General features: G+C 32.2%; 3 protein-coding genes and 1 long non-coding RNA gene across 4 annotated transcripts; 2 read left to right on the top strand and 2 right to left on the bottom strand.

Annotated features, from left to right (window-relative positions):
• Positions 1 to 17,172: 17,172 nt before the first annotated feature.
• Positions 17,173 to 18,100, bottom strand: LOC130951449 (uncharacterized). The gene has a single exon (XM_057880098.1). The coding sequence runs from the start codon at positions 17,952 to 17,954 to the stop codon at positions 17,397 to 17,399; it is 558 nt and encodes a 185-aa protein (XP_057736081.1). The 5' UTR covers positions 17,955 to 18,100; the 3' UTR covers positions 17,173 to 17,396.
• A 14,367-nt stretch (positions 18,101 to 32,467) lies between these two features.
• LOC130950257 (uncharacterized) lies at positions 32,468 to 33,718 on the top strand. Its single transcript, XM_057878776.1, has 2 exons — positions 32,468 to 33,295; positions 33,467 to 33,718. Exons 1-2 carry the CDS (start codon positions 32,468 to 32,470, stop codon positions 33,716 to 33,718), a joined length of 1,080 nt encoding a protein of 359 aa, XP_057734759.1.
• Positions 33,719 to 40,762: 7,044 nt separating this feature from the next.
• On the bottom strand, positions 40,763 to 42,737 carry LOC130951712 (uncharacterized). Its single transcript, XR_009074075.1, has 4 exons — positions 42,642 to 42,737; positions 42,458 to 42,562; positions 42,263 to 42,380; positions 40,763 to 40,952 (listed from the first exon to the last, which is right to left on the bottom strand). It is a non-coding gene; the product is annotated as an uncharacterized LOC130951712 (long non-coding RNA).
• A 665-nt stretch (positions 42,738 to 43,402) lies between these two features.
• On the top strand, positions 43,403 to 44,770 carry LOC130950256 (uncharacterized). Its single transcript, XM_057878775.1, has 2 exons — positions 43,403 to 43,432; positions 43,937 to 44,770. Exons 1-2 carry the CDS (start codon positions 43,403 to 43,405, stop codon positions 44,768 to 44,770), a joined length of 864 nt encoding a protein of 287 aa, XP_057734758.1.
• Positions 44,771 to 59,325: the final 14,555 nt, after the last annotated feature.

Here is a 59,325-nt window from a genome sequence, read left to right as displayed (position 1 = left end):
TACCTAAAAACTCTAAATTATCATTTTCTTAACCCTAATCTTAATACCCCTTTCAACAAATTTCAACCCTCTCTTTATTCAACAATTTAACCTTTCTTCTTCTTCTATGGCTTCAATGAACTTGCTGGGTTTCTCTCTCCCCTCAAGAACAACACACTACTACTACTCTCAACCTCTCTCCTTTTCCCATCTATCAAGAACCCTTCAACAATCATCATCACCTTTCTACTCAACAAGGTTTATTAATTTCTTTTCTCTTTTAATTTCTCTATTATTATTATTATAAATTACTCTTTTTTTTTTAATTTTCCTTTATCATCATAGATTGGAAGGAGAATAACTATATCAACCAAAACCTGCAATTGGAAACTTCATGCAACAACAATAATAATGTTAACAACAACCACCACCACCTTCACCAACAACCCAAACTCGAGAACTTCCTCGGTGGACACTCCTTCGCCGATCATCATCATAATTACGGTGCCAACTCATCGGGAGACTATCTCTTCCAAAACTGCTCTCAGCCGGAAGTTACAGCAGGAGGAGGAGAAGGCTCTGCCGGCGGTAGTGGTGGAAGCACAAACTCAATACACCATCAACACATGTTGGTGAATGAGGTGGTAAAATTGAAAAGAATAAAGAGAGGGTTGAAATTTGTTGAAAGGGGTATTGAGATTAAGGTTAGGAAAATGATAATTTGGGGTTTTTAGGTATTGAGATTAGGATTTTTAGGCAATGGAGGTATTTGAGATTTGGGAAAGAAGAGAAGAGGGGTTGAAGATAATGGTGGGGGTAATTCTGAAATTTTATTAAAAAGTCAACATAAATTTAGGATTTGGCTACTTTTGTCGTACGGAATCCATCTTTGATGGATACAACGTTAATTTCTTTCTTTAATGGGTACTTTTGTCAGCGTTCGTAAAGTTCATGGGTACAAATGGTTGTTTTTCCTATTTTTTTTAGTTATTTTTTTTAAAGATTTTATAAAAAAATAAAAATAATTTTATATTTGGATATTTTATATAAAAAAATTTTTTGTTTGGGTATAATAATATAAAAGTATTTATTTATTTATTTATTATATGAAAAAATATATTTTTTAAAGAAAAAATAATTTTTTAAAAAAGATATTTTTTATTTTTTTAGTGTTTTTACTTTTATTATTAGAAATTTGTCAAATACGCAAAAAAATAAAAAAAATCTTTTTTTAATAAATTTTTTTTTTTATCAAAATAACGATGACCAAATAAGCACTTAAAACTAATAAGAATTAACTAATAACTAGTATTAACACATGTCAAAATTACAGGGTTTAAGACTCAAAATTAAACTATCAATAGAGCCAAAGCATTTTCAAACCAAGCTTTTAACTAAGGCCAATTTGGATAAATAATTTAAATAAGCTTTTTGAAAAAAAAATTAAAGTATAAGGATTTTTATTAATAACAGTTTATGAATAAATTATTTTGTATTTAAATTTTTAGTTATAAAAATACTTATTTTAAAGTTATAGTGTTTGGATAAATAACTCAAACAATATAATTTTTTTTACACAATAAAATAAAAATTAAAATAACTATGATAATAAATATTTTTCAATATTAAAGGTTAATTTTACATAACCTAATTACTAAAATTACAATCGTTTAGACAATCAATTCTTTATTTGCTCTCTTATTAGTTCTATTTTTTAGACTATTGATTCTTGCCATGTAATATATTATTAGAAATTAGTTCTTTTACTTCACTTTTACCCATAACGGTGTTCTTATATGTGGTGAATAGTAATAAAATTTTAATTCACAATAATCTTGATGGCAATGCCAAAGAAATTATTGTATAACTAGTATTTGCTATTTTATTGTGTATGATATGATAGGTAAAAATAAAGAAAAATATAAAATGTATGTCAATGTAGATTTTGGTGTTATTTTTTATTTTTTTTTTACTCCTATTAGCCTCCTCTTAATTGAGATCAAGAACTTGTTATAACTAACTATAAAAATAATAGCAAACTATATCAAAATAAAATCATATGTGAAAAAAACAAAATTAAAATTGAGATTTCATATCACACACCATCTTAAAATCAAATTTAATAATAAAAATAAAGTGGTAAAATGATAATAAAAAAACAACTGAGGAATACATGCAGTAACATTGTTTTAAAATTGTGGTGGACGGTCAATACTTTCAGCAGATGAATCATTACGTGAAAATGGTAGTTGAGGGTTAATACTTCCAGCAGATGGAACATTAGGTGAAAATGACGGTGGAAGGCCAGTGCTTAGATGAAACTTTGCGTGAAAATAGTAGTGGAGGGGCAGTAATATTTTCACAAACCCAAAAATAAAAGTGATTTTTTTGTTTTGAAGTAAATTTTTTTAAGAAAGTGATAGAGTGACTTATTAAGAAGGAGAAGTCATATATTTTTACTTTTTCGAAAGGATGTGTATTAACTTTTTGAGAAATTAAAAGCTTTTGTTTTAAATGGTTCCAAATACGTGTATTGCGATTTTTCATAATTTAAAAGTAAAATATAAATAAATAAAATATCTCTTGCTGTTTCTGAAACGGATTCTAAGTTACTTTGTACTTCTTCATTTCATATATAACTGTTTCATTTTTCTCTTCCTCGTTTTTTTATTGTCGTTGTCATTATCATTATTTTCTTTTTTTTATGCGTTTGTTTCTCTAATATCGTCGTAGTCCTAGCACTAACATCTTCTTTTTCTCTATCTTCTTTTTTCACTTCATTCTCTTTCGTTATCATCATCATTGTCATCGTCTTCTTTTTCTTCTCCTTCTCCTCCTATATAAGAATGTTCAAGATTTGGCCCAGTCCAAAACTTGACTCGGACCCAAGAAATTTTTTATCAATTTCGAATTTGTTATTTTTACTTTAACTTATCTTCGAATCAATTATAATTATGGTTTGAGTTATCCGATCCGGCCTGAAATTTGTTTTCTACATAAAAATATATATTCTTTCTTATAACCCAGATGTGTAAATGGGTTCGAAAGTAGGTTGGTATTGATCTGAGTTTGCATCCAAAATCAACAACTCATGCAATAATTAATTACCTATGATTGTATAAGCATCTTTTTGGTTGGAAAGTGTTCTGGCCCGGCCCGACTTACATGGCCTGATTCGGTTATGTGCACGGGACTACCCGGCACGAGAGGACGCTCCGCATCCGGATCACGACCCAAGCGTTTGCATCCCTGCTGCCAGCCACGTGACAGCTGGGAGAGGAAGCTTTCTGGAAGGAGACCTCTCCTGTGGGCCCGCCCTACTGACAGAGTATATATGGGGAGGGTCCTACCCCTCTTCCAAGGTACGTCACCACAAATTCTCTACACCTTTCTCGCCTGCACACCTCACTGACTTGAGCATCGGAGTGTCCTTACAGGTGACACCCCCGCTCCACTCGAAGTACTCGGGAAGTTGGCCGCTCCATCCCTCTCACCCGCGTCCAGGAATCAGGCGGGAATCCACCAAATTCAAGAAACTTTTTCGAACCGTCCGGTACCCGACCTACCGAACAGAAAGAGTGGGAGAATTGGCTTTGACTTTAGCGCAAACTTATTCCGAAAAAGTACAATTTTTTTGCTTGGTTGTGTCTTAGAGAGATTTTGCCTACTACAAATTTTCGCTTCAGAATAGGAATGTCACAATCGGATAGGTACCCAAAATGTCTTTCTAGCTAGGAATCAGTTTTACATTGTATTCAAGATTCGTCTGAAAGTTCATCTTGTTTGGCACAGGTTAGACATTTCTTGTTATCCTCTGTATTTGAAAAAATGGTTCTTATATCATAGTTAAGAGCATATATTCGGATTCTTTTAAGAATTTTGGTAGATATGACAAGTAACGAATAATGTCATCTTTAAATCTCATGAGATTTGGCCTAAAAAAATTATTCGTGTGACTTTAGCTTTAGAAAAAGTACTTAGAGGTGTTTTTGAATTACGACATGTGTCCCTGCTTTCTAAATATAAGCGGTTTTCGGTGTCTTCCATCTATAAGTACTTTTAAAATTAATTGTGATGCTACTTATCCTGATTCCAATGATAGTGTTGGTTTTGTTTGCGTTCTGAGAGATTGTAAGGTGTTGGCAAAAAGATTATTTGGGAATGATTGAGAGTAATAGTATTGTTTAATGAGAATTGTTTGTTATTTGGAGAGTTTATCTCTTAACATGGGACGTGAATTAATGAGATATTATTTGTGAGACAGATTATGTGAAAATGTTTGATCTTATTACTAATTATCAAGATTGTTTTAGGTATATTGATCCGTTGGTACTCAAAATAAGGGATATCATACACTGGAATTGGCATATTGACTTTCATTTGATTATAAGAGATATAAAAACATGGTGGTGGATACCAAGGCAAAGATGGCGATGATGTCATCACAACTTCATCAAGTAGAGTTTCCTTCTTTTGGGGAGGAGTTTGAGAGTGGTCTTAAGCAGAACTTCTCCTCTATTTAAACCGTTCTTAACCTTTATTTTCTTTTTTTTTTTGTTTAACTTATTTAAGTCACAAAAAAATATTATACTTTTATATTTTAAATAATATTTTTTATATTACACAATATAATTTTTATTGATAATTTATTTTAGTATAAATATGATATATTTGTTAAATTTAATTGTAAAAGTAAATTTTATCAGTTTAGTGTATATAATTTTTAAATTTGTAGATACTAATTTTACATCAGATCAATCGAATTTGTTTAGAATTTCTTTTAAATTAGATCAAAATAGATTAGATTATTTTTTAGGGTTGGATTTAGCTCTAATTAAACCCGACCAATAAACACTCTTACTCCTATATATATTTTAGAAAAATGAGTACAAAAATTTTGATACATAGCATAAAAAAATTGGTATATAATATAAAAAAATTGTTCTATATCTACAAATTTATATGTTATGTAAATAAAATTGTACTGTATATAAAAATTTATGTGTTCTGTAATAAATTTTGTATGCTCTGTAATAAATTTTGTACTAAAATATTGCAAAGATAAAGAACTACATAATGAATATGTGTATTTTTTTTTCTCGCTTGATTTATATCAATTTAATTAAGCTTATTAGCAAAAAAATTTGTACATATAATATTATCCTAAGCTAATAAGCACTGATAAATTAATTTCAATTAATTTATTATTTAATTTATTTATCCATTTTAATATATGTTAAATATTTAAATTTTATATTGTGTATATAATAAATTATTGATTAACCATAAATTCTTAAATGTCGTCCAAATTCTTGACAGATTAGTATTAGATTGTAAAAAAAAAAAAAAAAAAAAAAGAGAAGCACGGATGATAACTTCATTATTTGTCTAATTGATGTTTATCTTTCTTGTAGCCATCCGTATGCTATCTTCGTTGTTTTATCTACTCATGCAAGTTGTTAGGTTGCCTCGGATCATTAGTTTATAAGAACGATGATATAATATTATATATTACAATTCGTCTGGTGCAATAACAATAATTTCATCCAACATACGGCACATGCATTATTATCGCACAGAAAAGCAAAATAAAATAAAATTGTTGTGTATAGCACATATAGCTACTTGTATTCATGATTTATAATATAAAGTCCTTGCGTTCTTATGTTAAGTAGTGCTTTCCCTTTCTTTTTATTTTTTTCTCTTTTTTTTTTTGTTCAACGGAGTGATTTAATTAAAATTTTATCACGTTCCACTTAATCCTTCGTTAGCTACACCCATTCCTACCAACCAACTATAAACTAACAATCATGTGGGATGTATCCACCTTGTACTACACAATGAATAGAAAAAATAGAGCTAGGAGAAGCAGTAGATTTTAAAGCAGTCACCGTACCACATTTTTTTCCTAGATAAAGTAGGAGAAGTTGTGAACCTTAAAAAAAGTAGGAGAATTCTTTTTCCTGTCTGTCGTAAATTAAATTAAAAATAGAATTATTAAGAACAAAGTCAGTGTACATTAAATATAAATATTTTTCTTGCACAAAAACAAATAAATAAATAATTTTTTGGGTAAAAAATTAGTGTTTCTTTGGCATGGATCTGTTTTACGTTTTTGGACTGAACAAAACTCGAGATATGGGTAGACAAATTTTGGGGTTCGGCCTGTTCTAGGAAGCCCAATAATTGGGCTAGACATTGCATATTACTTTGTTGGGTTACCTACGTAGCTGAAAAAATTAAGAAAAAAACATAAGAAAAAGGTTCTAGTTACCTTTCATGGTGTGTGTGAACTTTGAACAGAGTATTTTGAGAGAGGTAACGCTGCCCCGTATTTCTAGTGTGCCTGATTTCTTTTGTTTTTCTTTTGGTTTTATTTTTTTTCTTTCTTTGGGCTTATGGCCCCTCATATCATCAAAAAAAAAAAGGGTTAATGGATTTAAAATACTATTAAATATAATGAATTTAGGGTTGGTCTCACTCGTTCGTTCGGTTAAGCAGGGTTCGAATCCCGCCTTGTCTATGCAACAACTCATTGGCCAGCGGCAGATCCTTAAATGGAGCTCAGATCCGCAACAGATACTGCGAGAAACCAATATATATATATATATATATATATATATATATATATATATATATATATATATATATATGTGTTACGTTGGGTAACCGGAGATTAATGGGTTGGACAAGTTTGACTGGCCCAATCGTCTGAACGATGAAACGTCCAAGTGAGTTCATGATCCAAAGCCCCCGTCCGACTTGTATAAGGAAGAATGGGAGGTGGTACCTGCAAGGACACTCCGATGCCTAAGTCAGTAAGGGTGTAAACAGGCCTAGAGAGTATTGGGACTTAGAGATACCTGAGGGGTGTCAGGGTATTTATAGTGGTGAACCAATAACCACCGCTGAAGTAGTTCCGCCTTTTAAGGTGGATAACCGTTCCTTTATCTTAGGGAGGTTGAGATATGGCTCCTGGAAGTAGGTAGAGAGATTTTAGGGACAGTTAGTCATTTGAATGAGTGATTATCTGCCAGCTAATCTTTGTCCCCGACTTCTTTAGGGTTAGTCGTGATAGGAACCGACTTCGTAGGGAGGAGGTCGGTACAAGGCGAAGCTCAACCTTTTTGGGTTGGGCCTTTTGTTGGGACCTGGGCCTTATCGTTGGGCCAGGGTATGAACAGTGCCCCTACTCGAGCCCAATTTCTTTTAAGATTTGGGTTCGAGTATCCTACTCAGGGTCGTAACCGACTTGTGAGGGAACCGACGTGATTTGTTTGCAACCGACGTAAATTTTCGTGACTTTTGATTTTCACAGTTACATCTAATCAAACGTCGCGTCCGTTAGGGGTGTGCGTAGGTATTAATTATCTTGGTAACGGTGCATTCATTAATGACCGCTTCCATTTTTACCATTATGCCCCTAACGTGCTTATAAATGCTTCCCTCTTCCTTCGTTGTTTCGTTTCTTCGATTTTTCAAAATTTTCCCTTTCATCTATTCGTGGAACACTTTCGTATCTGTTCGTGGGATACTTTCGTTGAAGGCTTTCATCTTCCTCTACTCCTTTTCAGGCAAAGGTTGGTTCTTTCTTCCCTTTTATTAAGTGCTTCTGCATGCCTTTTATTTTCTTTGGAGAGGGAGAAGGTGACGTCGTAGGTTGTTAGATTTCATGCCCCTTTAGGAACTCTCATTTTTTATTCTTTTTTCTTTTCCCTTTGAAGGTTTTCATCGTACCCTAGGGAAAAATGTCTTCTGTAGAAGTTCTTGCTCAGTGGATTGATGTTACGGTTTTGGGGGAGGAACCCTTGGTCGATGCCGAGTTCATCACCAACCTTCGCACTCATCACCATATTTGTACTTCTGAGGAGGATGAGCCGAAGTATGAATTGGTGGTCCCGGGTTTGGAAGACCGGGTTTGTTTTGGGAGGAATACTGAGGAGGTCCCTCATTTTTTCTACATGTATGAAAGCATGATTTACCCGCTTGGGTGTTTTTCTTCCATTTTCTGATTTTGAAATAGCTGTTCTGCATCACACCCGAGTTGCTCCTACCCAACTTCACCCCAATTCTTGGAGTTTTCTGAAAATTTACCAGTTTATCAGCCACGCCTTAGATTTTCCGACCTCTTTGAGGATTTTCTTCTATCTTTTCCACATGACCAAGCCCTTCAGTGGGCTAAATAACAAGCAGCAATGGGTGTCTTTCCGAGCCATACAAGGTCGGAGAGTTTTCACCCTTTTTGATGAATCCTTCCATGACTTTAAAAATTATTTTTTCAAAGTTCAAGGTGTAGAGGGTCACCACCCCTTTTTCCTGGATGAAAATTCTGTTCCTCGCTTTCCTCTGTATTGGTTGGAGGCCTCCCCCTACGAGAAATATGGTTTGGATGACTTGGATGAGGTGGAGGCAGCCATTGTGGGGTTTCTCCGAGAAGTGTGGGGGAGGGCCGCATATCTGGATACCAAATAATTTCTCCAGGGGTCACCGGCCTTTGTCCAGGCACAATTAGGTAGCCTTTGTCTTTTATACTTTGTTTCCGACTTGTATCTTGTTTTTCCGACTTGTCTGAATTTTTTGGCTAATAATTGCTTTTTACAGAGATGGTGAAGAAGAATTCCAGCGAATCTTACCAGAGGGTCCAGGAGGCCAGGGCAAGATCTCGCGCCAGGGTAACTAGCTCCTCTCTTCCTCCTCCTCCTCCTCAAAATTTGGGGACCCCTTCTCGGCCTATTGTTATTTCCTCCTCGGCTTCTTCTCAGCCGCCCCTCCCCCCCGACCTTCTCCTGAGCCAGAGAAGAAGAAGCGTAAGACTTTAGAGTCTTCCTCTTCTTTTGAAGGTGAGGCTAAGGTGGATGCTCCTGCATTTGTCCGGAAACACATCTATCCCCATACCCGTATAGGTATGGATGATGTTTCTGTCTGGAACCACCTCACTATTCTGGCTCAAGAGAGTGTCAGGGCGGCGGCAGTGTGCACCAAGTTTCTTGATATTTTTTAGAAGACTCCTTTTAGCTCTCTGGGTTCAACTTCGAGGGTTGAAGAGTTGGAGGAAAGGCTTCTCGTATATCAGAAACATGAGAAGGAGTTGAAGGAGGAGGTGGCTAAATTGAGGGAGGAGAGGGATGATCTTCGGGAGAAGCGGAGCAAGTTACAAGCCCAATGCAATATGGAGGAGGGCTTGAGGAAGAAGGCGCAGGAGAGTTATTCAAGCTTGTTCAAGGATCTCGTGGAGGTGAGGAAGGACTTGTTGAATTCTCGGACTGCTTACGCCGAGTTGGAGGACTCTATTGCTGAGGGAGCCGATGAGGCTTGGAGGATTTTTAAGGAGCAGGTCGGAGTCCTTGCTCCCGATTTGGATCTCTCTCCTTTGGACCCTGACAAAATTGTCGTTAATGGGGCCATTGTGTCTCCTCACCGACCTGTATCTGAGTCTGAGTTGAAGACTCGGGGTCAGAGAATCATAGAGTCTCCTCCCCGTCCAGACAATGCTCCGAGTTCTTCCGAGACTCCCGAGACTTCTCTTCCAACTCCTGTAGGTGCCTCTCTCCCTGGTCTTGATGGCGCTCCGACTCCTCTTCCTGATTCTGGTGGTGATTCGACTACTCCCGGTGGTGATGCTTAAAAAATTTGTTGGCTATATGGGGGCCCGGCCTGTGGGTCCCCCCTTTTTTGAACTCTTTTTATATCTGTGGTAGTAATGGTACACTGACATTTCTCTTGGCCTTTTAAGGCCGTAAACAAAAAATATTTAAAAAACCCTTTTTTGGATAAGGGTAACAAGAAAATATTTATAAATACCCTTTTTTGGATAAGGGTTTAAGTTACCTTTTGTGTGCATGCTTTTCTATTTTTGTTTGATACTTTAGAAAATTTCTCCGACCTTTTTCTTGAGAAACCTTTTCTTTGGCTTGTCTGTCTTTATGAGCTTGACAGTCTTTTGGCCTTAGGTTTTTTTGATCTCTCTTTTCCACTATTCCTTTATACTCAACTTTATGGTTTATTGAGCTTTTATGTCTTAGGTTATTTTTGCGATGCGTTTTTCTTCTACTCGATTTTTCATTTTGATTTACGGGTCGAAGTATTTCCGAGCTTCTCTACTCGGGTTTTCATTTCGACTTATGAGTCAGAGTGTTTCCGAGTTTCTTACGATCAACTTATATAACCTCTTTACACCGACTTGTACCTCGTCGTTTTATCCTGACGACCATCTAGGTCGGTTCATGGGATTTTCACGTTTTGTCGAGCTTAAGTCGGCGCGTTTCGTAGAAAAGAAAATAAACGAGAAGGAATTTTTATAAGAGATATTTGAAAAAGATCTTTATTTATTTGGAAAGGTACTTTTTACTGCTACTAAGGGCTTTTAACAACTTATTCCCCTTAGGCTCTACTATGATGCCTCGTTAAAAACCCTTTCTTCAGAAAAAACCCTTTGTTTTTTGGGAAAAATCATGAAGTAGGGAAAAGAGTGCATCAGGGAGTAGAGTTCGCTTTTAACTATAGTACCTTTTCATGTTGCAAGCATGCCACGACCTTGGTAACTCGGTGCCATTTAGGTCGGTCACCTTATAATAACCTCTTCCTAGGACTTCTCTAATCTTGTATGGTCCCTTCCAATTAGCAGCGAGTTTTTCTTCCCCTGATTTATTAACTCCAATGTCGTTTCTGATCAAGACCAAGTCGTTTGGGGTGAAGCTTCTTCGAATGACTTTTTTGTTGTACTTGGTGGTCATCATTTGTTTCAACGCTGCTTCTCTTATCTGGGCTTGCTCTTGGACTTCAGGGAGTAGTTCGAGCTCCTCTTTGTGCCCCTGTATGTTTCCGACCTCATCATGGAGAATCACCCTTGGACTTTGTTCGCTGATTTCTACTGGTATCATGGCTTCTACGCCATAGACAAGTCGGAAAGGTGTTTCTCCAGTGGCAGATTGTGGCATCGTTCGATAAGCCCATAATACTTGTGGGAGCTCTTCTGCCCAAGCTCCCTTTGCTTCTTGTAGTCTTTTCTTCAGCCCTGCCAGTATGACTTTGTTGGCTGCCTCGGCTTGTCCATTGGCTTGTGGATGTTCCACCGAGGTGAACTGGTGTTTGATTTTCATGCTGGCCACTAGGCTTTTGAAGGTAGAGTCAGTGAACTGGGTTCCGTTGTCTGTAGTAATGGAATGGAGTATTCCAAACCTTGTGATGATATTTTTGTAGAGGAACATCCGGCTTCTTTGGGCTGATATGGTGGCCAATGGCTCTGCTTCTATCCACTTTGTGAAGTAGTCTATTCCCACGATCAAGTATTTGACTTGTCCTGGGTCCTGGGGAAAAGGACCTAACAGATCCATCCCCCATTTTGCAAAGGGCCATGGAGAAGTTATGCTGATTAGCTCCTCGGGGGGAGCCACGTGGAAATTTGCGTGCATTTGGCATGGCCGGCACTTTTTCACAAATTCTATGGCATCTTTCTGCAAGGTCGGCCAGTAGAATCCAGCTCGGATTACTTTCCTGGCTAGTATCCTGGCTCCGAGATGGTTTCCGCAAATCCCATTGTGAACCTCCTCTAATACCTCAGTTGTCTTTGAGGTCGGTACGCATTTCAACAATGGTGTTGATATTGCTCTTTTATAAAGGATATTCTTCACCAGAGTGTAATGTTGTGCTTCCCTCCGGATTTTCTTAATCTCTTTTTCCTCTTTGGGGAGGATGTCGAATTTTAAGTATTCGACCAAGGGATTCATCCATCCGAGGTTTAGCCCAGTTACCTCAAGGACATCTCGTTTGTCTTCTGCTTTTACTACAGATGGTTCTTGGAGAGTTTCCTGGATCAGGCTTCTGTTATTCCCTCCTGGTTTGGTGCTTGCCAACTTGGAGAGGGCATCTGCTCTGCTATTGAGATCCCGAATTATATGCTTAACTTCGGTTTCCGCGAAGTGCCCTAAGTGTTCCAGAGTTTTTTCCAAGTATCTCTTCATGTTTGGGTCTTTGGCCTGATACTCTTTATTTATTTGGGAGGTCACCACTTGAGAGTCGCTGTATATCATCACTTTCGTTGCACCGACCTCTTCTGCCAGTTTCAACCCTGCAATCAGGGCTTCATACTCTGCTTGATTATTTAAAGCTGGGAATTCAAATTTGAGGGACACCTCTATTTGGGTTCCCCTTTCGTCGACTAGTATTATGCCTGCCCCGCTTCCTGTCTTGTTTGAGGATCCGTCTACATAAAGTTTCCATGTAGTTGGTTTTTCCTCTTGATCTCCCGCGTATTCTGCTATGAAGTCGGTGAGGCATTGGGCTTTGATCACTGTCCGAGTTTCATACTTTAAGTCAAACTCGGAGAGCTCTATTACCCATTGAACCATTCTTCCTGCAACATCCATTTTCTGGAGGATTTGCTTCATGGGCTGGTTCGTTCGGACTCTTATGGTATGGGCTTGGAAATAAGGCCGTAGCCTTCGTGAGGCTATTACTAAGGAGTAGGCAAACTTCTCTAGTTTGTGGTACCTTAGTTTAGAGCCCTGTAGAACTTTGCTGATGAAGTAAACTGGATGCTGTCCGACCTCGTCCTCCCTTATCAGGGCTGATGCGACAGCTTTATCTGCTACTGACAGATATAGGACAAGATCTTCCCCGCTTAGAGGTTGGGTCAAGATTGGTGGTTGACTCAAGAACCTTTTGAACTCCTGGAACGCTCCTTCGCATTCTGTAGTCCATTCGAATTGGCATCCCTTTTTTAATAAAGAAAACAGTGGAAGGGATTTGAGTGCTGATCCTGCCAAGAACCTGGAGAGGGCTGTTAGTCGGTCATTCAATTGTTGGACCTCTCTTAAGCAAGTCGGGCTCTTCATTTCAAGGATGGCTTTACACTTGTCGGAGTTTGCTTCGATCCCTCTCTGTGTTAGCATGAACCCTAGAAATTTTTCAGCCTCTACCGCGAAGGTACACTTTACGGGATTTAGCCTCATCCCATGTAACCTTATGGTGTCGAAGACTTGCGAGAGGTCTGTTAAGAGATCAGCTTCTTCCTTAGTTTTTACTAGCTTGTCGTCTACGTAAACTTCCATTAAGCTCCCGAGGTGGGGGGCGAACACCTTGTTCATCAGCCTTTGGTATGTGGTCCCTGCATTTTTTAGTCCAAATGGCATAACCACGTAGCAGAAATTTGCTCGGGGTGTGATGAACGATGTTTTCTCTCTGTCTGGCTCATGCATAGGGATTTGGTTATATCCCGAGTAAGCATTCATGAACGACAAGTATTGATACCCCGAGCTGGAGTCTACTAGAGTATCAATACTTGGAAGTGGATAAGGGTCCTTAGGACATGCCTTATTTAAGTCGGTGTAATCGACACACATTCTCCATTTGCCATTTTGCTTCTTGACTAGCACTACATTTGCTAGCCATGTTGGATATTTGACTTCTCTGATGAAGCCGGCTTCTAGAAGTGCCTGTACTTGCTCTTCCACCGCTAGAGCTCATTCAGGGCCAAGCTTGCGCCTTTTCTGCTGTACAGGTCGGGACCCTGGGTATACCGAGAGCTTGTGGGACATTAGCTCGGGGTCTATCCCGGGCATGTCGGAGGCTTTCCAGGCGAAGAGGTCGGAATTGTCTCTTAGGAGTTTAGTCAACCCTTGCTTTAGGGTTGCCCCTAGGTTGGCTCCTATTTTGGTATTTTTTCCTTCCTCTTTGCCGACCTGTATTTCCTCGGTTTTTCCCCCTGGCTGTGGTCGCAACTCTTCTTTGGCCCTTGCTCCACCGAGTTCTATGGTGTTGACTTTCTTGCCTTTTCCCCTTAGGTTCAGGCTTTCATTGTAGCACTTTCTTGCCAATTTCTGGTCCCCACGCACCGTTGCTATCCCCGCTGATGTCAGAACTTCATGCAGAGATGCGGGGTAGATACCACTGCTCCTAATCGGTTTAGGGTATCTCTTCCGATTAGGGCATTATATGCTGACCCCATGTCGATGACTATGAAGTCTATGTTCAGAGTTTTGGATTTTTCTCATTTTCCAAAAGTAGTGTGGAGGGGCAGGAAACCCAGTGGTTTTATCGGCGTATCGCCTAGCCCATCCAAAGTGTCGGGGTAGGCTCTCAGCTCCCTTTCGTCAAGCCCTAGTTTATCAAACGCAAGCTTGAAAAGGATGTCTGCTGAACTCCCTTGGTCCACCAGAGTCCTGTGGAGATGGGCGTTGGCTAGGATCATGGTTATTACCACCGGATCATCGTGTCCGGGGATTATTCCTTGCCCATCTTCCTTTGTGAATGAGATGGTAGGAAGGTCGGGCGATTCACTTCCGACCTGGTAGATTCGCTTGAGGTGTCTTTTGCGAGAGGAATTGGTGAGCCCCCCTCCCGCGAATCCACCTGAGATCATATGTATATGTCTCTCCGGAGTCTATGGTGGTGGGTCTCTTCTGTCCACATCATCTTGCTTTCTCTTTCCATGATTGTCCGACCTCTCCATGAGATATCTATCAAGTCGGCCTTCTCTGGCCAGCTTTTCTATCACATTCTTGAGGTCGTAACAGTCGTTTGTTGAGTGACCATATATCTTATGGTACTCGCAGTAGTCACCGCGGCTCCCCCCTTTTTTATTCTTGATAGGTATGGGAGGCGGCAGTCTTTCAGTATTACAAATTTCTTTGTATACGTCCACTATGGAAACCTTTAGAGGAGTATAAGAGTGATATTTCCTGGGTCTGTTGAGACCGAGGTCTTCTTTCTTCTTTGGCTCCTTCTCCCTGTCTTTTATCGAGGGGAGGTGTCCAGGTCGCCAGCTTGACTCTCTCAGTCTGGCGTTTTCCTCCATGTTGATGTACTTCTCAGCTCTTTCTTGTACATCACTCAAGGAGGTGGGGTGCCTTTTTGATATGGACTGTGAGAAGGGTCAATCTCTGAGCCCATTTACCAGCCCCATAATGACTGCCTCGGTGGGCAGGTCTTGAATCTCTAAGCATGCTTTGTTGAATCTTTCCATATAATCTCGTAGAGGTTCTCCGACCTCCTGTTTTATCCCCAGGAGGCTCGGTGCATGCTTTACTTTGTCTTTCTGAATGGAGAACCGCGTTAGGAATTTTCTCGAGAGGTCTTCAAAGCTGGTGACCGACCTTGGAGGGAGGCTATCGAACCACTTCATTGCTACTTTCGATAAGGTGGTCGGGAAAGCTTTGCAGCGTGTTGCATCAGAAGCATCAGCCAGATACATCCGACTTTTAAAGTTGCTTAAATGATGCTTTGGATCTGTAGTTCCATCATAGAGGTCCATGTCGGGACTTTTAAAGTTTCTTGGAACTTTTGCCCTCATTATGTCCTCACTAAAGGGGTCCTCCCCTCCTGGGGGTGACTCTTCTCGGTCGCCGTGGGAGTTCCGACTTTTGAGGGAGGATTCTAACTTTAAGAGTTTTTCTTCTAACTTTTTTCGTCGTTCCATCTCCTCTCTTAAGTGCTTTTCTATTTCCCTTTGTCGCTCCCGCTCCTGTTCCAGTTGTTCCAAGCGATCTTGGTGGCCATGGAATAGCCCCATTAGTTCGGTTGCATGGGGTGGCTCATCCTTTTCCGATCCACGCCCCTTGGAGGAGTTCATCTTCGGATTTTTAAATCCGGAGGTGCCTTCCCTATGTTGGTCGTTGGTTCTCTGGTGAAGGGTTAGGTCTGCGTCATTGTTTCCGGTATCTAGATTCTCTTGTTCAGAATCTGATGCCACATGACCATCTTCCTGTGACATGTCCGCCATTACTGGTTGATCTCTCGGGTCTCCAGCAACGGCGCCAATATTACGTTGGGTAACCGGAGATTAATGGGTTGGACAAGTTTGGCTGGCCCAATCGTCTGAACGATGAAACGTCAAAGTGAGTTCATGATCCAAAGCCTCCGTCCGACTTGTATAAGGAAGAATGGGGGTGGTACCTGTAAGGACACTCCGATGCCTAAGTCAGCAAGGGTGCAAACAGGCCTAGAGAGTATTGGGACTTAGAGATACCTGAGGGGTGTCAGGATATTTATAGTGGTGAACCAATAACCACTGCTGAAGTAGTTCCGCCTTTTAAGGTGGATAACCGTTCCTTTATCTTAGGGAGGTTGAGATATGGCTCCTGGAAGTGGGTAGAGAGATTTTAGGGGCAGTTACTCATTTGAATGAGTGATTATCTGCCAGCTAATCTTCGTCCCCGACTTCTTTAGGGTTAGTCGTGATAGGAACCGACTTCGTAGGGAGGAAGTCGGTACAAGGCGAAGCTCAACCTTTTTGGGTTGGACCTTTTGTTGGGACCTGGACCTTATCGTTGGAACAGGTATTTACAATATATATATATATATATATATATATATATATATATATAATGAATTTAAATTTTCTCCTCTCTATCTCACTTCAAAATGCATCTATATTTATTAATTAACACCTAAAACTAATAAATAATAAAAATCACTACATATTTTATGAATAAAAATAGTATAATTATCTTTTTCAAATAAAGAATAAAAAAAACAACTAACATAATTATCTAAAAAATAAAAAATTACAACATTTAAATTCTCGTACGCTAAAATTTAAAATATCCACTTATCAGAGCGCTAAAATTTAAAATATCCACTTATCAGAGGACCAATATGTCTAAAATTTTGAGAGTATTGTCTCGGTAATCAACTAATCATATTTATTTTTCTAAAATCAATTTATAGATGTATTTCTTTTCCACAAAGTATCTATAATTGACTTATTAAATTAAGATTTCTTTACGCTACCTTATTCTCCATTAGCTAAGCAACAAGTTGCATCGGCAATTTAAAACGCCAAAAAGTAAACAAGAGGGAGCTTTTGCATGATCTTCATCAAGAAAAAGTATAAACCCCTTTATTTATTCCATTTAATTGGTTTTAGTTTTAGCCTATAAACTGTGTACAAATTCCTTTCTTGCAAAAACTTTTCATATATTTTTTTTAAGAAATATATTTTTCTAATAACAGGCACTTGTTAATAATTAAGAAATAGAAAAATCCTTTTTTATTCTTAATAATAAGTTTTCCTTCTAACAAAAGAGTTTATTATGTATAAATGATTAAGCAAACCAATGCATAATTAAGTACCTAATAAAATACTTCTATCAGCAGAATACTTGTTCATCTATTTTTATTTGTATTCATCTTTACATATTTTATATATAACAAATGAAAGAAAATACATAAATTAAACATGCGTAAACCGAAAAAAAAAAAAAACCATATTTTTCTTGGCGCCAATGGCATCTTCAGTTAATTCAGTTCATAAAGTTTCATGTCATCCTATAGTGCTAATTATATATCTGTAATTCCCCTTCAAATAAAAAGGGGGGAAAAGGTGAGAAAAATTTACATGTCTACAAAAGTTTTTTGGTAAACGAAACAGATCCAGAAGTTTCTTTTCTGATTTTTCTTTTTTCGGAGATTAGCTTTCTCTATTGTGCCGGCAAGGACTCGTGCCGCCACGACTCAGTGAAATCGACCGAGTCATAATATACATCAGAGTGATCGAAAAGGCCATCAAAAGCTACGTAATCAGTGTTGCTCTCATAAGCAAACCCGTTTTCAAAACCAAGCGAGTCGTAACTCGGGATCCGATCCTCAAATTCCCATAACTCGCCTATTCCGGACGAGTCAGACGAAACACGTACCAACTCAGCCGCAGCGTCCTCTCCGTTCTCCTCCAGCACCACCAAGGAGTTCCCCGGCGGCGGAAGGCCAAGCTCGTCGTCAGAAGCCTCCTGAAGGTAACCGATCTGAGGCTGAGACTCGCCGGAATCTGACGTCACAGGGAACGGAGCTGGCGAGGAAGACGCGGAAATCTCCTCTTGCAAGCTCCTCATGACGGAGTCAAGATCCTGAGTGGAAGGCGCTTCGTCGGCGTCGTTGAAGAACTCGAGTAAATCGTCCCTGAGTCGCTTCGCCTCGGGCGATTCCAGCACTGAGTCGTCCGAGTCACAACGGACCCTCTTTTTGCCACTCGTATCTTCCATAATAGTAATAAAATAAGAAGCCCAAAACGGTAGCGTTTTAGAACCAATAAGAAATATGAACTAAATAAACTTTAGCTGCCTATCTGGTGGTGTTTGAAAGAGGGTTGACACGGTGCATTGCGTTGTGGTGGCGATGAGATCTGAGAGGGGCTTATATATAATGGGGACAATAGAGAGAGAAAAAGCAAGAGAGAGATAGGAAGACCTGTAAAGAAAAGTTGAGTGAAGAGTTGTAATGATGCTGACGCGACGCAGGCGCGTGGGGACCAAATTCTTGGCCCACCAGGCCATCACACACATTGATTTGCCTTTTTGTACCCATGTTTCTCATTTCTGGTTTCCTCCGGTGACAAATTAATAAATAAAATTTAAAGAAAATGGTGGCTACTTTTTTCCATTTTTAAAGCATTAAGTTGGGTTGAATTCGAAGTTGGAGTCCGGACCATTGGCGTTGAGTAATTATTATTAGACTATTTGTTAAAACCTAAACTATAATTGTATATTTTATTATTGTATTCTCATTTGCATGATACTTCTTTTCTTTTTAAATTGAAAATTTAAAGTAAAAATAATTTTTTACCAATTTTGTTAAGAAATTAATTTTTTAACTATCAATCAATTTTTATTAAGAAAATAAAGAAAAGAATAAATGTTAAATAATTGTTAGATAAAAAAAATTCTTACTTGATATGAGATGTAGAAAATTATTTTGAAATATTATTTTTTTATATATTTACTAGTGTATGAACCCGTGCTCAGCACGGAAAAATTTATAAAAGTAAAAAAAAATTATATGTTTAGATATTTTAAAAAAAAACATAAAATAATTATTATGTTAAGAAATTTATAAAATTATTCTCAAAATTAAAGTTTAATTCAAAAATAGTGAGTAATAATTATTTTACACTTTTTTTAAGTAAAATAATTATACATTGGTACAGAATTTAAAATAAAATTAAAATATTTATATTAAAATCTTATTTTTTCAAAGACTTCTCCATAAACAACATTGATAGTTAAATTTATAGACATTCCTACGTGATTCATAAGTAAAACTTTTAAATATCTCTTACTCTTAACTCTTGAAAGTGCCACATATAGTTGGCCATGTGTAAAAACTGGTTTGGGCAAGTACAATCTAACATGAGATAAAGTTTGTCCCTGAGACTTATTAATTATCATGGTAAACGATACTATTATGAAAAACTGTCTTCGTTGGAATCTAACTGGGACGGTTTCATTTGTTGGTACCATATTCATTTTTGGAGTCAAAGCAATATGACCAACATTGTTATCCGTTAAGACTTCACATTCTATGACATGATTTCCAAGCTTCCTAACTTGTAGCCATGTACCATTACAAATACCACTGGATTGGTCAATATTCCTCAGTAACATCACCGGATCACCAACCTTGAGTATTAATTTATATGGAGGCAAACCAGAGCAATTTATGCTATTCAGTAATTCAAGATCTAAATTTTGTGCAGACATCCGATTTTATCCCTAGTGTATGTTCCCGTGTCCTACACGGGATAATACATAAAATTATATAAAATTTTTGTTAAAATTTAAATAAAAAATATATAGTAATTATTATTATAATATTTTACAACTTAAAATTATTAAAAATAATTAATATTTATTTTAATCAATTTAAATTTATTGAATGGTCATTTCATTTGCCCGCTTAAGCAAGTATTTGGAGTTCGAATCTCGCCTTGTGTATCACAATCCATTAGTTAGCGACAGACCCTTAATAAATAGAACATCAATATGTGGTGGATTAATTCTCGACTTGCCAAGTTAAAAAATCTGTAGAAAAAATTGTATTTGTCTTTAAAATAGATTAATTTTCATTAATAGAAATACTTATGAATTTTTGTCTTTGTTGAAATTTTCTTGGGACAATTTTATTTATTACTATCGTATTCATTCTTGAAATCAAAACAATATGATCAACATTGTTACTTGTTAAAACTTCACATTTTATGAAATAATTTTTAAATTTTCAAATTCATAAACTTATGTCATTACAAAGTTATTAAATCGATTAATATTTTTTGGAAATATGGTGTATCGAAACACCATCGTTGAGTATTAGTTAGTGTGAAAAGAAACCGATAACAACTTTTGTTATTCAATATAAATTTATTCTATTGAAAAATAAATTAATATTTTCTAAACTTGTAAATACATTTTCTTCTAATTTCTTACACCATTTTATTGCCAATATTTACTATTAAAAATAACAAATGACCATACTATCTTACAATATATATGTACAAAGTAATTTCTTATCTTAAAATTAATTTTGGTTAGTGAGATAAAATGTAAAATATTTTTTTATTTTCTTACTCAAATTTAAATTTAAATTTAGAATTGATTAACACTCATCATTTTTTAATTTCAATAAAATAAATTGGTTAGATGCAAAATATTCATCATTAATAATTTCAATCATTTAAATTTTAATTACCAAAAATTAGATTAAAAATTAATTATAAACTTAATAATCGATTATATATATATATATATATATATATATATATATATATATATATATATATATATTAGTACGTAAATAATAATATCTAATGTATTGATTATTTATTTTTTTGACAGAATTAATATATAATCTATTGAGGATTGATTTATTATCCAATTTTTTTATAAATTTTGTAATATGTGAAAATAGTAATCTTATTTTTATTATTATTTAATAAATTCTTCTTAATTTTTTAATTATGTAATTAACTTAATTAATAATCCTTATTATTGCTTTTATACTAAAAAAATATCAATTTATACTATTTATATATTTTTTACTACTAATAAATAAATAAATATTTGCACTATTATACTTATTGTGCTAGATGATAACTTAAGTTATTTATTTTGTATGTTAAATTTATTAAATATTAAGATAAAAAATTAAAATTGTTCAATAAATTATATAAATAGTCATTACAGAAAAGAAAAAAATTATATATCATATATAATAATTCTTGATATATAGTGTCATGTATATATTAAAATTCTCTATTTTAATTATGTGAGTGATTATTGTTATTTTCACTTTTTGTTACATTAGAAAATAATATTTAAAACTAAAAAAGAGATAATTAATTTTTTTAATTTGAATTAAAAATGTCTTGTAAATATATCTAACTTTATATATACTAAGTGTTATAATATTAAATAGTATGGTATTTGCTATAACAATAACTCAAAATATTAATTTAAGATATTTGAACCTGGTAAGACCTCAATGCAAGCAAGATCAACTAAAATATATTGTTAGGGTCCCAAATTTGACTTGAGTTCGTTACCTTAAAGACCCAATGCAGATGAAGTCCATGCGTTTCCTCTTAAATTGGCTCAAATTGGATCTCCGTTGCTAGTTAGATATGGTAATGAGAACTCAGGGGAGCGTGAGAAACCCACTTTTCATCCTTCATTCCTATTTAAAAAAAAATGTCTCTGTTCTTTCTCCGTCATTGTAAGTTCCTATTTAATTACTCCTAAGAGAACGTAGATCTCTTCGGGTATCTATTAATATTCTTTGAAATTTTTTAAAAAATTAACACAAAAATACATAATATAATAAATCATAAAATAATCAATTCAATATAATTCAACACAATTTATAACATATTCGTTATGAAAATAACATTTCAAAAGGAGAAAACATAAAAAATCCAACATAATAACATACATAATTTTTTAGGACGATACTGAGCGACATAGTGACGGACTTGATGAGAGGTAGAGAAAGTGAGTTAGAGAGAGAGAGGATCAAGGCTGAGAATGAGTCTGGAAGAAAAAGGAAAAATTCAAATTGGAGGCAGAAATTAAGGTTACTAAATTCAAGAAATAGATTTACATATATATAAATAGGATAAATTAATAATTTTATATTCGCGTATATTTAATAAGTTTCATGGGGCGGGTACTTATGTCCGTGCCCCTATTAGGAGTGGCAAATGGGAAAGTCTGCCCTGTCTTGCCAAAAGCCCGCCCCGCCTAGTAAAACGGTTCTGAATTTTTTCCCTGCCTACCTAATGGTAGGCTAGCGGGATCTCCTTTTTTTTATAAACCATTAAATATTAAACAATATATATAATTTCACAACAATTTCAATAAATTTATAATTTCTAAAAACATAAAAAAATTATAATTTTTAAATTCACGCACATTAACGTCTTTATAATTATAAATATGTAATAAATATACTTATAAATCAATTTTTTTGAAACAAAATAATAAAACCAGCATTGTCCAAAGCAAAAAAATATTATCCAAAATATATAATAAACATCTTCAAGTTTATAATCAATCAAACATAAACATAATCCAAAATATAACTTAAAACTCCTTCAATTATCATCTTCATCTCTTGTAGATCAATAACATTATAAAAATTTGTAAAAATGTCTCTACCAAAATAAAGCTTGGCCCAGCGGGAAAGCTGCCCCGTCCCGTCGAAGTCCGCCAATCCCGTGGATTAGGCGGTGCAGGGTAGGCGGGATTTTTAAGTTTGGTGGTCATAAATTTTCAGCCCAACTCGCATTTTTTGGCGGGTTATGCAACAAGCTCGACAGGTTTCGACCCGTTTGCCACTCCTAGTCCCCATCCATTTTTCGCATGCAGGTCGTGAGGATTTCGGGAGTCCCCATTTAGCTCCAAAACGCGAGTAATTCCTGCAAATACCCGTTTTGGCTGTTTTTGTGATCATCCTTATTGCTAGCATTCATTGGTTCATGACGTGGAGCTATTCTAGCCACTCAATAAATTCTCAGATAATCAAAGTCTAGGTTATATCATTTTTATAAAGTTACATGTATCCTTATTATAACAATATTAATAAAAGATAAATGGAAAACACTAAACTATTGTTTGGATATAAGATAAAAAAAAAGAGGAAGAAAATGAAAAGAAAAGTATTTTTGTTGTGTGTTGTTTAGATGAAAAAAATGAATGAAAAGAAAATAGAGGAAAAATTTCTTTTGCTTGAATGGAAGGAAAAGTAAGAAGAGAAAAAATCATAATAGAGAAAAATTATATTAATGTTTTATATATATATAATTATAATTCAAATGGTAACTCTGTATTTTTATCCATGTTTGCACTTTTGAATCAGTTTTTTTCGCAACTTTGAAGAAAAAAATTACGTGAGCTCCATATACACTTTTATGTTTTTCATTCAATTTCTTTGTTGAACCAAATAATGAAAAATTAATTTTTCCATCTATTTTCTTCTCCAGCATGTTATTCCTCTACAAATTCTCTAATCTAAACAATGAAATATGTCATCTATTCTATTATATATAACAATAACTAATATCACATATTAGGCTAATTTATGTTGATAAACCAAAGTCACCCTAAAATTACCTGAATCCCCTAAACCCATAACGTTATCTAATTGTCTCCATTTACATTTCCATATAAATCGAATATAATGAATTCGAATTAGGATAATAAGTAGTAATCTAATTTATATTTAATAATTTACTCTAACTTATGGTAAAAATGTAAAATTTGATGCAAAAAAAAAAAATAAATGACATACATTTTTACTAACGAACAAAAAATATTTTTATTTTTTATATACGTATCTATCTTTTAAGTTTACATTTTGATTTATATAAATTAATGATAATTAAATGTACAAAAAAATACTAATTAATAAAAAAATAAAATTTAAGATAAAATGTCCTGAACAAATTGAAATAAAATAAACTTTTAATTATGATCATTAATTATAATTACATATATTTACTTCAAGATTTATACTTCAAAAACACACTTATTAATATTTTGTATTTTATTTTTTAATTTTATACTATCACAAACATTAGTTACTCTCCAATAATGACAATACTTTTAAAAAAATAAACATAACTAAATGATTTTAAAATTATATAATAATTTTAATATAACAAAAAAATACAATTACCTAAAATATAATATTATGTAGTACTGAAATTTAATTGTCAATATAAAGTAATATATAATATCATTTCGTAATCAAATAAGTGTTTAATCAAAGAATTTTATATAATAATATGACAAAATAAATTAAAATTTGAGTTTAATCATAGCAAGCGTTCAAGTTTAAATTTTTATAAATTAATTTATTTGTGTTAAAGTGAATTGCGTAATAAAAATTCATAAAATTTCATATATTGAAGTAGACAACAATTTATTATAAATACAAAAGTGTATTGAATAAGTAAGAAATTATTTTATTTTAATTTGGTCCATAATTCACATGATTCGAATTTAGTTCAATATAATTTGATTTGATTTGATTTAATAATTAGTTGAAAATATCTCAGTTGCCTTTTTATTCATAGATTTATTATTAATGACTAATAAATTAATCAAATTAATTAATTAGTACACACAATAAATTTGGATTAATAAATTAAAAGAAATAAATTAAAAATACTAACAAATATTAAAATAAATAAATTAAAAAACTACCAAATCAATTGATATAAATTATAATAAATTATAATATTTAAATATTTAATCAAATTAATTAGTTGATATAGTTAATTTATCGTAATAACTTACAGTTAATGGGTTAAAAGAAATAAATCGAAAAACATTCTTAGAAACATGCTATGTCAGCTTCATCATTAAGTACAAAATCCAATTTTTATATAATAGAATAGATAAATTTAAATGTATAATATTATTCTTATTAAAATTATCTAATTATATTTATACAACTTAAACTTTTAGAGAAAATGAATGACATCTTATTGGTCAAAAACTTATTAATGACTCTATAGTCTAAATAATTTGATGTGAATTTCTTTTTATTTTTTACATTAACTTTAGATTAAAAAATTAATTCTAACATATAATTGAAAACTTAAAATGCAATTAATAAAATTTTTTTATCTATAATTATTAATGAGATGTATCTAGATATAAATAGAGATTTTGCATAATAGATAGAGTTAAATTCAAGGATAACGATGTTTTTTAATTATTTTTTTAATTATTCAATTACATAATAATAATAATAATAATAATAATAATATAATAATAATATATATTTGTCTAACTTAATTTAACTTTTTCGTACACAATTTTTAATCTATTTTATATTCATTTACATTAAAAAAAAGAAAGAAATAAATGATATACAATCTTTAACACGGTACTCTTTTAGGTATTTAGAAATCTAGAACAAAAAAAAACCTTGAAAAACTAAATAGCCACCTAACTTTTCTTGCCCTCAATTCTGTGACCTTACTCCCAAAAACCCAGAAGAATAAAATATTGCTTGACTTGCTTTCGAATGCAGTGAGAAGAACATGCAACTTCCATCTCGTCGCCGTTATTCCACCTGCCCATCACTACCATTGTTGTGTCTATTCCGCCACCGTATGCGTTGCTATGCGTCATCCAATTTAATGAATTTAATTAGAATAAACAATAAATTTATTTTATTTTAGACTTCATAAATGAAAAAATCAATTCACTGATACAATGAATTACAATTAACGTAGTCTAATTAATTAAGTAATATAATTATAATAAATTATATTAATATTTAAATATCCAATTAAATCAATTAGTTGATATAATTAAGTAATTGTAATAAATTGTATTGAATGAGTTAAAATAACTAAATCGGAAAACACTCTGTGGAGCATGCTATGTCAACTCCATCGTTAAGTGTAGAAACTTAATTTTATATAATAGAATAGATAAATAAAATAAATAGTAAGTAAGTATTTGCACTATTATACTTCTTGTTCTACATAATGACTTAAGATATTTGTTTTGTATGTTAAATAATATAAATAATATTTTGTATCTTATATTCATTAAATATTGATATTAAGAGGAGAAAATTATGTAATAAATTTTATAAATAGTAATTATAAAAATAAATAATTATTTATAAAGATGTCAAAAAGAATCTAATATATAAAGATGTGAATTGTAAAAATAGAGGGATACATATATAAAGAAGAATAGCATGCATGCATAAACGTTTTTTAACTATATCATAATTTGCTGTAACTATACAATGAATTCAACGGCAGTGCTCCAAAAGTTTGCATCGGTGCACCTCAAGCACATGACTTGATTTCTTAAGCCGCAAGTATGCCGAGCACATTGTCATCCAATTCCATCAGCAACGATAAGGCTTAATTGAGATATTTTTGAGTTATAAACAAACAATCAACGAATATTATTCATCTATACCTTTTCATTTATCCGTAAAAGAAATTTTACATAAAAAAAAGAAGAAAAGAGAGTTGAAATAGCAAGAGCGATAAAAATGATGATTCTTATCATTTTGTTTGGTTGTCTATATATAGAAGACCAGAAAATTATATTATCTAATAAAATTAATTTGTATTTATTGCATTTAATTGAATAAGCAAGAAATAATCATATTTAGTTTAGTATTTAATTCACATGATTTGATTTGACTCAATACATATAATTTAATTTGATTAATTATTAGTTAAAATATCTCATTTGCTTATTTTATTTATAGATTTATTATTTTAATTATTAATAATTTAATCAAATCATTAATTAATATACATAATTTATACCTAATTGATTTAATAAATTAAAAAATACTACCAGAATATAAAAAAATTAGGAAATAATACTATTAAAATAAATTGATATAAATTATAATAATTATGTAATATTTAAATCTAATCAAATCAATTAGTTGAATAATTATCTCAAATAGATTATATTTAATGAGTTAAAAGAAATAATCGAAAAACACTCGAAGCATGTTACGTCAACTCCACCATTAAGTGTAGAAATTCGATTTTTATATATAGAATAGACGTAATTCATATATAGTATAAACAAATTTAATTAGAATAAATAAAATTTATTTATTTATTTTAGACTTTATAAATGAAAAGATTAATTCACTAATATAACGAATTAATAATGTAGTATAATTAATAAGTAATAAATTATAATAAATTATATTAAGAAAAATATTTAAATATCTAATCAAATCAATTAGTTGATATAATTAAGTCAGTGTAATAAATTGTATTGAATGAGTTAAAACAATTAAATCGAAAAACACTCTCCGAAGCATGCCACGTCAGCTTTATCATTAAATGCAGACATCCGATTTTTATATAATAGAATAGATAGGGTTGTGCTTATTTCTTTTTTTATCTGTTTTTTTTTTGTCGCGATTTTTTTTTAAAGTAATTATCACCGAGCATCTAGTACTCTCACGTAGGCGGGGGCCCATTTGCCTAGTCAGTCAATGACAGTTTCACGGCTTCGTTGCTTTAGTAGGATCGATTCGGGGTTGTTTCTTTCTTTTTGTTTGTTAGGTAGGAATAGGAAAATTCCACATTGCGGGTTAAGTCTGAGGGCGTTTCGGGAAGGAAACTTGCTTGTTATTTATTTTTATTAAATTGATGAGATTTGATTTTGATTAGACTTGAAAATTGCATTCTAAATCCCAAACAGGTGGTGTGACTCAGCGGAAAAGATTTCGTGGAATATGTAGATAAAAGCTTCGTGGGAACGACCAAACGAGTGGGTTGAATAATGGAGTGTTCTGAACGTCAATAATGTTGCATTAAAAACCTTTACGATAATGCATTCCAATATCACTGCCTCAATCAATGGGAGACATCATCTCTTCTCGGCTAATTTTTTTAAAGATGGAAGAAAATGCAATCCGGTGTAATAGTCAGTTGGTGTATTATTTTAATATAAAATTTATTTTATTTTCAAAATTATAATTAAAAATTAGACTTTTAGTTTTGAGGAGTAATAAAATTTACAAAAAAATTTGACAGTTAAATTTTATGGTACACAAATTAAAAGATTTTATTTATGTTGAAATATTTTTTTTTAATCGTAAAACAAAATAGAGGATCCGATCCTCCAATTAGTACATTAAAAATAAATAAATACTAAAATGATAAATTTGAGAGTTAAATTTGTATATTTAAATAAAATTAAATAAAAATAATAATAAATATGAGAATTAAATTTATATATTTAAAAAATTTAAAATCAAAAGTAACAAATTTGAAGGTTTAATTTATAGATTTTACATTATCGTAAAATACCCCGAGTTTTAACAATACTGAAAAATACTATTGAAAGGTCAATATTAAAATTAAAAAGTGTCTCTTCTTTCCTTTTTCTCTATTTATTTATTTTTCTCTATTTATTTACTTAATAAAATCATCTATAGTTACTTTTTATATTTTAAGTTGATTTAGTATGTGTAGAAATTTATAAAAAGATATAAAACTACTATTTGGAGTAATATACTTTTCAGGTACAAAGTACAAACGTTTGCCACATGTGTTTAAAACTGCTTTCAATTTTTGGAAGGAAACTTTTTCCGGGTTTAAAAGGGCTATAATTCCCAAACATTACTCAATAGATATGTTTTATCTTTTATGCCATTGTGAAAGAGTCGGCATTATCATTTTGATTAAAAATTAAAAGAATAGTAAAAAATAAAAGGCTCAAGAATTTTGTTATGGTAAAAGGGAGGTGATTTAGTTAGAAATGAAGATAGAAAATATATTACACATTAGTGAATATGTCAGATGACAAGTCTAATACGCAAGAGCATGTTATATATAGGGATGTTAATGGGGTAGGATGGAGGTGGAGAATGCCTTCTTGCTTTTCATTTCCGCCTCTAAATTTATTTTCCATTTTTGTTCCTGTTTTTTATCGTGGAGGAATATTGCTTTTCATCCTTATTTTTTACAGGGTCCCATTTTTTGCGGGGATCTCATTCCCTATCTATCTGATAGTTCTAACTAATTATTAATTTCCATATGAATAGAGATGTAAGTATCTATTTTATACAAAAATAACAAGATTTTATACAAAAAAATCTAAACAACAAGATGGTGACTTCTTCAAAATGACGCAATGGGGGAACGCAACGGCGACAAGGTGGGAGACGCGGCAACAGAGAGGAGAATTGACACGACAACAAAGTTACGGAAAGGAACGCCGTAAATAGAGAGCACGACACAGTGAGGATCATGGCACGTTGAGGTGTGACGATGCGGTGAGAATGGAGAGCAGCGAGAGGGTGGCTGCAGAGAGGTTGGATAGAGTATGGACAGCGTTAGAGATTTCTGAATTGAAGAAGAGTTATTCAAATGAGGATTAGGAGTTTTGGGTTTCTAAAAAACATATATAAGAAATAAACTATTAAGAACAATTCAGTAAATTTATGAACTTCGGGGATTAGCGGGGATGGGGCGGGGATCCCTACTCGGGTCCCCGCGCCTGTTTCGGAGAAATTTTGTCCCCCATCTCCATCCCTATGAAAAAAAATTTTCATAGTCGGATCCCCATTCAGGGCAGTCTCCGTAGAGATCCCTGTGTCTCAGAAAATTTTGTCATCCCTAGACTTACATACATCACACAGAAAGTGTGAAAGACACGTGACGAGGACTGGTTGGTTAAAATTAGCAGCACGTGGAGAGCGTGCAGAGTCAGCACACAGGAGACGTGCTGACACGTGGCGAAACCTAATTAATTGAATCAAACAACACGTGAGGACGTACTGAGTCAGCCACATATTTATTTATTATAATTATATTTATTATAATATTTATGTATTAATATTTTAAAATACATGTTTGCAGCCACATATTTATTTTTAAAAAATCAAAATATTTATTTTTTATTCATAACAAAAATTATAAAATATATATTTTATTATAGTATTTTTATAACAGATAATTAATCTCATCCTAACAAAAAAATTACATATTAACGTTCATAAATAGAATATAATTGTATTTTACAAATAAAAATTTTATTCTAAAATATTCATAAAATACAAAAAATAATATTCTTATTACATATATTTTTATACGTAAAAAAATTTTAAAAATTTAAATACATAAAAAAATAAAATTTATCAACTTACATAAGTTAGATGATCCAAATAATTGATAATATATTTTTTAGATGCCATATAATTACGTACTATTTTTTAATCCCTACAAACTAATACTTTTTTTTTTCAATTTTTTTTCTTCTAAATCAATATTCACACTACACACTATTATCACTACTGCTGTCAATACTCTCTTCACTTTTACTGCGCCGTATAATTTTTTTTCCTTCTTTCAAGCTACACGCTCATACAATCCTTTTTTGTTCTCTCTCAGTTTCTTGTTTTAGCGCTCTCTTTGTGTGCTTCAATGAAAAGAAAGAAGATTGAATTTATACAGGATTGAGGACTGTTTGTTAGTTACTATAGTGGGAGACTGTTCCCTGTATGCAGGTAGGCCTGCAACACGCCTCCCTCCCACCCTCCCGTAGTGTTGCTGCAACGTTGGGACTCAACGAAATTTTACACCACTTCACGAATTTCACAGCACCACGTCTTGACAGCGGACTACCATTCGTCCTTATTCACCACATCAGCACACTCCCCGTTAACTCAAGAACCATGACTCAGGCGTGTTAACTGCGACACCACACACCTCCTTCATCAATATGCAGCCAATACACCAAAAAAAAATTCTTAGCAAAAATAATTTTTAAAAATAAAATATTACTGTCATTTTATATTTTTCAAAAGTTAAAAATATAATAAATAATAATTCGATAATATTAAATTATGTTTGTATCAAAATTTTTCACGTGTATAAAACACGATATCATCACTTTTTAAAAAAAAACACCAAAATTATTCTAATATTTAAAAATTTTAGCCTAAATTTTACATAATTATTTTTATATATATATTATATTAAAAATATATATATTAAATCAGAAATGGATCTATATATATTAGTGTGGGAGCAATTGTTTTCATAGAACTTTTTTTAAAAAATTAATAATAAGTATATATATGTAGATAATTGTCTCCATTGTAATAATTTATTTGCTCCCACACTTAAAAAAAAATCATATATAAAAAGCATTTATATTATTAGATGTTAATACAATAATAAAATTAAAATTATTGTATTATATAAATTTAAAATAAATAATAATAATAACTAATAATAATCTAATTATTTAATTATCTAAAGTAAAACTTAAACTTTTAAATGTAAATGAAATTATTAATATTAAATATTTTTTATAATATATCATTTATTTACTTTTTATTGTGTCGTTTAATTTATTTTTGTTTATACTTCTAATATTATCTTTATTGAAATTTTTTTTTACCATAATATCATAAAATGTCAAATTTTTAATTAAATATCAAAAAATTATTTAAATATTTTTTAATAAAAAGATATTATTTTATCTATATCTACATATAACAAAAACTGTGGTTGCATTATTTGATTTAAATTTTTATTTTTCTAACAAGTTTTTTATCCATCTCACATAATTTTAGTAAAATTTTAAACACTAAAATAAAAAATAGAGAACATTTTAAATTAATTCATTCGAGTTATACTCTTTATAAAATTTGTAGCTATTGGGGTATAATTTTTTTTTTGTATAATATAAAAAATAATCAATAAAAATTTGATTTGATAGATATTAGATGCTTGACTAGGTGCTAGTATTAATAAGGGTGATTTTGGTCGCCAATGAGTTATAGCTCAAATGACATAATCTTCTAATACTCATTTAAGAGATCGCAGATCCGCAACCTTTTTTTACATACAAAATCATCCCTAACGTTTAACTTAGTTTTAGGGCTTGCTTGGGTGAACTTGTAAGAAAAGATCTTTTGTCGAGTTATCTTTTTTAAAAAGATCTTTGAAAAAGTAAAAGTAATTTTATGTTTGGTATCTCATGCAAAAATATCTTTTTATCTATCAATTATGTTTGGGTATAACAATATAAAAGTATTTTTTGTTTATTTATTACATGAAAAATATTTTTTTTTAAAAAAAGATCTTTTAAAAAAAAGATGTAAATTACAACTTCTCAAAAAAGATGTTTTTTATTTTTTTAGTGTTTTTATTTTTACAATTAAAAATTTGCCAATTACACTAAAAAATAAAAAATATTAAAAAAATATATTTTTTTGTTAAAATAATGGCGTCCAAACAAACACTTAAAATCGTTCTTTTTACCAAAATCTTAAAATTTATGACCAAATTATCCTTAACAAAAAATATAGGGTAAAAAAAACCATAATAAGCCATTGCTCTCCCAAATTTACGCATATCAGCCAAACCGAATTTCGTTTCAGCAATAAGCCAGATCATATATTTATATAATTCGAACCAGGTTGGTTCGAATTGCGTTTGGTAATAAATCGAACTAGGCCAGTTCGAATTACTTGTTGTGGGTTGTTAATAAATCGAACCAGCATGGTTCGAACTAATAATGAATGTAATTCGAACCAGATTGGTTCGAATTATAGAGAGAGATGCTTGTGGAAGTAATTCGAACCAGGCCGGTTCGAATTACACAAATCCTAGTTCAAACCAGACCGGTTCAAATTAGTTGGAGATTGAGGCCTATATATATGGGTGTAAACATGAGTTAGTCTCATTAGAGGGAGTAAGATGGCTAGTGAGGAGAGTTTTGTTGTTTTGATTAACCACAGAGGATCTGTTAAGAGGAAAACCCGTTCCGGAGTGAAGTTCACAGATAATAATCCTCTCTGTATTGTCGTTACTCCTACGACGAGCTATGATGACCTTGTTAGAGCTGTACTGACGAAGCTCGGTCTGGAGGGTGCAAAGCGGGTTAAGAAGTTTTTCTATCGCATTCCAATTACGGTGCTACAGAATACCGTGAAGTATGATTGCTTCACGATTAGTAGTGATGTGGACTTGCAAGTAATGTTTCTTTGTCGGCGGCAGTTTCCGGAGGTGAGGACACCAGAGTTGTTGGCACGGCTGGTTGATGTGGTATCCAGCTCAGGCGGTTCGAACCGGAATACGACCAGTTTAGCCACTCCAGCAGGTTCTAGTTCCCGGCCTGCCGTTGCTTCTTCCTCCGTCCCTGTGTATCCACCAGTGGTCCAACCTGTCGCCTCCCCGTCTTTTGTTGTTGACCTCAATGGCAGCGTAGGCGACGAGGTAGGGGCAAGGGAAAATATGCCGAACGCTTTAGTGGGTGTTGCACCGGTTGGCGTTGGAGACGGATTTTTGGGTGATGCAGAGGAGGATGACGTAGAGCCGGATATGATTGACGATGACAGCGGTGATGATATTGGAGGGAGTGAGCCTGCATTGGCGGTAGGTGGTTCTAGCTCTGGCACACAGCAGTATCCACCACATTTTTCCTCTCTGGACTTGGATGCCATGAGGCAGGAGGGGGTTTCTGGGCACTCAGTTGGATTCGGAGCTAGAGATGCGGAAGGGACTGCTGGTCTGACAGAGTTCCAGGTTGGTCAGTAATTTCAGGATAAAGATGAGGCCCTGTTAAGTGTCAAGACTTACAGCATCTGGCGAGGGGTACAGTATAAGGTTGTGGAGTCTGATTATCGTCGGTATGTGGGCAAGTGTTCTGAGTTTGGGAATGGGTGCACATGGTTGATTTGACTGAGTCTGCGGCAGCGCAAGGGCATTTGGGAGGTCAAACGATACAATGGACCTCACACTTGTCTTGCCACCTCCATATCCAGTGACCACAGGAGTTTGGATTATCATGTGATATCGGCGTTCATTATGCCAATGGTTAGGGCTGATGCATCCGTTAGCATCAAGGTGCTCCTGAATGCCACGGCAGCACACTTTGGGTTTAGGCCGACTTACCGGAGGGTCTGGATGGCGAAGCAGAAGGCTATTGCTCTCATCTACGGTGACTAGGATGAGTCATACAACGAGCTGCCCAGGTGGGTCTTGGGAGTCCAGTTGACGATGCCTGGAACTGTTGCAGTCATAAGGACTAGCCCCGTTCGAGTTGGAGGACAGGTAGACGATTCTCAATGTTATTTTCACATGCTTTTCTGGACGTTTCCACCTTGCATCGAGGCATTCCGCCATTGCAAGCCGCTAATCAGCATCGACGGCACCCATCTGTATGGCAAGTACGGGGGAACGTTTGTAACACCCTCACTACCAGAAGTCACGCTCCCGGCTGCGCCACTCAGATAGCAAGAAGTATTACGACTACTTTACATACTAAATATTAAAATAGGAGCCTGTGACTCGACACTGTACCTCTGATTCCCTTGAAAACCGGAAATAAATACTTTATCTTAAGAAAAAAATAAATACAAGCAGACATAGATTCATACAAACTCCTTACATAATAATTCAATTATTATACATATAAAACATACAATTCCTATCCCTCTTACAAACTTGTAATAATAAGACGAGGGAAAAAATAATCTAAATAATACAACAGCATATAACCAAACGCAATATAACTCTCTTCTTAATGCTTCTTCATCCGGTTCCTGAAAGGGTAAAGCTGTAGGGGGTGAGAACCTAACCACATGGTCTCACCACGGAGTTTCAAAGTTGTCATAAGATATTTATTAAGAAACTGTTTTCAACCTCAGTGATTATCATTGCCTTATGAATCTTTTAAAACTAATAGGAAATCGTTCAAACCCTTTCAAAGAAACAATGTTTAATCTTTCAGAAATCCGAATCTTTCCTTTCTTATAAAAAAAACCTCAAAAAATTAACCACGCAATCAAACAACACAATCATTAATTCAGCATCCCAGTTCATTCTCAAATGTAGCACGCCAGAACAAACACAGGCAAGACAGACAAGGAAAGCACAAGTAGGTACAGTACAGCAAATAGTTCAAGTAGCAGTTAATGACAGTTTAGCAATTAGGCAAACCAAACAAGTTCAACCCAAACAAAGCATACAAATGCATATGATGCATGCCTGTCCTATGGCTGATGAGGCTCATCTGTCGGTTATCCAGCCAACCCGACAAGTCTGAATTGTCCTTAGACTGTCCCCCGACGTGCATCCCCAAGAGTCTATGCATAGTTTTTTCTCAAATAATCAATATTGCTCAATGGGGTAACATTCCCGGGAATTTATATAGTGCCCGTCACACTTACGTCGTAGGGTCAAGAGTATCGAGTTTTCAACCTGGTACACATGGTGGCAAGCCATGGTACTTTATCCAGGAAATCTCGTATCTCAGATAACTCAAATTCATAAGCATGTGAACAATTCAAGTTCATATCTCACATTCTCAACATCATAATCATTCATCAATATTCAAAACCATATTTCAAAGAAATCCTCATCTTCTATAAAATTTCGGCAGCATTTCCTCTAAACTTGGACTCTGCCACCCTTTTCGGGTCCCATCCAGACATTCCTCAAACTCTTTCTCAACGATTTCCAAATCTCAATCACTTTTAAAAAATTCAACCATTCCAATATCAAATTATTTCAAATCAACCAATTTCAATAATAAACTCTTTTAAAATCAAACCAGCTCAATATAAATCATTTATAAAATCAGACCGACTCAAAATCAACCGCTTTAACTCCAACCCAAGGAAAACCACTTCTCATAATAATCAAGTAATTAACTTTTTAAACCCATTTTCTTATCAACAACCGTACATTACTCAAGCAATCAAGCACCCAATAATCCAATCCAACAAACCATCACATCCACAAGACAAATATAATCACAGAAGTATATTTTTTTTTACATCAATATCTATTTATCACAACTCTGTAATGTAAAATATATTTTAAGGAAAACCCTACCTCGTTCGTGATTCAACTACGCGGAAAACTGCATTTCTATTCTTATTCCACAGCAACAGCATCAATATCGACCGTCCCCGCAGCAGCCACAGCCTCTAAACACAGCCTTAACTCAATCCTAAAACATTAATGTCGCGTAAACTCAATGATCTATAACAGAACAGCAACTAAAAGAGAACAATTTACTGGGCTTACGAATAATCGAGCAAACGGAGCAACAACAGCTCCGGTGACAACGCAGCACCTTGATGCCATATACAACATCCATAGAACTCAGCAATCAAGGCCCGTAACTCAATCCTATGACACCAAGACCTCAGATTCTCAAATAACTTAAAACAGGAATACTAATTTAAAGGTTTTGGAACGCATCGCTTACCCAAACAAGTATGAACGGCTGAACTGAAATAACGGTAACTCCGATGGTGGTTCCGGTGATCACCGCCACGTTCCCAGTTACCCGAACGGTGGTGGAGGAGCTCAACGGCGACGGCGCCCGTAGATCAGCGTTGGCAGTAGGGTTTCCAGAAACAGAGGCGGCGTGGGCTTCGGCAGCGGCGGACCTGGCGGTGATGGGATTCTCGGCGGCGACAAGAGCTTCTGATGGCGATGGTGTCTGGTTCACGAACGGCAGCGACGACAGAGCACGAACGGCGACGGCGACGGCTCTCTCTCCCTCGGTTCTGAGCTTCCTCGCGATGGTGACGTATGGCGCGGTGGAGGCTCGAGCTAGACGGTGGCGGCGCAGGCAGCAGGACGCGATGGCGGTGGCGCAGCTGTAGCGCGGCTCCCTTTCCTCCGCCCACTGTTCCTTCCTCTTCTCCCTTTCTCTTCCTCAAGCCCTCTCTTCCCTCTTCCGCTCTCTCTCTCTCCCACAGATCTTATAATATATATAAATAATCAAAGACAACTACTAAGCCTTGTAAATTCATCACAACCCTTCCACAATAGAAGCTTTCATGGTCGTCATCGCAAGCACCAACAGCAACCCCCAATTTAGTGCGACCCCCAATTTAGTGCGTGTGATGGAGTACTCCTGCTACTACTACTACTACTAATAATAATAATAATATAATAATAATAATAATAATAATAATAATAATAAGTTAATGATGCAAAAAGGCTATTAATGAAGCCTGTTTCAAAAGCTATGCTTAATGTCTATATAGCTAAGAGATATGAAGGTTTAGAATTAGGATAATTTAGGTAATTTTAATAAAATTAGGGGTATAGAGTATTAATTAAAATCTAATTTAATCATTTAAGTTTTATTAATAAAATATTTAATTATCAATTAACAGTTTACTTCTAATCAAATTTTTAATTTAAAATTAGAGATAATATAATTAATTTTCTTTGTTTGTAAAATCGAAAGTATTAAATTCCAAAATTTTCATTATTTAAACCAAATCAAATAAAATTCTTATTATTTTACAATTACTAAACTTTATAATTTAAATATAGAAAATACTTCAATAATTATAAAATTGATTAAAAATCTTAGTTTATTTCAAACTCAATTAATCAAACTTTAGTTATCTTTAATAAAGAGATTTCTAAAATTAAAGCTATAAAATAAATAATTAAACTTGAAATTAATTTATAATAAAAATTTTCAAAATTCTGGGACTTACATTCCACCCACCTTATAAAAATTTTCGTCCTCGAAAATTAGTATAAAATAAAAGAGATTTCATTACTTCACTCTTAAACACATTTAAAGAAAAGGTAAAAAGTCCTCATTATATACATATAGTTTCAAATCCTAGGATTTTCATATATAAATATGAAGGGTATAAGTATGATGTGAAACAAGGTTACAGATAGGCCTGATGCACAAAATGATATGTTTCAAACATATGATGGTAAACAAAGCGATAAAAGGTTATAAACGGGTTAGGATTAAAAAACGTGCTTAACGTTCGCATTTGATCTCACACCAGCTTTAGAGATTCAATTATTCAAACTTCAACTTAACTTATTCCCTCCATCCTCAATCGTATTGCATCAAACAACTCATCTGAGGGTTTTCAACCTCGTCAAACACTTTGCAAATCTTAATGGTCACAAACCCAACATCAACAAAATCCTTTCACATGAAATAAGGTTCCGCAACTCCTTGCAACGTCGTACATTTATAAATTTCACCTTTTGCGTCCACCAAACATACCCTAAAGAATTAATGTGTCATTTACTAAGTCCAATAGGCACACCAGATACCAAAACTATTCTCGGATATACTCAAAAGGATAACAGACCTTAGAAAAAAAAAAGAAAAGTAATGAGGACCATTTTCGTGAGAATTTGAAAGAATTGTTGAAATCACAAGTAGACAAGGATAAACAAGTAATGAAAAATGTTGGAAAAAGAATCAACTGATAACTTTAAGGGCAACTCTTGAGTAGAAGGGATTTGATAGGATCAATAAGGTGAAAAACACACAGTATTTTGAAACGAATTCAAGCTGAATCAAGAAATATGAGGTTTACAGAAGAAGCATATCCATACCCAAAAACAAAAGTTAGAACTCAAGAGTATGGTTTAAAAATATTTTCGAATGCATTGTTCGTAAAGAATGGAAAACTTAAGGAAAGTTATTTCATGTTCTGAAAGAGAAAATGGGTAACAAACATCCTTCAAAGATTAATAAGCGTAAATGTGGCATTGTTTCAATATAAACTCAAGTGAAAATAGATACACAAACTTTGTAAATGGAAAGATTAATTTGGCTAAGAGCTAATTGTATTTTCTCTTTTCAAGCATGTATGAAAACTACAATCTTGTTGGAAGAAACTTAACATAAAGTTTTACTCATAAAAGAAAAGATGATACATTACAACCAAACAGGTTTAAATGACATACAAAAATTTTCAAAGTATAAAGTAAAGGAGTGTAGGCTGAATTGAAAGCGATTTTATTAAAACTTTAATAGACGGTTATATCTCCCCAAAATAAGTTCAAATCACATCAAAGAGAGGCACTGCTCAAGTAAAGCAACTCAAAGTGAGGGACAACTTTGCATAAGAATAAATCAAAACTTGTTTAAAAAGGTTTAAAACAAACTCCAACAATATACTTGAAGTCACATCTTTATAAGAATGTTCAATAATATTAAGATACGTTAAAAAGGAACTCAATAACTTAAAAAGTTGATTCAAAACTTAAATTTCTTCAAAAGAATTCAAAACTTCTTCAAAATGGTTCAAACCACCAACGAATAAGAATGGTCAAAAGTCATGAAGTATGCCGGAAGGAAGAATCAAAATGCAAATAGGAAAGAATTTTAATTTCAAAGAACTCCAATAAAAACTATAGAGGAAAACAGGGCAATTGTTTACAAAATTCAAGAGAATCATAAAAAATGTAAATATTACGTCATATTAAAATAAATTCAAGTCAAATTAGATTATGTAAGATTTGTGAAATGAAAATTAGTTATGCTAAGGATAAAATTTTTCATCGAAAACTTTGAAAGATTTTTTTTTTTGATAGTCAAATAAAAATTTGCATAAAAACATAAGCTAGGAAATCAAATTGTAATCCTAAGAAAGAATTTTGAATTTAAGAACTCCGATAGAAAGAATCAAGAGGAAGAACGGTACTTTTATTTAAACTGGATTCGAGCTGAGGAGAAAAAGAAGACTAAAAATCAATGATAGCGTTTACAAAGAATGGATAATTTAAAGAAGGAATGGATTCATTTTCTTAAAAGAAATATAAAAAGTTTAAACAAGATATTACATCGAAACATCGTAGTTAAAATAAAATATGCAAAGTTTGTAAAATAAAATTTAATTGGGCTATGAATAAAATTTTATTTTATTTTGCTTTAATATTTTTTTTTATATTATTATTTTTTTTAAGAATCTTGAAAAATACTCGGATGTAAAATCACATAAGAATACGTTTAAATTGTGATAAGGTTGAAATAATCAAGTTGTAGTTAATGAAGGAAATTCAAAGTAAAAATCATTTTTTATAGAATAGGTGAAGCTTTACAGATAAACAGATTTAAACCATATAAAGAAATTTTAGAATTCATGTAGGAAAGTATATACTAAATTTAAAGGTAATTTTATCCAAAAATTTGAAGGATGATTGGAAACACAATTAAGTAAGAAAAAGATCAATTCAAAACTTTTCCAATCTAAAATAAGCTTAGATTACGTTAAGGAGATACACAGATTACGTAGAGAAACTCAAGGTCAGGATTTATGATGCCGAGAATTTAGAAGATAATCAAGAATATGGTATGTTTAAGGTATACATTAGACATGAAGCAAAAGTATCAATTTACAAAGTCAACTTAAGTCGAATCATAATTTTCAAGGTTCAAATCTCTCAAGATTTAAAGATCATGCATTATGCTAAAACAAGTTCAAGATCAGATTAATGAGCACAAGATTCTTGAAGAAGAGTATAATCAATGGTAAAGACAGATGTTTTTAAAAGACTCAAACAAATTCTTAAGAATACAATCAAATAAGATTGTGGACGAACAATGAAATACGGTCGGAGAATGATCAATCATGGTTCAAGAAAGGAATCCGAGACAAAGAACTTCAATGGGGATAGTAAACACACAAAAAAAAAAGAAACGATATGCCAACCTAAGCGACATAAACAAGAATCATAAATCGAAACCTAGCACGAAAAGCGAACGCTAGCATCCGCGAACCACGTGACTCGCATTACCCATTACTTATCAATTCTTTTTCGCCTATAATAACCTATTAACTTTCCCGTTCACATAAGCCATCAACATTAAGGTGGCCAAACTTAACATCAACAGATATGCAACGGTAAGCTAACAATGTTAATTATTAGGCAGTCATGTGCATCAAATTCTAATTCTCGTTATTCAAACAAGACCTACTACATGACAGACTCTCAGAGTATGCAATTAAAGCATAATCAGTCCATTTCCAAGGCTCTACAGGAAAGACCGCTCTGATACCATAATGTAACACCCTCACTACCAGAAGTCACGCTCCCGGCTGCGCCACTCAGATAGCAAGAAGTATTACGACTACTTTACATACTAAATATTAAAATAGGAGCCTGTGACTCGACACTGTACCTCTGATTCCCTTGAAAACCGGAAATAAATACTTTATCTTAAGAAAAAAATAAATACAAGCAGACATAGATTCATATACAAAACTCCTTACATAATAATTCAATATATTATACATATAAAACATACAATTCCTATCCCTCTTACAAACTTGTAATAATAAAGACGAGGGAAGAAAATAATCTAAATAATACAACAGCATATAAACCAAACGCAATATAACTCTCTTCTTAATGCTTCTTCATCCGGTTCCTGAAAAGGGTAAAGCTGTAGGGGGTGAGAACCTAACCACATGGTCTCACCACGGAGTTTCAAAGTTGTCATAAGAAGATATTTATTAAGAAACTGTTTTCAACCTCAGTGATTATCATTGCCTTATGAATCTTTTAAAACTAATAGGAAATCGTTCAAAACCCTTTTCAAAGAAACAATGTTTAATCTTTCAGAAATCCGAAATCTTTCCTTTCTTATAAAAAAAACCTCAATCAGAAATTAACCACGCAATCAAACAACACAATCATTAATTCAGCATCCCAGTTCATTCTCAAATGTAGCACGCCAGAACAAACACAGGCAAGACAGACAAGGAAAGCACAAGTAGGTAGCAGGTACAGCAAATAGTTCAAGTAGCAGTTAATGACAGTTTAGCAATTAGGCAAACCAAAACAAGTTCAAACCCAAACAAAGCATACAAATGCATATGATGCATGCCTGTCCTATGGCTGATGAGGCTCATCTGTCGGTTATCCAGCCAACCCGACAAGTCTGAATTGTCCTTAGACTGTCCCCCGACGTGCATCCCCAAGAGTCTATGCATAGTTTTTTCTCAAATAATCAATATTGCTCAATGGGGGTAACATTCCCGGGAATTTATATAGTGTCCGGTCACACTTACGTCGTAGGGTCAACAGAGTATCGAGTTTTCAACCTGGTACACATGGTGGCAAGCCATGGTACTTAATCCAGGAAATCTCGTATCTCAGATAACTCAAATTCATAAGCCATGTGAACAATTCAAAGTTCATATCTCAACATTCTCAACATCATAATCATTCATCAATATTCAAAAACCATATTTCAAAGAAAATCCTCATCTTTTATAAAATTTCGGCAGCATTTCCTCTAAAACTTGGACTCTGCCACCCTTTTCGGGTCCCATCCAGACATTCCTCAAACTCTTTCTCAACGATTTCCAAATCTCAATCACTTTTAAAAAATTCAACCAATTCCAATATCAAATTATTTTCAAATCAGACCAATTTCAATAATAAAACTCTTTTAAAATCAAACCAGCTCAAGTATTAAATCATTTATAAAATCAGACCGACTCAAAATCAAACCGTTTTAACTCCAACCCAAGGAAAACCACTTCTCATAATAATCAAGTAATTAACTTTTTAAACCCATTTTCTTATCAACAACCGTACATTACTCAAGCAATCAAGCACCCAATAATCCAATCCAACAAACCATCACATCCACAAGACAAATATAATCACAGAAGTATATTTTTTTTACATCAATATCTATTTATCACAACTCTGTAATGTAAAATATATTTTAAGGAAAACCCCTACCTCGTTCGTGATTCAACTACGCGGAAAACTGCATTTCTATTCTTATTCCACAGCAACAGCATCAATATCGACCGTCCCCGCAGCAGCCACAGCCTCTAAACACAGCCTTAACTCAATCCTAAAACATTAATGTCGCGTAAACTCAATGATCTATAACAGAACAGCAACTAAAAGAGAACAATTTACTGGGCTTACGAATAATCGAGCAAACGGAGCAACAGCAGCTCCGGTGACAACGCAGCACCTTGATGCCATATACAACATCCATAGAACTCAGCAATCAAGGCCCGTAACTCAATCCTATGACACCAAGACCTCAGATTCTCAAATAACTTAAAACAGGAATACTAATTTAAAGGTTTTGGAACGCATCGCTTACCCAAACAAGTATGAACGGCTGAACTGAAATAACGGTAACTCCGATGGTGGTTCCGGTGATCACCGCCACGTTCCCAGTTACCCGAACGGTGGTGGAGGAGCTCAACGGCGACGGCGCCCGTAGATCAGCGTTGGCAGTAGGGTTTCCAAAAACAGAGGCGGCATGGGGCTTCGGCAGCGGCGGACCTGGCGGTGATGGGATTCTCGGCGGCGACAAGAGCTTCTGATGGCGATGGTGTCTGGTTCACGAACGGCAGCGACGACAGAGCACGAACGGCGACGGCGACGGCTCTCTCTCCCTCGGTTCTGAGCTTCCTCGCGATGGTGACGTATGGCGCGGTGGAGGCTCGAGCTAGACGGTGGCGGCGCAGGCAGCAGGACGCGATGGCGGTGGCGCAGCTGTAGCGGCGGTCTCCCTTTCCTCCGGCGCCACTGTTCCTTCCTCTTCTCCCTTTCTCTTCCTCAAGCCCTCTCTTCCCTCTTCCGCTCTCTCTCTCTCCCACAGATCTTATAATATATATAAATAATCAAAGACAACTACTAAGCCTTGTAAAATTCATCACAACCCTTCCACAATAGAAGCTTTCATGGTCGTCATCGCAAGCACCAACAGCAACCCCCAATTTAGTGCGACCCCCAATTTAGTGCGTGTGATGGAGTACTCCTGCTACTACTACTACTACTAATAATAATAATAATAATAATAATAATAATAATAATAATAATAATAATAATTAAGTTAATGATGCAAAAAGGCTATTAATGAAGCCTGTTTCAAAAGCTATGCTTAATGTCTATATAGCTAAGAGATATGAAGGTTTAGAATTAGGATAATTTAGGTAATTTTAATAAAATTAGGGGTATAGAGTATTAATTAAAAATCTAATTTAATCATTTAAGTTTATTAATAAAATATTATTTAATTATCAATTAACAGTTTACTTCTAATCAAATATTTTAATTTAAAATTAGAGATAATATAATTAATTTTCTTTGTTTGTAAAAATCGAAAGTATTAAATTCCAAAATTTTCATTATTTAAACCAAATCAAATAAAATTCTTATTATTTTACAATTACTAAACTTTATAATTTAAATATAGAAAATACTTCAATAATTATAAAATTGATTAAAAATCTTAGTTTATTTCAAACTCAATTAATCAAAACTTTAGTTATCTTTAATAAAGAGATTTCTAAAATTAAAGCTATAAATAAATAATTAAACTTGAAATTAATTTATAATAAAATTTTCAAAATTCTGGGACTTACAACGTTGCTCATCGCAATTGCACAGGACGGGAACTCCAACATTCTACCTGTTGCATTCGCACTAGTAAAGGGTGAGAATGCTGAGTTCTGGACATTCTTTCTCTCCCACCTTCGTCAGCACGTGACACCGCAGCCGGGTCTGCTGGTTATATCGGACAGGCATAACGGCATCAAGGCTGCACTAGAGGCTCCTGATGGAGGTTGGTTACCTCCATCTGCATACCGCGCATTCTGCATTCTACACGTAGCTGCTAATTTTGCCCTAACCTTCAAGGGCGAAGATGCACGGAGGCTTCTTGTGAATGCGGCGTATGCCAATACCGAGGTTGAGTTTGATTACTGGTTTGATATACTGCGGTCTGAAGACCCGACGATGTGTGAGTGGGCGAACCGGATTGATTATTCATTATGGACTCAGCATCGTGATGAGGGTCGGAGATTCGGTCACATGACGATGAATATCTCGGAATGTGTGAACTCAATCCTAAAGGGTGTCAGAAACCTACCTGTATCCTCACTAGTGAAGGCAACATATGGAAGGCTTGCCGAACTATTTGTTCACAAGGGGAGAGAGGCTGAGGCCCAGATGGGAACCGGACAACAACTCAGTCAACACTTGGTAAAGTGTATTGAGGCAAACCTGAAGACGGCGAGGTGCTTCACGGTGACTTTGTATGACAGGGATAATTCCGAGTTCACCGTGGCAGAAACCACTCCGACTGGTTCCTTCTCATTGGGTAGCTACAGAGTATCACTTGCCTCTCGAACATGTGACTGCGGCTACTTCCAGGCGCTTCATTTTCCCTGTCAGCACGCGCTTGCATGTTGTGCCTACTGTTCACAGCGTGTACCAGATTAGTTCGGTATTCAGTGTGTATCGGATGGGATTTACCCTTCCCATTCCAGAGGGATTCTGGCCACCATACGACGGGCCTACTGTCATACCGGACCCTGACAAGAGGCGTGCGAGAGAGGGTCGTCCGAGATCCACCAGGATACGAACAAATATGGACGAGGCAGATCTGAACCGTCCAAAGAGATGTGGTCTATGTCGCCAACCCGGACACACACGACGGAGTTGCCCACAGCTTGGTGGATCGTCTCACACGGGGGACCCTTAGTAGCCATGTTATTAGCGTTAGTACTTATTTTAGTTAAGTTTTAATGTTGATTTTTCTAATATAATGCATTGTGCATGCTGCGTTAAGTAATGAATATGTTATGTTTCACTTTGAGTGTTCTGAATAGTCCCCTAAATGCAAAATTTAATAAATAAATGTATGTAACAGACTGTTTAATGGTGTGATGATGAAAAAAATATCACTGATAAAATAGCTAAAATGAAATAGAGAAGGCTGGGTAGAGTACCTCGACGCCAGTGGCCAGCTGATCGTGTCAAACCCAGAAGGCCTAAACCGAGAAAATCGCCAGAAGATCCAAGACTAAAGTAGCTGAAGTGGGCCCGCTAACTTGACCACATGTCTGTTCGCCACTCGGCACATGCACCGGTACAACCATGCCAGTGCTGCAGAACCCCAGCTATAGGTACCCATCTCCTCCAGTCTGGCTACGTAGGGAAGCCATCTAATGTGAATGTGGTTGCCAGACTTGTCCCCAAACAGCTGCGTACCCAACAACATCATAATGTACGCACGGGCATATCGCCGCACAATCTCGTCATCTGCTCCATCGGGGCACTCACCAAAAGTCTCCTGAAACCAGCTGCAGTTCACTGCGTACTTCTGAACCTGGCTGGGAGGAGGAACCACTCCAACCAGCTCCTGGAACCAAACCCAGGCTGGACGGCCATCCTGGATGTATAAATGGAACTCTGACAGGCAGCCGCTCACGTAACGCTCGTCCACTGGCAAACCCAACTAGTATGCCACGTCCTGAAGTGTGATCGTGCACTCTCCGAACGGCATGTGAAATGTGTGCGTCTCCGGACGCCATCGCTCGACAAATGCACTGACAAAGGCCTCGTCTAACCGGAACCATCTATCGTTCAGCCTTGCAAGATGGTATAGTCCTGCCATCTGCAAGTACGGAACGTATCTGTCATCTAGTCGCATGCCCTGCTGCCGCCGCATGCTCCTAATGCATCGCTGGGGCTGCACATGACATTAACCGCATTGTTATAACCAACTTACATAAAACAATTAGCACATTCCACTAACATAAACCACCAACATAAAACCGGCTAACATAAAACCGGCTAACATAAAACAGCTAACATAAATCCGGCTTACATAAAACCGCTAACGTAAAACCGGCTAACATAAAACCGGCTAACATAAAACCGGGAAACATAAAACCGGCTAACATAAAATCGGCTAACATAAAACTGGCTAACATAAAACAGCTAACATAAAACAAGTAACATAAAACAACTAACACAAACCACTAACATAGAACAACTAACATAAACCAATAACATAAAACAACTAACATAACCCACCAACTAAACCACCAACATAAAACAACTTGCGTTAACCACTAACAAAAACCGCTACCAGAAACCACTAAAAGAAACCGCCTACATAAACCACCAACTGAAGCACCATCTAACATGAACATGCCACTAAAACCGCATGCAAAACCAATAACTCAAAAATACCACTACCACGAACTTATTTCTGTACTAACCTCCTCGTTGATGACCCATGCTATATGAGCGACTCCGTCCAAGCGATATAACCGTGCCGGATCGTCCCCCATTCAGCAGAGTATTCCGTTCAGGTCTTCGTCGGAGAGAATCTGGGTCGTTTTCTCTGGGATTTGGTGGGGTTGGGGAAGGGAAGAATGGTTCGAATAAGGCTGATTCGAACTCCTTATATAACCAAATCATGAATAATTCAAACTAGCTTGGTTCGAATTACTCTTCCCTAAAATCGAACCATCTTGGTTCGAATTACGTGCAACGCTTTCCAATGAGAAATTCGAACTACCTTGGTTCGAATTATGAGCGTTTTGAGTTCGAACCTCCTTGGTTCGAATTATGCTCATACCATTCTTACCCTAATTCGAACTTGACTGGTTCGATTTATTCACGTTTGTAGTTCGAACCACACTGGTTCGATTTATATATAAATATCCCTTGGCTTATTGCTGAAACGATTTTCGTTTTGGCTGATATACGTAAATTTTGGAGGCAGCTCCCACTCTGCTACTCTGGCATGGTCTTCTCTCTGGATTTTTTTTTTCTCAAACTCATTGTCTTTGCTGTCCTTCTTATTGGTGAACTTAACGACAACAGTTTTAATAATAAATGTATTACTCATGTAATATTATTAAAACATTGAAATGAAAAAAAATATTTTAAAATTAATATATTTTTAGATGTGTTAGTTACCTTTATTTTTAAAAACTTTGACTAACTAATATATTTTAAAATTTAAATATCTAAAATTATTAATGTTAATATTTTTTTATTATTTTGCTATATTATTTTGCTCCCACTTCTAGTCAAAATTTTTTAGAATCGCCACTGTATTCAATTACATGTGGATCCTTTTGCCAAAAAATTAACGTTTATGTCATATTTTCTATGGGTAAAATATGTAATTGTCCTAAGTTCATCTCATTCCCAAAATGAAATATGAAATAGTTGAAAAAAATAAAATATAAAAAACAGCTTTCTTGAACATCATAATGATTTCAAACTAGTTTCTTCTGTACAAGAGTTTTATTTGTTTTTCTCTCTTATATCCGAATTGTCTATACCTAATTGGGATTATCAACATGGCACAACTAGTTGGATGATGCAAGTTGATGCAACACAAGGTACGTGGCCTTGTTAGAGACAAAAGATGATGCACAATTTCTCAATCTATCATTTTCTTTTTATATATAATTTTCCTATAACATAACGTAATGTAATGTTATTGACTTATTGCGCACCGAAAAAATTAGAGACTAGTATTAATTTTATTATATCATATCATATCTATATAAAATACTTTTTGATATACAAATAACATTACATTTAATAAAATGTTACAACAAGATTAGAATTGAAAATTACTAATCCTAAGGTGAAATTTCAAATTTCTATAATTACTACTAATGTCTTGTCATATCAAGAGGTATTTTAGTATGTTTCATGTGTTTCATGATGGCTTTTCTTTTTTTTTTTTAACGTTAATAAAAATAATTCTTATTTTTGTTAATAATAAAAATATTTAAAAATAAAATAAAATAATTAAAATTAAATATTTATTTTAAAAAATATTTTTAAAATTATATTTTGATGTACTTTTTACAAAAATAATTTACAAAATAAAATATTTTTATTTTTAAATATATGTTTATCTTATTTACATATATTGTTTTTTGTGGTTTTTTTGTTATTAACGAATAATACTATGTACTTTATATATAAAAAGAGAACATTAGAAAAAAAAATAGATACCGATATAAATTTGGTCTAAGTTTAAAATGAAATTTGTGAAATAAAAAAAAGATAAATATTAAAAAATTATTAGAATTATTGTTTTTTATTATCATATAATTATCAATTTAATTTTTATAGTCTAGTATTATTCAAATAACATATTTATCTCATACTTTTAAATATTATTAATTAAATAATAATAAAAAATAATAAATTCTAATAATCTTTTAACATTTCTACTAAAAAAATATATGAGAAACTTTAACGTAGTTGCGAAAAACAGATCGAGCTACACACATGATGGTGGCATTGAGATTTTTCCCACCCCATAAGCTAATGATCCCATTAGGGAGTAGCAACATGTGCCTTATGTGCAGGTATTCAAACCGATCCATATGAGTGTAGAACGGGTTCTCGTCGGATAGGATATATGTTAAGTTTCAATTTTATTGGACTAATTCGTATCCTCTATATATATATAAATATGTTATAGATGAAAATTATTGTAACAAATAAAATACTTATGGACTTACAATAATTTTATTTATATTTATATTATTAATTTTAATAAAAACTTTTATATTGAATTAGACATTTGATGTTTTATCTTATTTATGAGATAATTATTTTATTTGAAAAATAACTGTATTATTTGTATTGGATTTTTAATTTACATACCCTTCGAGTTATATAATAACTCTTTTGGTAATCCGTGAATAAGATCGGATATTTCTGGATTGAGAACGAATAAAATTAGAATTAAGACACTTTCAATTTACAAGTAGAGTTAGAGATGAGTCCAAATCATATCTTATCATATCCATTGCCATCTTTAAATTCCATACAAGCATAAATCATTCTTATGTTCTATTTTTGTAACATCAAAGTCATTTCTATTTTAAAATTATTTTTTGTAAAATAAAAAAAAATTAGAAAATATTAAAAAAATATACAGAACAAAATAAGAAGACATGATTTGTGCAGTTTATTTTGAGGTAAAAATTCAGATGTAGTCAACTTCACGTGAAGTTAATAATTAAAAGTTGTTAAATAATTTAAATGATTTGACTAAATTTTCATCTAACGGCTCTCAATTATCAATTTCACATAAAATTGACTGCACCTGAGTTTCTACTTTATTTTAATAATTATGTTTGAAATGTGATACGTGAATTAATGCATTTGTACATTTTCTTTTTTATTTATAACTACATGAATTATTAAAAAAAATGTGAAATTAAATTATAAACTAGGAGAAAATTATAGTATTTGCATTATAACAGGTAGAGTAAAACTAACAGGGTATCAATTCAATTCTTATGGGAATTAGATTCTTGTACAAAAATAATTAAATTAATTTAAATAAAATTTAATTTATTTTTATTTTTTAAAAATTAATTTTAATTTAAATAGGTTCGATTTAAAATTCTATTTCATTAGAATTTTAATTAAAATTTAAAATATCTAAAATATCTTTATAATTTAATTACTTTTTTTTTAATTTCTCTCACTTATTTTCTCTCAATGTCTCCTACTTTTTAGCACATACTCTTTTTTCTCTTATCACCTTTTTTATTGTCCTTTCCTTTTTTTTTAACTCACTTAATATAATATATACCTATCTTTTTCAAAAGGTCTACTATATAAATCTAAAATAATATCCACATATATAAATTTTATGTGTTTAACTTAGGACACCAAAAATTTCTTTGTCTATTACGTCTGAATATTTTAAATGAAATTATGTCAATTATGACAGTAACAAAGGGTTATATAATTTTAGTCTATTTTAATGATGTTAATTAGTTGTTATAATTTATTATTAATAATTAATTTTTTTTACTTGCTATGTTATTAGACTACTTAATAAGTTGGTTTTTAATAGTTCATATTTGTTTTTTATTATTAGTTTGTCGTTATAACCAACCATGGAGAACTATTTAATTTTTTAATTAATAATAATATTTTTAAAATTTAATATTATTAGGTTAATCCAATTTTTTTATAAGAGATGAATAAATTTTAGTTGAAAAATATAATTTTTAAATCATTTTATATAATTTAATAATAAATATATTTATTATTTAAATATAGTATTATGAGTAAATGATAAAATTAGTCCTTGAAATATCATTTATTTTTTAAATTAGTTCTCAAAAGAATTTTTTTATCAAATTAGTCCTTTAAAATTTTTAAATTAGTCATGTTAGTTATTTTATCATTTTTTTATTGATGGTATCAAAATCTAATTAAGAAGAGAACTCGAGACATTGAAATTTCTTAATTTGAAATTGTTAATTTTATAAACTAATCATGTTAATAGTTAATTAAGATTTTTAAGTGTCTATTGGGGTGTCACTTAATCTGCTATATTAGTAAATTTTGACCCCATCAACAAAAAAAATAATGAAAAGACTAACATGACTAATTTAAAATTTTAAATAATGAATTTGATGAAAAAAAATATTTTGGAGACCAATTTAAAAAATGAGTGATCTTTTAGAGACTAATTTGATCCTTTACTCATAATATTATATTAATAAAAAATAAAATTGTCTACTATAAAATTTTAATTCATTTGATAAACATTTCAAATACTAAAATTCAATTCTATAATTTTACTAATTTATTTAAAACCGTAGAATTCAATTTAATTCAATTATGTACAATTAACAATTTTTAAATACACAGTAATTAATTAAGTGAGATAATAATATTTTATAATTAGCATTATTCAAAGATAGGAACTAGGAAGTGGTCTATGTGAATCTTTTGTTTGAATCTTTGAGGGTTATAGGGTTGTCTGTGGTGGTGTCATCAACTCATCATGTTATTTAGTGCGGTTCACGTTTAGAACTTCTAAGTGAGGAGGCCTCAGTCGTCTGGTAAGACTAGGATTTTCCATTGTTGAAAATTGAACAAGACCATACTTTTTGGAGACCAAATATTGTTGAATTTATTTATACAAGTCGTAACGTTTAGTTTTTTTTTTTTTCTTTTTTTTTTTTAAAGAAAAATTGCCGACATGTTAATGAAGTTGATTCATTGTGAATTCAAACATTTGAACTTTCCATGGGTATAATTTTATACTTTTTTTATTCAATTTAGGTTTAGAGTTTGTTTAGAGCTCACTAAGAGTTTATTTAGGTGTCATTAAATTATTTAAAAAAATATTTTTAATTTTTTTTAATTTTAGTATATTTCGTAAAATTTTAATAGTTAAAGTAAATACTAAAAAAATAAAAAAACATTCAAAGCTACAATTTACATGAGATATTTTTACATATATGTTAAATAAAAATATTTTTTTATATGTGAAATATATCTAAACATAAAATTATTTTTATTTTTTCAAAAATTTAAAAAAAATATTTGAAATTTTGTTTATAAAAGTTCATCCAAATAAATTTTAAATTGTTAAAAATAATTTTTTTATATTTTTTAATATATTTGACAAAATTTTAATATAGTAAAAATAAAAATATTTAAAAAAATAAAAAAATATTTTTTTAAACAAATTATAATTTACATTTTTTATTTAAAAAAATAATTTTATATTATTATATTCAAACATAATTATTAAAAAAATATATATTTATATGAGATATCTAAACATAAAATCATATTTACTTCTCTAAAAAATCTATCAACAAAATCACTTAAAAAATTATTTTTTTTAAGAATTCATCACCCAAACAAACCTTTAACCTCTCACATATTTTATTTGATTTTAAAATATTGCATTAAACTCTCATATATTGTTTTATGACACCCGAATAATCTTGCCAAATCATTATTAAACTACAGTAGATAGCGGGGAAAATACCATTTTATTTAGATTTAATTATTGTGTTGATTATTATAATTTTATTACATTTATAATTAAATTTTCATATTTTTTAATTGAGTTTATATAGTATTTTTAATTTTATAATTAAATTATTTTCATGTCCAACACATCAAATTTAGAATATTTTTTCAAAAAATATATAATAAAAAATATAATTAAATTCTTAATTATGAATACATTTAATTTATAAAAAATATTTGTTATTTTTAATATTTTTTATATTAAAAAATCTTATTTACAACATTAAAATTAATATAATAATTTAATTATAAATTAAATAAAATTATAAAACCAATAGAATAATTAAATTTTTTGTTTATATATACTGGTTTGATTTATTGCACTAACACGCTACTCAAGCTAAGTTAATCCCTGAGTTTGCTTAGCCAAGCTTCTTTGAATGATTTCAATATAGAAAATAATTATAAATTACAAATATGGAAGACGGGTAGTAGATGTGGTTTCTCAACCACCATGTGAATGGAGACAGGGATGCCAATGAACCAAGACGTAGCAGTACTTGTCAGTCTTATAAATATTAAGAGGTGATCTAGTCCATGACAAGTATATATATATATATATATATATATATATATATATATATATATATATATATTTTAAATAAATTAAAAGCTTGTAGTATTTTGTCTTGGATATATGTTAAAGGATGTATATATATGCTCTTGCAAAATTTTATGTGATATTTTTTAGAATTGATTTGTTCTATTCAAAACTAAAATAGGCCATTGTTATTTTATATCTATACTTTTATTAATCAATTATTATTATTTATGTATGTAATATTATGGGAATTATAATTGTTTTAAATTTTAGAAAAAAATAAAAAAAACTAATTTTAGTATTTAAATTTAGAATTTAAAATTTATAGTTAAAATTTATGAGTTGGAATTTAAATTTTAAAATAATTAATATTAACTGAAAAACTAATTATCTAATGTTATTCTAAATTTTAATAACAGGCATATCAAATAGTATTCTTATAACCTTATTCTTTAGAACAAATTCTATTTTATTTTACTAAACACTATTTTTTTTTTGGGTGACTATTTTCCTAAACACTATTAGTAAGTCTTAGAGCGTAATAAAAGTCCAAAAATACTCAACAAATTTTGGTAAGTGATAACAGTTGATAATAGAAAACCATCGATAATATTAAATCAAGAGTATATTCTCTCAATTTTTTCTATAATTATTTGATAAAATATGATTTTTTATCGTCTAATATTTTTTCATATTTTTTATCTTATTTAAATAATATAAGATAAAAAATTATACTCTATTAAATAATAAAAAAATTAATTTTTTATTAAATCAACCTCAATAATAAAAAAATTTAAAACTAACAATTTTTAGTATTTATTATTATTATTTTTAATCAATACAAATAATATATTATTTTTAATAAATAAATTTTACTAATTTATGTATATAAATTCTAATAAAAATATAAATACAAATTTTATTAATTTATATATACAAAATTTTAATAAATATAAATATAAATTATATATTTTTTATATATAAAATATATATAAATATACGTATAAATTATTATTAATTAAATACTAATAAAAAATAATAATATTTACTGCTAGCATGACATTTTCGATAATAATCTCAAGTGGATGTTATCCAAAGAAAATCTATATCCCATCCCACTCAACCTACAGTGGCAGTGTGAGTGGTCGACAACCTCATCCACCCCCCACTTTCACATACAATCTTTTACCCATTTTGCTGAGTTTCCCATCACTTCCCTTCACTTCTACCCTTGTGCTTCTCGTGCCTTAAATTGAAAAATAAACATTTTAAAAAATATCCTTTTTCTTTATTGCGTTTCATTATTTTGCTTGCCTTTGATCATCATGACATGAAACCATAAGATATTAAATTATTAATGCACTTTTTAAAGAATCAAAACTGAAAATTTCAATATTTTTACTGTTTAACGTATTAAAAACTTAAAAAGTATTTTATAATAAAATTAAACTATGTTTACAAACTCAAAAAAATTGTGTATACAAAAAGAATTAATTATTATATATTATTTATGTATAAATATATGTATTGTTTAATATATATTTAAAGTATATTTATATGATAATATTTATTTTATATTATTAATTAATTTGATAACTGATTTTTTGTATATACCTAAGACTAAGATAACTGTTATAAAATTAGGTGGTAATAACATAAGACAAAGTAATTAAATTAATTTAATATTAATTTTTATTTCCATAATTGATATTGCTTACAGTTAAAGTTAAACAATTATTCTAGAAGTAGAAAGAAAGTATACTAAATAAGCACAAGCGTCACGTGAAGAGCCAAGCAGTACTAGAGAAGAGTAGGAAAAGATGGTTGGTGTGGTAAGTGGGAGTAATATATATATATATATATATTCTAATATCTAATTTTAAATGGAAAGATAAAATATTATGTGTTAGATTAATTAGACAATAAAGATTAATTATTAATTTTAAAATAATTATTTATTTATATATTTTCAATTTCATATAATATATAGCAGTGATGTTGTTGTTGTTGTTACATAAACACATCAATTTAATACAATAAGTAATGTATTTTTTATTTTAATTTTTCATAATTTCTAGTCAAAATGATCAGTTCTAATGCTCAAAAGAATAAAAAACAAAACAATAAAAAAATAATTAGACTACATCTACAATGTTTTGTTAGAAATTGATGAATCTTTAGGCAATTATTATCCATTCTGGTTGATGAGTCTTAACAAAATATTTTTATACCCTTTTGAAATATTATATGAAGTCTGAAAATTTGAGTAAGTACCAGCATCTCAAATTTATTTATCAGGCTATAAGTTATTAGATATTTATTATTGAAAATTTTATAGAAAACTTTAATTATAAAAGTGAGAATTAAAATAAGAGAAAGTCTGAGACTAGCATTTTTATTAAAATTTGGCCAACACTTAATCATAAAAAAAGTGAATAATCTCACACTATTGGATGTAATTTCACACAATTACAAATATTTACGATAACTAATTAATAGTTACAAATCACAAAACTTACTGATCTTCTAGCATTCCTCTTAAAATAAAATAATAAAAAACCTTACTTTACTTAAAATTAACATGTTCATATACACTACAATAGAGGTGTGGTTTTGCGGTGGGTTTTAAAACCGCCGCAAAATCAAATTTCGACGGTTTGGTGGAGCACCCTAGTGATTGGTGCAGGGAAGTGATTTTGTAGCGGTTTTTAGCAACCGCTGGTATAACTGTCGTTGAATCAATATTTTGCGATAACTAATTTAGTAGCGGTTTTAAACCATCGCGATATACAAGTAAATAGGATTTAGTTCATTTTTTACTAACGATTCGTAACCGCCGCAATGTTATTACTGTTTGTAAATTTAAGACTGTTTGCGGCGGTAATAAAACCGCCACTAAGTTCAATACAAATTAAAAAAAATTGGATTTGCTTTTTAAAAACGCTGATTTTCAATAAATTATTGTTAAAATTTTAAAGGTTCGTTTTTTACCAACTATAATTGTGGTCCGATAATATTTAGATTTAATCGGATTTAAGATTGGGTTATGATCTAAAAAATAGACTCAATATTATATTTAAAACCAAATCTAAATTATGATAAATTCGATTTCACCCGACTCATGTACACTCTTACTACGTCTTTACCATAAATTAATTAATATATCTTAATTAAAATTCACTTTGTTGCTTATTTCATGCGCAAAGCTAACACGTTAAACACGCCGGTTGGAGGGAAATTCAGGGCATTGTTATCAATCACTTTCAAGTTTCAACTGGTAGAAACTAGAAACAATAGGAGCATTAAATTATTCTGATAATAACAAAAATATTTCTTTTTCCAAAAGAAATTAAAAAAAAAGAAAGATATTATAATTTCCACGGATTTCTTGCATGTTGGAACAATTGCAATGCAAGCCCTCTTTTTTACGGAGCTAATTGCTTTCTCAAGTTGCACACGACTTTGTCATAAGAGGAGGAATACTATTAGTACCTGAAAAAAACCAAATTTCCCTCTCTTTGATCAGGTAAGTATTCACAATTAGTTAACTTCAACAAATTAAGACAATTATTGGCCATCTTAATCTCACAGACTTTTCTTCCTTTTTCGGTGTCAGGTGGGTCACGTTAATAATGTTCCTCATAGAAGATTTGTCAATAGAAAATACCTTTAAAGCCACCCAAAGTCATTTAATCAATTTATGCATGTTTCAACAATTTATTATATTGATAGAAGTTAAACCCAAAAGGCCAAGACTTTATTATTTAATGAAAATAAATTTCAAGTATGTATGACGTGGTGGTAGTTGGATATTGAAGAAGAGAAGGAGGAGGTAGCGACCATGGTTAGTGCAATGGATCGGAGGTGACGACAGTTGTGGTGGTGGTCTAGTGGACGGTGACGTGGTAGTTAAAATTTGAAAAAGACTTAAATTAAAATGACATTATTTTAGAAAAGGGTAAGAATCAAATTGTTACGTACCAATTTATTCTATATATATATATATATTTTTTTTTTTCTCTAAATTTTTAATCATAATCAATAGTTTAATTTTGGAAAATGAATATTGTCCTTTCTTATTTTAATAATGTCAATCCTTTTTTCTATAAATTCATACAAACAATATAATGCAAAAAGAGTATATGAAGCGATATTATGAAAAAAAAAAATCATTTCCCTAATTTTGATGCATTGAAATATTAAATTATCATTTAGATAATTTTTTAAGTAATGAATTTGTTGTCCACAGTAATCCTAATTCGAGGCCAATAATTAATTTCGTCGTGAATCTGAACTCCATTTAAGGGTTTATTATTGACCAATAAATTATTGTATATATAAGGTACAATTCAAACCCCTCACACTTATTTAAACGACCACTAGACTAACTCAAATTAGTTACTACTTTTATTAATATGACAATATACGATTAAATAATTAAATAAAACTCTTTTAATACGATCCGTATATGAAAATTAAATTATTTAATGAATTCTTTTAATCAACAATAATGTACTTTTTTTATACCTTATTTCTTATGAAGTTATAAAAAATATAAATAAAATTTAAACCAAATATACCTGGAATTATAGACATAGAGTATATATTAGTTGCAACTCTTTAAAGTTTAAACAATAAATCAACTAGATTTTTCCCCCACATGAAAAAGAAGAACATAAATAAACTAATAGCACAAACGTGCGGTATGAGTAAGTATGGATTACAACCCTTTGCATTCTTTTTTTTTTATTTAAATGAATTGAATAATCCCTAATTTTAGGCCTTACATCAGATTTTGTTTATAAATCTGAATCTAATATTTTATTAAGTTTATTCAAAATATTTGAATTTAATTAAACCAAACTGATTTGACATAAAATTAATATATATAATTTTATAAATTTTATATAATAAAATTAATAAATTATAATTTTAAAAGTTAAATTTAATAAATATTATATATATTTACATAAAAATCACTTTAATGATAAAATAATATTATATATATTAAAAATATTAATTAAAGTATATAAACTTAAACTATTATTATTAATTTTATTATAAAATATATTTTTAATTATATAATATGACTTTAGATTGAAAAAAAAACAATAAATATAATCTAAATTCAACTAAAAAATAACACCAAACAAAAAAAATAATAAACTCAAATCAAGCAAATATACTTTGTGTTTCGGCCATGTCTTCCACCCATATTGAACATATTTTTTTCAAGATAATTTTTTGTGTACTATGACAACAAATTAATGATTTTCTTCTTTATCATTTATTTTGTTCAATCTCAATAATATGGATTAGTTTGAATTAGTTTTTATTTTAGTAATTATCGAAATTTAAGTTAATAAATAATACTAAATCTGTAGTACTAACATTAAAAATATTTTATGAATTTAGTAAACAATAAAGTTAAAAAGAAAATTAAAATTATATGATAATTAATTTAATTAATTTTTAATAATTTTGAATTTTTAATTTTTTAAAAATAAGGATTTGTAAATAGTATAGTTACGTATACGATAACTTCTCTGTTTCGCGTGTAATTTCCGTTTTGTATAGTCTTTTTTTTGTTAGTAACAACATGTGACAAGCTAAGTAGCGAGGGTGAAGTGGAATGATTATTGATAAAGATAGAAGTGGGAGTTGGTTGGAAAAGAAGAGGGTATTGAACTGAAATACTTTAATAAATTAGAGTTTGAGATGGTTATTTTTTAAAAAAAATTAAGTAAATTTTTTTATTTAGATAATTTATAGAATATTTTTTATTTTTTATATGTATTAAAGTAAATCTATAATCTATTGTTTATATTGTTAATTTTTTATTATCTCTCTAGCAGGAGTTATTTTTGTTTTTTTCCCTTGCATATCCAGTTCACATAAAACTCTGATTATAATAATTTTATTAAGTTGGTGAGGCAACGATAACTCCGATCCGTTATAAACCTTGATTCATGTTCCTTACTGAAGAATTACTTTTTGGGAAATATTCTTACACAAGGTTCTAAAAACCGGTTCGAATCGACCGGTCGAATCGGTTGAACTGTGAATCGGTGAAGTTTTCGGTTCGGACAGAAGTCATAATCGTCTTTTTTTAAAATCGTTATCGATTTGCTGAACCAGCCGAGAATCGGCCAGTCAAACCGAACCGGGATCCGACCGATTTTCAGAGTTTCCACCAAAACCTAATCCTCTTCTCCCGTCCTTGCTCACTCACTTCACTCACACTACCCGCAGCAACATCTGGCCATCGAGCTCCTCCATCACTCTGTCACTTGCTCCCTCCAGCCACCGCCGTGCCACCCCGCTGTCGCAATTGTCATCTCCAGCCACTCTTCCCCAAGCCATTCCCCCAATTCTCAGTACTTCCTCTCTCAACTCTCAATCCTAGGTTACAGTCCCCCCCACCGTCGCAAGGCTCGACTCAGCGCTAAACAATCGGTGCCTCCGCCTGTATATTCTCTTGGTAGCCCGTCGTCGGTCGCACGTCGTCGGTCGTCGTGCTCATTGCCTAGTCGACGGTCGCCCTCACCTTCTCATCACCGGCGTTCTTGCTCCTTCTCCCTCATACTCTGCTCATTGCTCACTTCTCAGA

Source organism: Arachis stenosperma, chromosome 9 (genome assembly GCF_014773155.1).
Source record: "Arachis stenosperma cultivar V10309 chromosome 9, arast.V10309.gnm1.PFL2, whole genome shotgun sequence".
NCBI classification, from domain to species: Eukaryota; Viridiplantae; Streptophyta; class Magnoliopsida; order Fabales; family Fabaceae; genus Arachis; species Arachis stenosperma.
The sequence above is the reverse complement of the archived record's forward strand: the minus strand, read 5'-3'. Positions and strand labels throughout refer to the sequence as shown.

Excerpts from the sequence above, each read along its gene's own strand:
- LOC130950257 (XM_057878776.1), top strand. The coding sequence starts at position 32,468 with ATGGCTAGTGAGGAGAGTTTTGTTGTTTTGATTAACCACAGAGGATCT. Across the intron at positions 33,296-33,466 it reads CTGGTCTGACAGAGTTCCAG|CGCAAGGGCATTTGGGAGGT; the intron begins GTTGGTCAGTAA and ends AGTCTGCGGCAG.
- LOC130951449 (XM_057880098.1), bottom strand. The coding sequence starts at position 17,954 with ATGGAAGATACGAGTGGCAAAAAGAGGGTCCGTTGTGACTCGGACGAC.
- LOC130950256 (XM_057878775.1), top strand. The coding sequence starts at position 43,403 with ATGAAGCCTGTTTCAAAAGCTATGCTTAAT. Across the intron at positions 43,433-43,936 it reads TTTCAAAAGCTATGCTTAAT|GACGGGAACTCCAACATTCT; the intron begins GTCTATATAGCT and ends GCAATTGCACAG.